The sequence below is a fragment of the Pollicipes pollicipes genome, unplaced genomic scaffold (genome assembly GCF_011947565.3).
Source record: "Pollicipes pollicipes isolate AB1234 unplaced genomic scaffold, Ppol_2.1 Scaffold_4295;HRSCAF=5057_pilon_pilon_pilon, whole genome shotgun sequence".
In the NCBI taxonomy this organism is placed as follows: domain Eukaryota; kingdom Metazoa; phylum Arthropoda; class Thecostraca; order Pollicipedomorpha; family Pollicipedidae; genus Pollicipes; species Pollicipes pollicipes.
Genome location: NW_023596461.1, coordinates 17,497,029 through 17,557,976, shown reverse-complemented (window position 1 = coordinate 17,557,976; position 60,948 = coordinate 17,497,029). Strand labels below are relative to the sequence as shown.

Sequence of the window (60,948 nt, the reverse complement as noted above, 5' to 3'; positions counted from 1 at the left end):
GAATAGACCACTGAAACACCCTGTAGAACGTGTAAGATCCGAGCGCCTCAGGCCAACTACCAATGTCATGCAAGCTTGCCCTCAGCTAGCACACGTAATGCGACCCGGAAAAAGAGTGGTGTCTCTATCCTCTGTTCAACCGTGGAGCTGCTTTTAAAAGCACGCGAATGAAACATGAACAGTAAATGCTCTACAGCCTGGGTATTTTGTGCGACAGTTATCTGTTGCTAGCATAGACCACACCATGCTATAGAAGGGGCAACGCGCGTCAAAGGAATAGAGGATGTCCGCTCGCTAAGTAAGCTTTCACCCCGCTGTTGCATTAAAGACAAGGGTGCTCTTCACTCACACAGAATGTCATCCGTATACCCAATCAATTACATATTCTCCCCTCCACTCAGCATGGGTTGGCTGCCGACGTCTCCACTGTTGCGTGTGCTGATGGCGTGCTCAAGCATCCTCGTCTTGTTTCCGGAGACTCCAAGTAACTGGGTGACCGGTGAGGACAGCAGCCCATATCCACGACCATCTTGCGGCATCCGTGCAAAACATCCCCGTTACTCTCCTCCACATCCACTAATGTCCACAGCGCCCTGGCGAAAGTGACCGCCCTCTCCAGCCTCTCGCCGTCCATAAAACCCATCGCAGCCGGCAGTATGCGCCGCCCAGTGTCCCTCACGTTCATCGGGCGAATTGGGCCGGGCTTCGCCGCTGTTTCTGTAACGGAGCGGACGGCGGCGGCGCGCATGCGCTCTACGCCGGCGACCTAGCGGTTCGCGGCGACCGACTGTTAGCAGCACTCGGTCTTCTGCGCGCGGGCGGGGCGGTGCTCGAGTCGTGCGTCGTCCCCGGGCCATGTGATTGGCTGTGCGTGCACGTGACAAGCTCGACAAGCGCGTCTGAAATCCCTGCGCCGGCTGGTGGTCCCCCAGCAGCCCGTAACAGCCCGTGACCTGTACGGGCGAGGCGGAGGCAGCAGCCGGCGACGATGGTGAAGGAGGTCATGCACGTATGGCGCCGGTGGAGGCAGCGCGTGCCCTGGAGGTAAGTATGCGCGACTCTTTCCATTGTTGGAGCCAGGCGGGTGGGCGCAAGTTAAGGAACGACGGGTCGACTGCTCTGGTGCATGTTTGTAGCCTGTTACGAAGTTTGCTCCGTCGGCTGTGCTCAGACCGAGGGCCTCTTTGTTACTGCGGGGAGCTCTCCAGGGTGCTGTGGTGGGGACGAGCGTCATCTTCCAAGTTCGGGATAGCAGGCTGTTCCGAAGTTGCTGGGTGGAACGTGTCCCGATCAGGCTCCAAACTTCTTCGAGCCGCACTCGCCTCTCTTGCGAAAGCGTCGGGCGTCAACGAATTTGCGTATGTCTATAGGAAAACTTAGGGACTTATTGTAATGCAAGTTAACTGAATGAGAAGCAAGTGCTTGAAATGTCGTTCGAATTGCATGCCCCTGGGTGATTCAACATTCTGGACTCAACACATTCTGCTCGAACAGTGCTCAATAACGATAAACGTCATGAAAGTCAGTGAAATGACACTTTAAGCTAATGACACTTTAAGCTGTTTTTTTCTTGTGGGTGACAGGTTCCAACGCGTCTGTAATTTTTGTTATCTTTTCACTCCAGTGCCGTGTCCAATTACCAGATTACTTTAATGTACAGAACAGGTCTGCGGCCTCTGTAGATACAGCGGTTCGGGTCTAGCATCCGTATAATGTGCCTCGCCTAGGTCATCGACGCTCAAGCTTGCGTCCGCGAAGGGCAGCGTGGAAACAAGAATGCCGTCAGGTGGCCGATATCGTGAGCGATCGCTGGAGCATCTCCGAAAAGAAATGCCGTGGGGCAAATGTTGCGCACCAAGCCGTGGATTTTCCCCTAAATACTGATGTGAGCCTAATGCCTTCACGGCCCTGCGAACCCATGAACATTGTCTTCTTTCCGAGCTCGTGACATTTAAAGAAACGACGTTAACTGACAATATGACTGAGTAACGAAATTAGTCAATACGTTTCCTAGGTGCTAGGTGGGCTTGTGGAACATATCATCAGGAAGTAGACTGTACAGGAAACAGACTTGTGTGTGACCCCAGCGGAAATGATCACCTGCCGAATAGATTCCGTATTAGCCAGGATCACATTCGGCTTGGGTTCTATTGGTTACTCGGCTGAATTAGGATTCACAATCATAGCTCCACATTGTGACAGAATTAGGGGTGGTTCGATTCCTCTCTGAGAGTGCGAAACTCACAGGGCGACTTACCATAACGTCCAGGATGTTTGAGTGGTCTGCTTTATACAGCATCAGGTGAGCTATCCAAATATCAGGTGCATCACATTACAGGTACATCATAGACATAACATTCAGACTACTACATGCAATCAACGTAACATGGGCGTTTGCAGAGTATCCGCCCGGCGGGGAGGATCGAGGATGGTAAAAATGGTAAATAGCTATGTGGCCGGGTAAGGCTTAGAGGTTAGATATGCTAAGTCCCCGAAATATTGGTTTGGAATGCTGGCAGGCGTATTTCATCACCTTGGGACTTGTCCAAGTTTTCAAGGTATCCCAAACATATAATTCCAATTTCAGCACATGCGCTGCTTGACATCGGTATGCAGGGACAAGAACAGCTGTGTTGTTGGTTGATTTAGGTTCAGGGTAGCATGGCTGCTCTGTGTTGTTTCATTTAATGTAATCAGTTCAAAGCATACGATGTCGGTTGTGGCATATTCTGTTTGCAAGACCATATGTTTGTGGGGGTTTATAATATCGTAAGGTATGGTAGATAATTATATGTTTTGTGATATGTGATATATACTCAATGGATTGTCGGGCTTGTACGTTTTAGCATTGCCATAAAGTTTATACTCATCGCTGGTACATTCTATTCGACTGGTTGTCTTTGGTGTGCGTATTAGCGTGAACAATCGTGCGTCAAAGCGTGAGCAACACGATCGCTCGGGGTGACCGCCTGGAAGCTTGAAACGAGCCCCGGACAAGCCACCGGCGCTGTCTTCATAGCTCCCCCTTCCCCCTTCCCCCGCCTGGTCACTGTGTAGTTCACAACTCTCCAATCTCATCGATCTCGCGAGTACGCCTGCCGCAATTATGCGCAGCGCAACGTCCGCACACCCCCGAGCTCTGAATTAATCACAACTAATGGTGACACGCACTCCATAGCGCTGGTGAAACGTGGGAACGCACAACACGCGTGCACGCGTGCTGTTGACGGGTGTGCGCGTGTCGGGCGCTGTGCTGCTTGTTGGGCTGCGCTGCTTGTTGGGCTGTGTTGTGTTGCGTGTTGTGTTGTTCCGTGAACGGACTCACATTTGCTCATTAGTGGACCGTGTTCGCATGCGTCGCATGTGTGACGGATTTGATTGTTTATAGCGAAAATGTTGTCGGAGGAGCGATGGTTCAGGGAGCTTCTTCGTGGACGCCCCATCACCGATGGCGCCGTCGTCTTTCGGTTGACCAGTCGTGTAGTAGTGTGATGAACCGTCGTTACTCCAAGAGATTCTAGGGCGTTGTTCGCCGCAAGTCAATTTTTATTTTTACCTCTGTTAATTATTTCCGAATATTAACGCTTCGGCACCCCTTTTCGTCCTCAGACGAAAGAGACGTAGAGACTTCAGAGACGCAACGGTCGCGCGGCTGTTGTTATTCCAACTGATGATGCGAAAAAGTCACGTTTGTCACTCTCAAGCTATTAAGCTACCGAACCTGTTTAAATTTTCCACGCGCGCGCCACGCCCTGGGAATACCGCCGTTTACAGAAGGCACATTTGACCTCGAGCATGCGAGGACAACTAAGTCAGTTCCATTTGGTATGCTACCGACCGCGACCGCGTGAAAGAAATACTCTGCAGGATTGGTGTCAGGACTCGACAATTGAAAATACCCATCCGTCTCAGAAATAGTAGCCCAGCTCCTACCCGGCTTCAAACCCTCTCTTGAATGAATGATCAGCCAGTCAGGCCGCATAAAAAAACACGTTTGTACCCACTGATGTGTCTGGAATGTGTCCTGACAAGCCTGAAACTTGGACAGGGATCTTTCTGGCGGCTGCGGGTCCTGCTTGATTCGGTTTTCCCTTGAACCCGGTAAATATGCGGAGCTTGAATTTTTTTCTACGGCCAACGTGAGCTTTATAAATTAGGTCTCCTTGAACCTTGCCCTGCTTCAGACTCCTGATAACAGCATCATAAAGATTCGTCTGGCGCGGTAATACCTGCTGGCGTGTTCCGTCTGAGCAATCAGCTGAAGCGAGCTTACGACGCAGTAGAGTCTTCTCGGAATCGAGGAAAACAATGTTCTCGGAAGCTGCCTGAGAATGTCACGCGGCTTGACATAATCATTGTTTTACAGAATTCCAACGTTAAGCACGGGAGCCCAAGATGTGTTGTACCGTTGTTTGCTATGGCATTGACTTCCGGGAACACAGGGGAGAATTCACATGATAAAAGTAACACTCTCATGGACGAAGGTCTCTCTGTACCAACGCCTCAAACATATGTCAGTTTGGCTGTTGCTATGCATAACCATTATGCAGTGATGATTTGTGCCTCTGATGGTATGATAGCTGCTGTGTTCACCGGCCCCCCTTACATCACAGATAACATCGCGCTTTCAGCGGAGCTTGCAGCTGAAGCGATCGCTCCCGAATCACGCTGTGATCTCGTGGAAAGAATTGTGAATGGATTGCAGAACTTGTGTGTCGGCACGTAGTGCCGTACTACAGTCGCTGCGTGCCATCTCATTATGAGTCTATGACAGAGAGAGTTGCAGTCTTGTACCCTCTATTGTGCCGGATCTGCCTCCGCCATTTGCATGGACCGCCACCGCACCAAAGGAGATCACTTCGGCGTCGGCCACAGCACCCTGCCTGCCCCACCAGCTGTCCTCCGGCGCGCTCGCATGCCGCGCGTATCCCTGCGGGGTCGGTGACCCCGCCGGCGGCGGCTGCCAGCGAGGGCCAGCGGCGATATCCCTGGCCGTCACTGTCCAGCCGCTCGTGCTGAGAATCGATAGCGCGACCCGGCGTGCTTGTGACACATCGTCGGCGGCGACGGAGAGGAGAGAGAGAGAGAGAGAGAGGAGAGAGAGAGAGAGAGAGAGAGAGAGAAGAGAGAGAGAGGGAGAGAGAGAGAGAGAGAGAGAGAGAGAGAGAGAGGAGGGAGAGAGCAAGAGAGTGAGAGAGAGAAGATAGAGAGAGGGAGGGAGAGGGAGAGGAAGGGAGATGAGAAATGAGGTAGGGCGGCAAGCCACCAAGGGCCTCTGGCCGACGGCGTCACGACCCGGGCAAAAACACGGCACTGAGGCGTGAATAGAGCGTCGTCGGTGGGACTCATTGTGCATCGACCCGCTCATTATTCCCGAGTATCCTACCGGAACTGGTGTGCATGCGGCGGTGTGCTCGCTTTCCTCCGCCCAGAATGCCGAATGTGTTTGCTATTCACCGCCCGCGATACGATGTTCTTTGCCACTGCTTGATCGCCTGGGGCGCCGAGTGCGAGTGCGCACGCTATCGTCCGTAGTACGTGCCGCGACTCGCGGGCTGACGACCCTATTGTCCGTAGTACGTGCCGTCACTCGCAGGCTGAGGGTCCTATCGTCTGTAGTACGTGCCGTCACTCGCAGGCTGACGACCCTACCGTCCGTAGCACGTGCCGTCGCTCGCAGGCTGAGGGTCCTATTGTCCGTAGTAAGTGCCGTCACTCGCAGGCTGACGACCCTAACGTCCGTAGTATGTGCCGTCACTCGCAGGCTGAAAACCCATAGTCGACGACAAAAACCTGGGAGGCTCTTGCCATCGGTCGTCCAAGGTAAACGGCAGCCAAACAAACGCTCGGCGATATTTTTGCAAGCAGGGTGGATGATATTCGTAACTAGATGTGTGCGTGACGGCACTACTTTAGAAGGGAGGGCACAATTACCCGAAACGATTCGCAGAACTCCTTCCTCGCAACAAAGTTTTGATCCGAACTGGAGCATGTGGCACATCATGCGATATCTTGTCTTCGGATGGCCCACGTCATCGCGCTCCTTTTAATAGGTTATGCATGGGGGGGGGGGGGATCAGTACTGTTGTTTGCCTCAAGTCGTTGCACTAGCACAAGCACAAGTATATTACACACCTGCATATGCTTGCGTACACAAGTGTATTACACACTTACACACACTTGCACAAGTGTATGGGGGTTTTTGGGCTTCAGATGCCTTTCAGCAAGCGAAGGTTATCGAGGTAGATTCATGTGGTCACTGACAAACAAGGTGTCTTGGACAACGGTTTGCGTAAACAATGATGGCAATGGTGCTGAATTTTGATCGGTTTGATTTTGTTTTCTTGTGTCTAAATTAAAAAGGTTCTCGCGATTTGGGCCCGGCTTGCACCCGTGTTGGGCAGCACTCTCACTGTGGTAGTTTTACGCACCTTTGTTTTCTAACACGGTGGGTTGAATGTGTCTGTGATATTGCAATGTTGCAGCAAATGTATTCGTAATCATCGATGTCGATTTGCATTCTTTGGTAAATTGCCCTGCCCTGCAACGTAGATTTGGGTCCTCAATGCGTTTTGATGCAATATTACAAGACAAGATGGGACGCATTTAAGCAACATTTAAATGCTATTTCTTTGGGCATTAAGCGTGATCATAACTGGTGCGCTGCTTAAACACCGAACTAACTGATAAATAACGCCTCCGATGAAAAAAGAAATGATGTTGATAAAAAATCCGGCGAGCGAAAACCGGACCCGGAGGTACGGAGGCACGGAGGCACGAGGCACGGAGGCACGGAGGCACGGATACACGGAGGCACGAGGCACGGCACGGCACGTACCTGGAACTGTCTGATTTTCTGTCCTGACCGTCCAGTCATTTATTTTCACCAGGAGTGGTTTGTTCCCGTGACTGAACCCATGTTTTTTTTTTCTCTGAGGGAGGAACGTTAGTTTCTTGCGACCACCCCGGTGCATCCACAGCCTTTTCTGTGTGTTGAAGAAGCAGCCTGGATAACGACAGGTCGTTGTCTACCTCGATCAGATCACCTCGTCGACCCCCCTACAAGTAGCCGTGCCTCTCGTCGTTGAGGACAATACATTCAATCGCGGATCGCTAATGATGTCAACGATGCCAAACAATTTAGCCTATTTCTTCATGCAACTGTTATCTGAATGCCACTTGCAGAGTCGCAGGGCTTTGAAAGTCACCGCCTGACTCATATGAGTCGTATCGTATCGATTTGTTTGTGCCCTTGCAGCCAGGTGTTATCTTTTTCAGTATTTCCACACTGTCTAGTATGGTACACCTAGAGTCGGTCCTTAAAAATAGTGAATTGGCCGGCTGGGTGAGACATTGGAAATGCACTGATTTGTCGCCGACCTACACCGAATCAAGCGGCTAGCAACAAATCTTGGCATATTTTTGTCGCTGGGATGGGATGAAACATAAAAAGATGTGATTGTGCCGTGGGATACGGTAAAGGGCTTATAAGAAAAAAATCTGCTAATGTTGCGTAACGGAATGTGTCACCAGGTAGGCGTCACGTTTGGTTATGCAGTGTGCGTTGCGATGTTTCGTCGTGACCGTCTCCGCAATTGGCAGCGTCAGCACGGCAAAACTATTTTTGGAACTTAGCGTCGTGTGGCAATGCGCATTTTCGCCGTCCACTTTATCCATAAGCCCGGGACGTTTCAGCACCGCTGGTCCCGCCAGTCGGTGACGATGACGTCCTCCCGGCCTCCGGCAGGCTGTCGGAGCTGCTGGCGCTGATGCTGCTCACGGCCACGGTCTTCCTGTTCCTGCACACCAACGACCTGTCGGCCCAGCTGGCGTCGGCCAAGCGACGGCAGCAGGCCCAGACTGCCGCCCTCGCAGCCGGTGAGTACCCCGCCTGCCCCCCCCCCCCCCCCCCCGCTCCCTCCCCTGGCTCGCCGCAGGGATAGGGACGTCACAGGTATGTGTGCAGCAGCCGTGCACCGCTGCTACAGGAAGCCAGTACCTATTGATAGAACCTGCATGATGCATATCTACAGGTGTGACTGTGTGCACATTTTATCATATCTGCTATTGCATACTTGTCGTCAGGACCCAGCCATCTGTCGCCGACGAAGACGGGCGCGTGGGTGTGCCGGTGGTCCGTAACACTGAGGTGAATTTCAATATCATTGGACTATCCAACAAATTTCGAGTGTTCAGCCATACTGCTACCATGGCGTAGAAGCTGTGAAATTTTTAACGGTGGCCCAGTACACACAACGCTCTAGTTCCCAGAAAGTGACGTTTGTGTTAAGAAATAACTTCATCTACCTAATAAAACGTTTGTTGCCACGTCTCTTCCGGTCAAGATCCAGGTAAGCATGTTAAAATGTAGCAATGACCGGTGCAATAATGCAGCCCGGATGACCCATCCGGTAAAGTAAAGACCCACACTGAAAATAGTCCTGGCACAAATGTGATACCGCCCAAAAACTTTCGGGGGGAGGGGGCTGGTTCCAACGGCAAATTTGGACGCTCGGAGACCACTCCTTTCAAGTGCCGTCACAGGCCTAAAGTTGAAATGTCAAATTATCGGGGACCTGGGCACCCAAAAGCCAGAAGCGTGTAAAGTGACGCTCCTGAAGTGGCACTCCTGAAGTGGAATACCTAAGGTTTGCGCTTCACGCGCTACACAACGCTTGCCGAGGCATTTGAAGCAGTCATCACGGAGGTTATTTGAACGGCGCGAGCATCAAAACGTTGCCGTTTTACTCCAGGTGGACAGCAATTAAACAAACCGAGCCTGTATGTGTCCGCCTGTGACGTTATTTCCATGTGTCACGGGAATGACATCCGGCTACCGTACACCATCGCCAGTATTCCTATGACGCTTGGACGCCGGACTTGGTCAAAGTGCTTGCTTCCACCTTGAACCGATCCGAAAACAGTCCAGCAACTCGATTCCCATTCAAACCGAACGTGGAGCTATCTGGACCCACCCTGTAACTCCTGACCTGGACAACCCGTCGAAAGCTCCCTCCACCGGCCGAGATCTCTCTAAGCTCCCTCCATCAGTTCCCGAGATCTGACGCCCCAGGGCCGAGCCCGCCCCTCGCCGAGGCGCCTGAGCCGCCCCGTCGGCCGTGGCTGTCCGCCAGACGGCCGTCCCGACGGCTGGCCGGCGTCTGATCGTAACAGTAATGGGGACAGCCGGTGACTGCGTCCGCCGCCGCCGGCAGGCCGCGCTTGGCTGGGTGTCCGCCAGCCGGCGTGACCGGCTCTGTTGTCGGCGGCCTGTTCGGCCGCGTGCCGGAAAGGCGTCTTGTGACGTAATGAGCTCGGTGGGAGGCGTTGGTTGGCCAGTCGTCTGGCGGTGCTGTCGAGTGCAGACTGGAGAAAGCCCAGAGCTTGAAGCGTTGCGCGCTGTCGACATCAACAATGTTTGTGATATGACGATGTGTGACCAGTATCTCCTGGTGTAATGAAGGTTGATAACTCTGCATAAGAACCAATAACTCACAAGGTCGAACAAGCGAGAGCTCAAAGTCATTAGTACTGATATCAAAATAAGCCAAGTGAGTAGTTAAATGTTTTGTCAGGTGGACTACGTTTATACGATGTTTTTAAAACTCGCGCAGGAAAACACTGTTTTGGAGTTCAGTACGAAAGCGCCCAAGTTATTGCAAGCACACTGCATGCCCGAACCCTATTGACCCCGCATTCCCTGTGCCAGTGGCCTTATGCATCCCCGCGCTCTCAGCCCTCGTCCTAGCTATATGTAGCCCTGTTTGTTTGTTGCTTTTTGGCATCATTTTTATTCATCGTTACGCGCATATGATGGCCATCAGTACCTTTGAGTGTGCCGGTTTGCGTTATCACTGTAAAAATTTATGCATATTCTCCTTTCTTATTTGCTATCATTTTGCGTGATAACGCACCACAGTTTTGGCTTGACCGGGACCCGTGTGCGGCGGACACCACGTGGTGGTATTGTCATTACGGAAGCTTTTTAGGGCTTAGCGTTATGGCCCAAGTTGAATGGACCAATGGCTGTATGCAGGGACGCAGCCAGAGCCTTGGCAAGGGGAGGGAGGGCGCAGGGTTGGCAAAGGGCCCCTGATATTGAATGGCCCCTCAAAGAGAAAATCACTGGATATGGCCCATTGGTTAATGAGGGCATGTTTTTCTTTGTTATATTTCATTTTTAACTTCTTTAGGTGGAGCAGAAGCCAGAAGCTTCCGCAATATCAGTATCTGAATTTTAGAGTCAGTCAACTGAAGAGAGCATTTGTTAAACGGCTGCATGAATATATCGTTGGCGCTCTTCATCTTACAATGGTCCAGTGAAATCTTTCTGAATCGACAGAGCTCAGAAGCTTTGCCAGAATTTTTATTTAGGTTTAGGTTCTACGGAGATATTAAGGACCCCGCGCATGCAGACTGTAGGTCAAAATGGCTAGCAATTTGCATTTAAATGACCAAGACATATTTGTCTGGAAATATTCAACATTCAGTAAGAGTCAATTGGTGATAAAAATCATGTGGCATGGTTTTGAACACGCGTGCAAACCTCAGCAACAGAAACCTCGATGACAGGCGTTGCAGTCACCGTAGGTCGCGCAGCGTCAGCGCTGTGGCTAACAGTAAATCATCACAGGGCCGTCGGTGGGAGCCGGGTTAGCGTCGCGGTCACGACGAACGCCGCGGCGTCGCAGTCGCCAGGCGTGGCGCTGGGCCGGGACGGCGGCGGCGGCGGCGGCGGCCAGTGACGCCGGCCCTCGCGCGGCGTCCGGGGCCGTCGGCCAGTCTAACGGGACGCCGGCCCTGCGCGCGCCCGGTGCGACTCGGCGGTGATACAGTGGGCCTGCTACGTGGTCAGCCCGGATCGAGCTCAGCTGGGAGCGACTGCTGACAGGTCCGCGTTAGTGCTGGTTCAAACCTAGAGGGAGAGATAGAATTCGTAACGACCATACCTCTGTGAAAGTGCTCTACCTGTGTTTGTACAGGCTCACGAATACTTTCAGAGCCGCTTGACGGGAGTCTTTTGCACCGATGCAAACGATGTGGTAATTGCGCGCATGAATAGTTACGGTCTGGGTTAAACCGTTTATGCCAGCGCCACAGACCGACTTATTAAGAAAACTAGGAATAAAATATCTCGTTTAAAAAGCTACCAATCTGAAGGCCGTAGTCAGGGATACTACTCGACCTCCTCCCCCCCCCCCCCCGCCGTGCGATGGTATCTGAAGTTGCTAGCTTCCAACCCACCTAGATGCTCCGATGCGGCCGCGGCGAGGCGTGACTGGGCCGCTTCTCAGACCCCATAGCTCAGCTTTGCTTGGCTCGTGTTTATCTGCTCCTCATGCGTCCGCCTGAGTTCCGGTCGATGCCAAACCGATGCGGTAAACCTGCGTATTTTTCGCTTTTGTCTTTGTGGTATCAGAGGCGTGTGATTCATCACAAGGCTTTGTACACAAGCTAGCAATGATGAGGTTTTCAGCGCACGGTCTTAGGTAAAACGCATTAATAAGTCATCAAACGTGCGAACAATCTGAGCTGTCGCCAATTTTTACTGGGACAAAGAACGGCACTTTTGTTAGCCACATACCTTGTATTATTATGTCGGTACATTATTAGCAGTTAGTATGAATGAATAATGCACTGTCACGTGTATCATCGTCGTGCACTCTTGACCAAAATGAGCTCATACCTTGGTTGGAGAAAATACCCAGCTGGGTATTAAAATAAACATTAAAACAACATATATTAAAACAAGTCATTAATTCACAGCATACATTGTTGCAGCTGGTGATATCCGAGGACCACGATGCAGTGCCACCCTATCCATGAACGATGTGGCCACGGTCTGCGCGAGTCCATCCCAGGACCACGCGAGCCTGTGTGACCTTGTGTCGCCACTGCGTCTAGTCGATACAGTCCCCCAGGGGCCGTGGTCTTCAGCACTGCGCGTGCAACAGCGAACAAGAGTCGGCAACCACGGCCTGCTAAATACCAGTGTCAGACGGCCTTTTAGTGCTGACCATGGGGAGATTTATGAATAACGCTGGTTGTTCTGGGATATTTAACCATGACGGGTGACTTAAATCGTTGGGAAAAGTTGGACTGAACTCTTGGGCCCATCTCAATATTTCTTCCTGCGTAGCAACTGGTTCCTCGATGAAATAGATAAGTGGATCAGTGTGCGGAAGATTACTAGTTGAACGTCGTCCATAGACCTTGACCCCATCTCGGAAGGGATCCCGGTCTATTACGGTCAGTGGCAGTTGGACTCCCCTCCCCCTTCCCCCTCTAGCGGCTCGGGAAGGACCGGGACCGTTATGTGTCTGACGCCAAGCTATTTCTTATTTATTGGACTCTTTTAATTTCATCAGTGATACTCACATTCCTAGAACAGAAAACAAGGATTTTTAATAGGTGGCGACAGATGGCAAGCACGCAGCATTTTTAACTATTTTGGATCTAACACAGTTGGGACAATATCAAAGGACTTACACTCAACTTATGCGTATTGATAGGTGATTTCGGTGTCTATTTATTTTGGTAACATCTTAAAATTGAAACTTCATGAAAGTGTCGAGGAGATGCAAAGCCGGCGCTGGCAAACGTGATGTGGGCACGGGGAAAGTGTGTTAACAAGTATCGGTAAAGCGGGTTTTAAATGAGGTTGCGCAGAGCCAATGGAATGGAGCTTTGCTTTGCTGGCGCCAGGATAAGTCAACATTTTAGTGACGGCGTATACAAAGCCTTGTTTGGGCGGCGGCTGAACGGGCAGCCCAAGCGAGAGGTAGTATATTGTCGACTACGAGCACGCCTTTGTTACCACACATATCAATTGCCTTTGCAACTGTTGACTGAAATGCAAAGTGTGGCATCTCGATGCGTGTGCGTGTGTGAGTGCTGTGCTGTGCGTGTGCGTGTGCGTGTGCGTGTGTGTGTGCGCTGTGTGCGCGTGCGCGTGTGTGTGGCTTGTCATCACTAGTGTTTCTACGTGTTCATTTAATTCATTTCGTGCGAGTGAAATTCAGAACCAACGAGCATTACACACTTACACACACTAGGTCTTTCCACAGACGCCTGACAGAGTGGCAAGATGCCTTTCATAAATCACCATCACGGTCAACAGAATGACAATGAAGCTATGTTGTATTGTAATACCTTGCTATTATGGAAACTATCGGTGACATCACGCTTTAAACTGGTAAATAGACGAGGCGGGTGACAGGTCTGGATCAAATCGCCACAGCGCTAGATGCTTAAACAATTGCGTCAAATTCGTAGCTGCCGGCGGGCTCGGCGTCCTGCGGTCACATCCAGAGCTCAGACTCGCTGCTCGCCCGCCGGCATATCCGTAGCAGCGGAGGGCGCCGCAGAGCGGCAGTGATAACCAAACCGGACCGATCAGTCGCTAAGTAAGTCAAACAGCATGAGGCGCCAGTGAGGATCGAGCGCTCCCTGTCGTGGCCGTCCCGCTGCCACCAGTCAGCTGTACCTCTCAATCACGGCCGCTCTGGCGCTGGCCCCATGCCCGCCGAGTCCGCCGGCGAGCGAGGGGGGGGGGGGAGGTGGAGTGGGCGGGCGCACGGGGCGTGCCGGGTCGGAAATGGTACCGCCACCGGAACAATAGTACGGTTTTCGGTTCGGCTGGGCGAGGCCTCGGGTCAGGCGGGCAGCGGCCGGGGGCGCACGCACTGCGGTCGGGCTGGAGTGACCCCACCCTGCGTCCGTCCCGTCCGTCCTGTCCGGCAGGAGGGGGTCAAGCGGTCAGTGACCCAGAATTGGGAGGGAGAGTGATGAGGGCCGCGCCTCCTGGGCTGCCTCTGCTGCGACACGCCTATGTTCATCTCTGCAGATGTATGCAGCACAGTCGGAGGTCCGAGGATGCGTACTAATAACCAGGCGTCATTGCTGCAGCGCGGGAGTGCTGTTGCGCCGATCCCGTACAGGCACTGCGGTCAGGCCTGCTCCCCAGCAGTGGCACAGCCTGCCACTCGCATCGGACCCGCTCCCCAGCAGTGCCGCAGCCTGCCACTCGCATCGGACCCGCTCCCCAGCGGTGCGGCGGCCTGCCACTCGCATCGGACCCGCTCCCCAGCGGTGCCACAGCCTGCCACTCGCATCGGACCTGCTCCCCAGCGGTGCCGCAGCCTGCCACTCGCATCGGACCCGCTCCCCAGCGGTGCGCGGCCTGCCACTGCCACCGCATCGGACCCGCTCCCCAGCGTGCCACAGCCTGCCACTCGCATCGGACCTGCTCCCCAGCGGTGCCGCAGCCTGCCACTCGCATCGGACCCACTCCTCAACCAGCAGTACCACAGCCTGCCACCCGCATCGGGCCTGCTCCCCAGCGGTGCCACAGCCTGCCACTCGCATCGGACCCGCTCCCCAGCGGTGCCACAGCCTGCCGTTCGCATCGGGCCCGCTCCCCAGCGGTGCCGCAGCCTGCCACTCGCATCGGACCCACTCCTCAACCAGCAGTACCACAGCCTGCCACTCGCATCGGACCCGCTCCCCAGCGGTGGCACAGCCTGCCACTCGCATCGGACCCGCTCCCCAGCGGTGCCGCAGCCTGCCACTCGCATCCGCGTCAGTAAACATTGGAGCCTCACGAACCGCACGCCGAGGTTCTGTATCTGGAGGAGCCTGTCAGCCAACTTGAAAGCTTTCTCTATGCCCTGCGGAGCACCGGGCGCGCTTGCCGAGCTGACTCATTGCGTCACATCCGGAAGAGTCGTGCAAAAGAAGGTATATGCAACGGCCAAGACTGACATGCATCTGTCCTGTGCTGCCCGCCGCAAACTCCGGAAGGAAAAGTGAGCGGTACGCCCACTTCAGCGATGCGAGACATCAACCGCCCGGCTATAGAATGAATGTTGGTTTGTCGTCAGTACCCGATGTTTGAACAGGTGTTTTAAGCCGTGCTTATTATCCCCAGTAAACAAGCTCGAGATTCAGATCCACCTTACACAGTTATGCTCATAAGGACACCTTGAAACGTTGGGTATTGACAACACATTGTCTGCAAAATGTATATATAACAGACAAATGGATAACGTTTGCTCTACACCGTCGTTTAAACAGTACCTTAAGGTGTGCTGAAGGTCGATAGCTCAGCATAAGAGCCCTGAACTTAAGGTTATACGTCATCATTCATGAAAATTGAAGTTTTTCGCGTCGAGGGCGGATTGCTGTCTTTATTCAGGCCGCATTAGCGCTCACCCGCTGTCAATGTCCATCGCTGCGTACTTGGTCCAGGGCGAGGGCGGATTGCTGTCCTTATTCGGGCCGCATTAGTGCTCACCCGCTGTCAATGTCCATCGCTGCGTACTTGGTCCAGGGCGAGGGCGGATTGCTGTCCTTATTCGGGCCGCATTAGTGCTCACCCGCTGTCAATGTCCATCGCTGCGTACTTGGTCCAGGGCGAGGGCGGATTGCTGTCCTTATTCGGGCCGCATTAGCGCTCAGCTGTTGTCAATGTCCATCGCTGCGTACTTGGTCCAGGGCGAGGGCGGATTGCTGTCCTTATTCGGGCCGCATTAGCGCTCACCTGTTGTCAATGCCCATCGCTGCGTACTTGGTCCAGGGCGAGGGCGGATTGCTGTCCTTATTCGGGCCGCATTAGCGCTCACCTGTTGTCAATGTCCATCGCTGCGTACTTGGTCCAGGGCTAGGGCGGATTGCTGTCTTTATTCGGGCCGCATTAGCGCTCGCCTGTTGTCAATGCCCATCGCTGCGTACTTGGTCCAGGGCGAGGGCGGATTGCTGTCTTTATTCGGGCCGCATTAGCGCTCACCCGCTGTCAATGTCCATCGCTGCGTACTTGGTACTGGGCGAGGGCGGATTGCTGCCCTTATTCGGGCCGCATTAGCGCTCAGCTGTTGTCAATGTCCATCGCTGCGTACTTGGTCCAGGGCGAGGGCGCATCGGGCCGCATTAACCCTCAGCTGTTGTCAATGTCCATCGCTGCGTACTTGGTCCAGGGCGAGGGCGCATCGGGCCGCATTAACCCTCAGCTGTTGTCAATGTCCATCGCTGCGTACTTGGTCCAGGGCGAGGGCGCATCGGGCCGCATTAACCCTCACCCGCTGTCAGTGTCCATCGCTGCGTACTTGGTCCAGGGCGAGGGCGCATCGAGCCGCATTAATCCTCAGCTGTTGTCAATGTCCATCGCTGCGTACTTGGTCCAGGGCGAGGGCGCATCGGGCCGCATTAACCCTCAGCTGTTGTCAGTGTCCATCGCTGCGTACTTGGTCCAGGGCGAGGGCGCATCGGGCCGCATTAACCCTCAGCTGTTGTCAATGTCCATCGCTGCGTACTTGGTCCAGGGGCACCGAGCAGACTTACCCAAAATTCTCGCCCCTCCGACTCAGGAGTCTCGGGCTACTGACTCAGAGTCCGGGTCCTTTCACACCGCGCATAGTAGTCCGGGTCTGATTCACATGTGATTGGCCTCGGCGCGGGGTCCAGAACACTGGAATTCGGCCGAACCAAACTGGGCCAAATCTGTCAGAGCCGCCTACACTCATCCCGTGCTGGCCCCATACCTGGAGTCTTTCAGATGTGTTTCATACAAATATACCCATTTGTTCAATATGAAAATCAGAGCTGCAGGCTGGACAGGTCTGATCCACGTGCGAGTTAAGGCTATCCTTTTTTGAAGGGTTGAGACAATTGTTCAAATTGTCGGCCTGTCACATTTTGGTGGCGCCAGTTCCGGCATTGTCAGGTTATTTGTACTAAATTGAGCCTGGTATATGATGTCTGTGGTCTCTTGGCCTCACCTTTGACCCGTTATTCACACATATCCATTTTCATATGAATGCATATCAAGTCCTGCTCCAAAGTCCTTATCGTTAAGAGTCACGCAAAAATATGTTATTTCAAGGTCGATTTTAGACCAGTGGCCGTTTTCAGCAACCACTTCGTGTTCTCATTACGCAAATAACACACTGGTTTTTACCATGCTGCAATTAGTGGTTCATGATCCTGCGAAGGCTATTACACGATATGCGCGCTGTTGCCGTTAGGCCCCGTCTTTCTCACCCATTACCAACGGCGTGTGTGAGCAGTTAGCACGCGATGGTGTCAGCCCGTTGCAGGCCCTTAGCTTTACCAGAATTCAGCTGGTATGACAAGATAAGTGGTTATGCTGAAGCGCGTGGGCCGTATGTAGTTTGCTCTGCTATATCACGACTAGAAAATCTATTTGCTGGGAGTTTTGTAGTCGTGATAACGGAGCAATGTTCTCTTTTAGCACAGGTGTTCTTCTATTGTGTCTATTAAGCGCAAGATTCAGAGATGTCCATGATTGTTTGCTACTATGTGAGAGAAAGTAGACGATCACTTCAGTGAATATAGCGAATGTGTGCCTGCTTATTGCACGCGCTTATCATGCAAGACACGTGTAAGCTTCCGCCGTTAACTTGCAGCGCATTTTCGATTATGTCACAATACATGACTGCACCTCTTTTAAGTAAGCTCGCCAACAAAGACGAGACGAACAGGGCAACCCCGTCTTTTATCGCGTTGATGTGAAAGTTAGCGATATGCAATAGCATTAGATACCTGCCAAAACCACTCTCCTGTGTCTCCCCGTCATCACCGTTGCGCAGCCGGACGAATGTCCCGTTAACATAGCCTGTTGCGGCACGCGGTGTGACCTGGCTCGGGTGCAGAGCAAAAGTCACGTTTGACCCCGCCTTCCGTGTTGCAATGTTGTCTGCTGGCGCCTGGCTGTTCGTCGCCATGACGAGTGTCGTGGCTCGCGCGTTTCACGCGAACGTCGCCAGAGCAGGCCGTCTCTGGCGTCACCCGTGACGTCACCGCTTTGGATATCCTTCCTGCAAGGTCACGAAGAACGACTTCGGTGCGATGACCCGGGTGGACGGTGGGATGGCTTCCATGGCGGAGCCGGTCAACTCCTGTGCGCAGCTTTTTATTCCCCGTTTGGTGCTGCTGATGATTAGGTTTACGAACTGCTCGGCTACTGTGATATCTCATGTCATTTGACAACGAACAACATCAGAAATACGAGAACAGAACGAGCCTGTCTCCATGTATCTACCTGACGCTGTCAAGCCGCGCCGCATCCTGCATCTCCAGGCCACCCGCGGCCCATCTTTGCCGGCGCCGCCTTCGCCATCTCCCGACGGCGATGCGGGGATGACCAGCCTTTACTGGGGCAGACAGCGGCGGCGATGCGGGAGTGACCAGCCTTTACTGGGGCACACAGCGGCGGCGATGCGGGGGTGACCAGCCTTTACTGGGGCAGACAGCGGCGGCGATGCGGGGGTGACCAGCCTTTACTGGGGCAGACAGCGGCGGCGAAGGCACTCGATGTAGCGCAGCCGGCGTCAGCCGCGCCGGACGGCCGGGGCGCGCCGTTCGCCGGCCGCGCGGCTGCCGCCCCTCTCCCGGTTGGAGATGGAGTTCTGGTGGCCCTGCTGCCTTCACGAGCGGACCGGTGCGCAGAGCACGCGATGGCGTGGAGGAGGTGAAGGATGAGCTGTGCGTGGAGTGGGAGGGAGAAGGACTGGGAAGAAGGGGCAGGGTAGATGAACGGAGGAGGAACGGCAGAGGAGGAGGGACAGAGAGCGGGAGTGACAGTGATGGAGAGAGACCAGACAGAGAGAGATAGAGAGGGGAAGAGAGAGAGAGAGAGAGAGAGAGAGAGAGAGAGAGAGAGAGAGAGAGAGAGAGAGAGAGAGAGAGAGAGAGAGAGAGAGAGAGAGAGAGAGAGAGAGAGAGAGAGAGAGAGAGAGAGAGAGAGAGAGAGAGAGAGAGAGAGAGAGAGAGAGAGAGAGAGAGAGAGAGAGAGAGAGAGAGAGAGAGAGAGAGAGAGAGAGAGAGAGAGAGAGAGAGGAGAGAGAGAGGAGCGGGAAGGAACGAGGGAAGAATGGATAGAGGGACATGCAAAAGGGGGGGGGGGGTACAGGGCAAAGGGTGAGACGAGACAAAAAAGGGACAGAGGCAGAGGCAGCAGAGCAGAGGGAAAGGGGCTGGATAAAAACAATGTTTACTGATGGAAAACAATGGGACAATGGGATAAAGTTAGGTTGGGCAATGGAGACAAGAAAGAAGGGACAGAAAGTAGCGTCCAAACGGGAGGTATAGTGGCATTGGTTCATCGAAATTCCTTTTGCTATGCAGAACTAGAACGAGGCGTGTCTCGTCTGATGGGGATCTGATACCAGCGATGATTAGCGCGCTGTGTGGCAACGCGCCGCTTAAGCAGACAGGAGACCATGGCGGCCTAAACTTACTACTGAATCTCTCGGGACCCACATCCTACCGCTGAATCTCTCGGGACTCACTTCCTACCGCTGAGTCTCGGGACCCACATCCTACCGCTGAAGCTCTCGGGACTCGCTTCCCACCGCAGAATCTCTCGGGACTCACTTCCTACCGCTGAATCTCTCGGGACTCACTTCCTACCGCTGAATCTCTCGGGACTCACTTCCTACCGCTGAATCTCTCGGGACTCACATCCTACCGCTGGATCTCTCGGGACTCACTTCCTACCGCTGAATCTCTCGGGACTCACTGCCTACCGGTGAATCTCGGGAACCTCTTCCTACCCCTGAATCTCTCGGGACTCACTTCCTACCGCAGAATCTCGGGAACCTCTTCCTGCCGCTGAATCTCTCGGGACTCAATTCCTACCGCTGAATCTCGGGAACCTCTTCCTACCCCTGAATCTCTCGGGACTCACTTCCTACCGTTGAATCTCTCGGGACTCACATCCTACCGCTGGATCTCTCGGGACTCACTTCCTACCGCTGAATCTCTCGGGACTCACTTCCTACCGGTGAATCTCGGGAACCTCTTCCTACCCTGAATCTCTCGGGACTCACTTCCTACCGCAGAATCTCGGGAACCTCTTCCTGCCGCTGAATCTCTCGGGACTCAATTCCTACCGCTGAATCTCGGGAACCTCTTCCTACCCCTGAATCTCTCGGGACTCACTTCCTACCGTTGAATCTCTCGGGACTCACTTCCTACCGGTGAATCTCGGGAACATCTTCCTACCCCTGAATCTCTCGGGACTCACTTCCTACCGCTGAATCTCTCGGTACTCACTTCCTACCGCAGAATCTCGGGAACCTCTTCCTACCGCTGAATCTCTCGGGACTCACTTCCTACCGCAGAATCTCGGGAACCCCTTCCTACGGCTGAATCACTTGGAACTCACTTCCTACCGCTGGATCTCTCGGGACTCACTCCCCATCGCGGAATCTCGGCCGTTGAGCCACATGAGGATTACACGAGTCTTTCGTATGTTCCGGATCGTATTTATTTATTCATGTGTATAACTGTTATCTTTCTACCGCTGAATCTCGGGACTCACTTCCTGCCGCTGAGTCTCGGGACGAACATCCTACCGCTGAAGCCCTCGGGGCTCATTTCCTACCGCGGAATATCGGGACTCGCTTCCTGTCGCTGAATCTCGGGACTCACTTGCTACTGCTGAATCTCGGCACTTTGCTTTCTACCACTGAATATCAGCATTCACCCTCCACGGCTGAATCTCGGCACTTACTTCGGGCCCGTTTGGTGCAGCCATGAACCCATCAGGGCTTGGTCACAGCATCCATGAATCCCGAAAGTTGTTGTTGCTGTTGTCATTGGGCTTTATGACGCACTCAGTGCTGAGGCAGTATGGCTTCATCTATCTCTCACCCTGGTGAGAAAAAGGCAGGCACCACGTGGAATAAACCCCGTGCTTCTATTTTCCCAGACGCGCACCTTAACCACTGCACCACTCGTACCTAACCCCAAAAGTTGATGTTTCCTATTGTAGTAGGAATAAATTGGTTGATATCGCTATCGCATTATGTGCTGCTGAATCGTAGTCCATCACGATTTGCTTTTCGTGATCATGTGGGTGTTTCTGTGCTGATATGCGACCGCTATTACTGAAATTGTTTTCACTAATCTACGGATTATGCGTCGTTGAGCCACATGAGGATTACACGAGTCTTTCGTGTATTCCCGATCGTATTTCTTTATTCATGTGTATAGGTATTATCCAAATGAACTCTGCCTCATAATGTCCTGATCCCAAGCCTTGCCGTGCCGTGCCACATGCCGATCCCATGCGCTGCCACATGCCGGTCCCATGCCGCGCCACATGCCGATCCCATGCCGTCCAGATCATCTCCAAGCGTGGTCGACTGTTGGTCTTCCGTCTGGAGTTGACTAACGCCGCTGCCCTGTCGCAGGACCGTCGCGCGAGAACAGGAGTCCGCTGGCGGTCCATGGCCACACCGGCTCTGGAGACGGCCGGCGCCGACCGGCGCATCCTCCGCCCACTAGTCAGGTGAGTTCGCCGGGGAGCGGCGCGCGTCAGGGCACGACGGCCGGCAGACATGCGATAAGGGAGAATGGTGCCGGTCTCCTGATGCGAAGCGTGGTGGCGCTGAGATTTTATCCGTTTTTTTTTTACGCGCGTACGGGTGTACGATGTCCGGTTTTGCAAACCATGTGAGGCGTCCACTGTCCTCTGGAACACCCTGCGGCGCACGCGCCATTGTTGAGAGGGGAGCTTAGAATCCCGCTACAGCGGCACACTGCAGACGTTGCCGTCCTGCTCCGCCCGGCTACCGGGCGACAAGCGAGCGCGGTGGGGCCCCTGTCGCACGGCGCGGCATCAGCGGCGGCCGGGCCGACCGTGTCCGGCGTCAGCAGCCCCGCACGGGCGCCCCGACGCGCTCCTTCCGCCGCTGAGGCAGCGGGCACGGCGCGCCCCGGCACCCCAGCCCACACCAGGTGTGACCCGTCGTGACTACGCACGGGCGACGGACGAGAGCGCCCCGCACGAATGTCTCGCAAGAACGCTCGGCGGCAGGACAGGCGAGGATGGGCCTGCCAGCGAGGGTTCTGGGCGGCAGGCAGGTGGGAGTGGGTCTGCCACCGAGGGTGCTGGGCGGCAGGCAGGCGAAAATAGCTCTGCCAGCGAGGATGCTCGGCGGCAGGCTGACGAGCATGGGTCTGCCACTGAGGATGCTCGGCGGCAGGCAGGCGAGGATGGGTCTGCCACCGAGGATGCTCGGCGGCAGACTGACGAGGATGGGTCTGCCACCGAGAATGCTCGGCGGCAGACTGACGAGGATGGGTCCGCCACCGAGGATGATCGGCGGCAGGCTGACGAGGATGGGTCTGCCACCGAGAATGCTCGGCGGCAGGCTGACGGGGATGGGTCTGCCATCGAGGATGCTCGGCGGCAGGCTGACGAGGATGGGTCCGCCACCGAGGATGCTCGGCGGCAGACTGACGAGGATGGGTCTGCCACCGAGGATGCTCGGCGGCAGGCTGACGGGGATGGGTCTGCCGCCGAGGATGCTCGGCGGCAGGCTGACGAGGATGGGTCTGCCACCGAGGATGCTCGGCGGCAGGCTGACGGGGATGGGTCTGCCACCGAGGATGATCGGCGGCAGGCTGACGAGGATGGGTCTGCCAGCGGGAACGTCTTCTCGGACCCCGCTCTGACACGGATGGCGTCATTGTTATGACCGAGGGAGTTTTGATTTAACACGTGGCCGGGTGCCCGGCTAGATACCCTTCGCTCGGGTGGTGGGGGGTCAATTTAACCTCTCCCCTGAGATCTCGAGGACTAAGTGAGCTAGAGCCACCAAATTTACAGGGTATGTTGACCTGTACGTTAACTCATTTAGATGGAAGTTTGAGATTCCTAGGTCTTGACCTTCGGGTCAAAAAGGTCAAACAAGGTGAGATTCCAGGTTGGTCTCTTAAGTGTCCCCAGAACGTAGGTAACTTTCTTAGCAAAGGACCACATGCTCATTCAAGGTCAGTGACCTTGTTGGACCTTTTGAAGATTGTGGTGACCAAAATCGTACAAGACTGCTCTGAGTCTTACAGTTGAATAGGCGACAAAGATTACGTCAGGCAGTATGTTTCTTTTTTTTAAATATTGACCTGGGTCATTTCAGGTCGATGACCTACTCTGACCTCTAAGAAGTTTATGGGAGATGTATAATGCGATTCCTGCTATCATTAAATTCGAAATGAGCACCAGAAACTATCCCATACAGCAAGCCCTCGAGTAATAAAAGAGGTTGTTATTGACCTTGGTCTGACCTTCATACCTCACCTAAGGTCAACGAAATGTGCCCATTCAATATTTGTGTTGCCTAAGAAAGCATCTCAGAGATGTATGGCTTCGTCTAACACTCTGTCGTTGCATCAGATTGAACGATTCCCTGGAAATTGACTTCGCTGAAACCATGGCCTGGCCTTGACCTGTCATAGGTCAGCGACCTTACAAGGTGCATCTCAATTTTTAACACTAAACGATCCGCGATAGCTACTATGCAAAATTTTGGGCGGCTGCGCCGTGCCGTTCGGAAGTCATTCTGAAAAACCTTCGGGTGGTCAATTTGCCTCCCTCCCCCCCCCCCCCCACCCGAGCGCGTATTAAGCGTAGCCCAAACAGTGGCAAATGCGGTGGCAGCTTTGCTCCGTGTCAGGCGACAACGGGATCGACAAATAGGCGGAGACCGACCCTGTTTGCTGAAGGCACTGTGCACTATTCGGAGGGGTGAAATTTTGTTTTTCTTTGATGGGGGTCATTCCTCCCCAATATTGAGTTGTCCCCCACCCCAATTCTGGGCTGGGCGCCGGCAATATTGGGCTGGGCCCCCACAATATTGAGAAGAGCTTCCACGATGTGGAAGCTAACGCCCAATACCGATCACCTCTTTGAAATATAGATCATTTGAAGGTTAGCAACATGGAAAAACATTTAGGTCCAAGGCCTTATTCGCATGTGTCCCTAAGATGTGGCAAAACTGAATTACTGACAATTGGTTCAAAGGGTTCTTGCACTGCTCTGGTGAAGTGAAGCGCAAACACCGTATTTCAGACAGGTGTGGATGAACGTAAAATTTCGGCGCGTCTTTGCTGCGCAGTGCGGAATGTTGGTGGTGGCAAAAAGCGGTGAAACTATTGAAGCTCATGCATTTTTGACACGATGTGTTTCCGTGTAGTAAAAGATATCGACACCCAGCTCCCCGGCATATGTAAGCCGCTCTGTGTCGCTCTGCTCTGCGGCATTTTGCGCCGCACATTTAAGCCTATTGAAGGATCACGGAAATGGCCCACATTCTAATTGAGGGATGTAAATGTAGCAATGCACAACCAGCATGAGTTACACAGATTTAAAACCAAGGGATGATAGGTATGTTGCGCAGCCGGCAGGTTAAACTACCTTCCATTCGGAAACAAAAATTCTTCGGAAAGCGTGGCTCCTGCTGCTTGAGATGGCACTGTCAGAAAGACGGAAACGAGACGCCCGTCGCCGTGAACCCTTTCATCGGGCGCCAGCAATTACAGGAGCCACATTGGCCTGAGGGGTCATATCGCGGTCGGATTTCGAACACGCCCCCCCCCCCCCCCCCCCCCACGTGGGAGTCAAAGGATCTCTCCACGTGGCCATCACGCCCCCGGCAAAAAGAGACCGTCATCCCGTGTATCTGGAACTTTTGCATCCGTGGTTGTTTGGTCACGGCAGTACTCAGACCACGTGTGTCAATGACACGCTCAGTCTTGTTCTGAACACGAATTTTAGAGCTATCCCCCTGTCCTCCCCGAAGGTCTATGTCCATGAACAATGTTTGGCGATATCTCAAAGTGACTTAAATGGCCTGCCACCAGCCAGGGGTATGCGTGAGTTACTTGCTTGCCCGTTGGCTATTGAAGTGTAACACGTAATCATCATATTGATGAATAGCAACGTTTCGTAATGCCAATGTTTGCGCGTCAAGCTTTTGTATGTGGATATCCGGCTGCACATGTGCCTACCCTCGGGAACTTTACTCTACTTACATTTCAGACTGGTCCTTACAATTTACATAAATTTGTATGATTGCTAACATATTCAGCTGCTAGTGTTGTTGCGTTACAGATATCTGCTTAGTGATGATGGATCTTGCTTCAGGTATCATCCAGTGTAACATGCATAATAGTTCATAATTCCCTTCAAGGGCCTTTTATAATATAAAAAGTGCGCCAAAGGGGCTACGAATCCTACCCGTTGTCTGTGCTGACCTGACCTGTGGCCAGGGGCGCAGCCGGTCATGGTGGGAGAGGGGCACCGTGGCTAACAAAGGGCCCCTGCTGGTGGAAAGGCAGCGGGGAATCCAGTCCTGCGGAAACATGAGTTTTCGGTGCCCCCCCCCCCCCCTGACACCAAAACCTCATGAGTGGTCCAAGGAGGTAGGTAGCACGCCCCCCCCCCCTGGATCCATTCTGTCCATATAGCATTGTACGATCACAAGCAGAAGAATGAAAAATAAAATTTCGGCAGTCTTGGAGCATTGCCACCGCGCCATTCAATGAAGTAACTTTCTCAGCACTAATGGTTGGTACTTCCGGGAGGAGCCCAACAGCCACTCAAATCGCTGCCTTCCCACAGCCTTCTGGAACTGCCTCAAAGCGGCACCACTTGGTAGGCACGTGCGCTGTCCACTATGACAGGGAGGCGCTGTGGCCCTGTAGTGGCCGATTTTTCTCCAGCAAGTAATACGTCATTGAGCTAAAGCAAGATGAAAAATCGTTTCATCATGTTTTCGAAAGCTGTAAGATGCCTATGAAGAAACATTTCAATGAAACTAACGCCCGCCTGCTGCCCTGTGCTTATGCTCAAGAGATAAGCTCTTGAGGATGAATACAGCTCAAAATACTGAGCATCGCCAATATAATCGTTGTTAAGCACCACAACGTCGTTTGTTCAGTACCTCCATATGTGTTGAAGCTTTTTAACTAAAAAATCTCAGTTGAACCAATAATACCGAAAAACCAGAGGCTAACAGCATTTGTTCTTAGTTATATCAAGTCCAAATTATAACCACAGAATAAAATGGACGACATCCGTGAAGAAATGCGTTTGAGAAATAACATAGGTAAGGTTCATGGGTTCGGCCCCCAAGGGAAAACGCAAAGTTCCACCTATGCTGGCGTGTACTGCAGCTAGGGTGGAGCTTAGGGGAGAGCGCTACGTCAAGTTGTGTTCAGTCATAACGTCAATGGCTGAGATCCGTCTATTTTTGTTGTCACCGTGGCGACGGCGGACCGCGGCCGACCAGCGCCGTTACCTAAACGATGACAAACATGGCTCGGCACTGCGGGATTGGTGACAAACGCGGCGCACCGTCTACTAACGGACGCCGCGTAGGGTGACGCGACCCACGTCTGCCCGCGTCACCCGCCGTTACGGGGCGTCACGGCGCGGCGGCCGGGCGGCGAGAGTCCCGCAGCGTGACTCGGTCACCCCTTCGGCGACCTGCCGTCTCGCCGGCGCGCCCCGGGCCTGTAACGGCGCCGGGCGGCCGATCGGCAGACACGAGCCCGGGGCGGCCCGCGCACGGGCCGGCCGGCATGCGCGCCCAGGTGACCTACATCCGGACGCGGCGCCCGTGCCGGGGTGACGCAGCCGCGCTTGCGGCGACAGGACGCGGCGCGGCGTGGCGCGGCGTCTCGCTCCGCGGGCGCCCGCCGTCCGGTCGCCACGATGCTTCGGAATCGGCAGCTGCCCACGGATGCCGGAGCGAGGAGGGCCGTCTCGCTCCGTGGGCGCCCGATGTCCAAACTCGGTGATACTTCGGAGTCGGCAGCTGTCCGCGGATGCCGGGGCGAGGAGGGCCGTCTCGCTCCGCGGGCGCCCGCCGTCCGGTCTCGACGATACTTCGGAGTCGGCAGCTGTCCGCGGATGCCGGGGCGAGGTCCGTGCCTTGTTAGCCCGCCCTAGGAGCCCGCATGGCAATGAATCCGACCGGCGCTGTCATGGGCGGCGCCGCCTGGCGACCGCATTGCAAGGATCGTTCTGGCGTGGTAATGGGATGCGGCCGGTCAGGTTTGAGGTCAGAGGGTTTGGTCAGGTCTGAGGCCTGCAGCACACAGCGGCTGCAGCGGCCGACCGCCTCGAACAAGGCGCCGGACAACGGTGCTGGGCAGAGCCGGAGGCCAGACCATGCGTGCTGGCTTCAACCATTGAACTATTTGGGCAGCAACACAGTTAAGAAGTGGGCATGTTAATGGAGTTTAACTTGAGGCGAACTTGACCACAACGTTACCACGTCTATCTCAAATGGCACGTTAATTGACGTCGGCTTCCTGCTTCTTCTGTGGCCGGTGACTTCCGATTGGTGAATGGTGGAATACCCCTGCTGATCACTCATCACAACAGCCTGCAGGTTTTGATCAAAGAAAAACAGAGCCGGGCGTGAGATTTCAGTCCTTTTTACAAAGCTCTCTTGCATTCCGCAAGGTTTTGACACAATTTTCAACCTGTGTGCTACATATTGCTGTCTGCCTATCTTGAGATTATAGAATACGCCAAAACATAGCCTTGCTTGCAACTGAGAAAACATTGCCTCCGGACAAGGCAACATGGACGGGGCTTGTCCCGCCACGTTCCGGCGCACGCGCGCTGGAACATGATGGACGCCCCCGTCACGCCGCTCCGGCCCGGTGAAGGGGGGGGGGGAGGGGTGACGCATCCGCGCCGCCGCGCCACCAACGTGCAGGTCGATGCGGCCTGATTTCAGCGCCGGTGCTGTTGGGAAGATGTCATGGGGGGATGGCCGTGCTTGCTTGAGGCATTGTCGTAAACCCTGATCTCCAGCCAGGGGCACACACACGGAGTGGCCCAGGATTACGTGTTGCCTCTCCCATCAAAGTTATAACATGCATTAATTCGTGTGCGAATGCATGTTAACACTAAAAATTGGAAATGGACAAGTAGAAAAAACAAATTGAGGACAAGTGATGTTGTTTTACGCCGTGTAAGGACTGACGCGCCTGCGGCACGCTAACCGAGATTATTTGTTTAGAACATTGTTTGGCTGTGACCCCTCCTCCCTCGGAATTCCTGCGTACGCCCCTGACTCCAGCTTAGAAAGAGATCCTTTCTCTTTTGGCGCCGGCTGAGTTGTTTACGCAGTTCGATTAGCGTCCGTTTACTCAGTGTGTGTGCAGTTATCGTAAACGCGACGGGGACGCGCAGGGGAGGGCTGTCATTTGTGTGGTGCAACGTCAGTCGCATCAGTGGTCAGCCAACCGTCTCAACCGCATGAATTAGTTTACTGGGGAAGGGGCAAAGCGATTTCAAAAAAGCCAGCGAAGTTCCCTATGCTCTGGCCATTATGGTCTGGTTAGTGAGGAGGTTCCTCTGGCCATCGTAGTCTGGTTAGTGAGGAGGTTCCTAGGAGAATGGTGTGGCGTGCTTGCTGTTCGCAGGTCAGGTCGGAAGTCACTGGAGAAGTTCCTCGCCACTTGACCCCGGTTTTACATGAAGCGTGCCGTTGCGTCGGTTGAAATGTGATGTGCAATATCTCGTCACCACGTCACACGTCACACCAACACACCGAATGTGCAGACGCTTTTTCACCAGGCCGGAACCGGAACAAAGAACACCCGATCGATCGGTTCATTTTGTGCACATGGAAAGGGCGAGTGTCCCCGCCCCAACTTCATGCGGCAGTTCAGATAGCTAGTTGCCATGCGACGGCATGAAAAGGAGCACGCTGGTCCTCCCTCCGAGCGTGAGTCAGTCCCAGGCTCGTCCGTGTTCGGTGCCCTCCCAGCACGTCTTCTGCACGCGTTGTGAACACCACTTGAGGTCACTGGTCGCGGTCACTTGGCTCGGACCGGTTTTGAAGCTGACTAGGGATTTTTTGTTGGCGCCACGAATTACCTGGGAATCGAACCACCGCGTGGTGGTCGACCCCAGTCCTTGGGGATTCGGTTCATCATACATTCCCGTCGCACCGTCGCATTGTGTTTTGGCTCCCGGCTCGTGGCACTTCCTTTTCCTTTGTGGTGGCAATATCGCAGTTTCAGACTGTTAGCGGCGTATGCAATATCGCAGTTTCAGACTGTTAGCGGTGTATGCAATATCGCAGTTTCAGACTGTTAACGGCGTATGCAATATCGTAGCATCAGCCTACTACCGGTCCCCTCTCCTGCATACCAATGCCGGCTACCTCTGGGTGGGCCGACCGAGGGTCTAGTGATGATCCCTTACCCTCGCCCCCACCGGACCACGACGCTGGGGGGGGGGGGGGTGAGTCTGCAGACTCGCCGGCAGCCCGCTGTGTTGGGATCGCCAGTTTAGCTTTTAGGGTTGGTTTGTCCGACCGAAGTTAAGAACTGGCGCTCTCAGTTGCGACCGGAGTTCAGAACTGGCGCTCTCAGTTGCAACCAGGGTTCAGAACTGGCGCTCTCAGTTGCAACCGGAGCTCAGAACCGGCGCTCTCAGTTGCGACCGGAGTTCATAGCTGGCGCCCTCAGTTGCGACTGGAGCTCAGAACCGGCGCTCTCAGTTGCCACCGGAGTTCAGAAATGGCGCTCTCATTTGCGACCGGAATTCGGAATGGACGCTTTCAGTTGCGACCGGAGCTCAGAGCTGGCGCTCCCAGTCGCGGGCCCCGTAAGTCATTGCGCGTGTTGACATTGCCTCGCACATGAGCGCGTGGGCTGACTGTGCTGTTTTTATGGTCATTAAAAGCTCGTTCCCATACCAAAACCATCTAAAGCACGCATTTTGATCCATGTAGCATTTCGAGAGCGTGATCGTGCTGACGTTCTTGCCACCCGCTGAAACCGGTCTGTTCACCACCTGATGACGCTTGCCCGTGCGTGCTCGCATTCCGTCTCTGGCGCCGGCATGCCTCCGCGTTGTGAACGAAGACTGCGAGGTGCAGTTGTTGGCCCGGATATGGATGGATATGGCCCGGGTATGGATATAGATGGTGTTGACGCCGGAGATGTGAGATGTGTATATAGGGATATGTGTTATCTGTATGCCTGCGGAAGATGCAGTCATTGACCAGGACATGCCACCGGAGGTACAGTTGTTGGCCAGAACATACTGCTGGAGGTGTAGTTGTTGGCCCAGCCATGCTGTGGATCCTTGCCAGCCGGGTCTGACCCACTGTTCCTCTCACCCCACCGACAGTACAAGTTCGGGGAGCTGAACGTGACCAAGTATGCCGTCAAGGAGACGCTGTTCTTCAATCGCGTGCCGAAGGTGGGCTCGCAGAGCACCATGCAGCTGATGAAGCGGCTCTCCTACCGCAACAAGTTCAACTTCCACAAGGACCACCCGCAGAAGGTGGAGCTGATCAATCTCAAGCCGCCGCAGGAGGTACGAGTTCTTTGACTAGGTCGTTTTGATCGTGCACACTCTGGCTACCGCAGAACCAGCACAACTGTAGCGTCTTGCGACTGGAGCTTTTCCTGTCCAGTAGCCCCATCACATCACCCTTTTGAGCATTCCGCATCGATTTCGCGGACAACGGTAACCCATGGCAGCGGAATGCGCACGGTTTCATCGTCGTGTTGCCCGGTCTCGTGCTGGATGATCTCCATCTAACGGCCAGCCCGTTGTAAAAGTCATACAGGTTATTATTTAAGCATTCAAATGTCGATATCGTATAAATCGCGGCAGTCCGTCGCCAGAGAAAAGGCGATCAAAATCAAAATCCGCATTAACTGCGGCACGATATTCTTTCTGCGGTCGATGCTCCTAGAAAACTCGGACAGGGCTGTATGCCAACACCGGCTGGGGCTTCAACCCGGTCAGAGCAGTCACGCGCAGAGGGCCACACTGCAGGCCGGCTGCGTATCTCGTGCACGCTCCAGAGATCCTCGGCCAGACGGCGCGCCATGTTTGTGCAGTCTCCCGCGCCTGACCCCGATGGTTCGGCTCGGGCCGGATACCTCCTCCCCGGACGGCGGCCCGGCCCATTCTCACGCGCTCTCAAGCACATCACGTTCCCAAACACAGCCGGGCGAAAGTCAGCCCTGGCCCGCCACGGGTAGATTTTCACGGCATGCTTTGCACCCTAGTGCGTGCTCGTGCGCTATGTTTGCCAAAGGCTCTGCCGCGTCCGATCATTCCGGGATGCCTTGACAACGCATTTATGCGCCAGCGCATGCCTGGCCGCATGCCGGTGTTCGGATGCTTTGAACCAATCCGCCGAGGCCGAGCGCATGGTCGCATCCACGCTTTTGAGGATGCTCTTGACAAAGCGGAGCGACCGGGCCGCGGCCGGACGGCTGGCTGCACACCACCAGTCACGCTCGTCAGTGGAGCCGGCGTCGGCCGGCGCGTCCCAGCCGGCCGGTCACGCCTCATTGGCGGCCGGCCGAGCAGCACCTCAGCCGGCGCTCAATGTCGGCGGTCCCCGCACGGGTCAACGCCTGACTTGGTCGCGCCAGACCGTGCCGGCCGGCCGTGACTTTGGCACTCGCTCCGCAGAAGCGGCTCTGCTCGCTGATCAACATCTTCCGGCCGCCGGCGGTGTACGTCAAGCACGTGTGCTTCCTCAATTTCCCCAGGTCAGTGCGGGGGTAGAGGTGCGGGAGGGGAGGGCAAGGGGAGGGAGAATGGAGGTCATCCGTGGTAACAGGCGTCTTGAGCGACGCCACGGAAGGGTGACACCGTGCCGAAGTTAAACATGAACAGTGAGAGGTGCTGATGCTGGGTAAGTATTTGCAAACGCTTGACTTTAAATGTCTGTGTGAGATGTGACATGGAATAAACGCCAGTAGTGTGGCTACGAACTCCGGTCACATGGAACGGTGTTTGGCCGCCATGTGACTCGTTACGGGCGGAATGAGGGTGAGAACGATCCAAATAGGATAAGTGGCACAGCTTCTTTGTTCTCTCAGATAGCAAAATATGCCGGTTGGTTGGGTAGAGCTAAGTGAGAACGCACTCACAGACACGCGTTGCAAGGGCCTGTCGGGGAGGAATGACGGAAAATAAATGCAGGACAAATGGCTTCTGGCATGCACCCGTATTACCGCGACAGACAATGGTCGTGTGGAAAGAGCGTTAAGTGCCCTGTACTCTGGGGACAATGCTGATGTGTAGCTTGTCTAAAGCGTCAGTTGGACCAGTGTATTATGTGCTTCAGTTCCCACTATAATCCGCTAGGTAGCACTGGAGCTTAACTGGAACAATAGATGCCACACTGTCGCTGCTGACAGCAGTGTCCTACCGGGGACATTCATTTGATAATCACTCATCCTTTTTAATCACCCGACGTTCATTACTCGCAAAGCTAAACATATCATGGCTCGTCCGCCGAGGCTAAGCCGCTGGCTGTGGGGGGGGGGGGGGGGGGGAAGAGGGGACCGCACGCCGCTGCTGACCACCGGCCCGTGCAGGCGTCGGAATTCGTGCATGAGGGCGCAGGCTGTCGGCCCAGCGCTCCCGCTGGCAGAGTAGCGGTGCTGCCACCTGTCGTCGGTTGCGCCGCCGCGTGCTCGCCGGTCGTTAGCTGCGGCCGGCTCGGCTGGCCGCGCTCCCACCTGGCGCCCGACTTCAGGCGGGGAGTGGCCAGGAATGGGTCCACTCCGGACGGCAGGGGCCGGGGGTCTGAAGCGGGGAATGGCCAGGAATGGGTCCGCTCCGGACGGCAAGGGCCGGGGTGTCTGGAGGGAGGAGGGGCCAGGAATGGGTCCACTCCGGACGGCAGGGCCGGGGAGTCTGAAGCGGGGAGTGGCCAGGGATGGGTCCACTCCGGACGGCAGGGGCCGGGGGTCTGAAGCGGGGAGTGGCCAGGAATGGGTCCACTCCGGACGGCAGGGGCCGGGGGTCTGAAGCAGGGAGTGGCCAGGGATGGGTCCACTCCGGACGGCAGGGGCCGGGGGGTGGGAGTGAGTCTGAAGCGGGGAGGGGCCAGGAATGGGTCCGGACGGGGAGGGCCCAGAGGTGAGTCTGAAGCGGAGAGGAGCCAGGGATAAGCCTGGACAGCTAGGGCCGGGGGTGGGTCCGAGCTGGGATAAGCCCGGGATGGGTCTCGACAGGGGGACCGGGGGCAATCTGAAGCGGAGAGGCGCCAGGGATGAGTCTGCATCTGGAGGGCGAAGGTTGAGTCTCAACCGAAAGGGGCCAGGGCCGTGTATGAACCAGGATCACCTCAGAGTCAGGAACGGGCCAGTGACAAACCTGAACCAGGGGGGCTGAAGGTAAAACCTGAACCAAAAAAAGCTGAAAAGCTGAAAGCTGGGTCTCGCCAGAGGGGAGCAATGGATAGTCTAGGCCAGGAACCTGCAGGACGGAACCTGGACCACTAAGAGCCAGTGAGGACAATTGACGCGATTCCGGCACGGGAGGCAAGAGTCTCGACCGTCGGAGGAGGGAGGGAGAAGCTGCGTAAACGCTGCGCGACGCTACTATCACCCACATCCGCAGCGCGCATCGTCACCGAGGCGTTAACTCTGGCGGTGAACGCACCGGGTCGGCCCCGTTCCGGAGTATGCCCGGCAGTGCCACGGTGCCTCAATTGCTCGTTAGGTCACGCGTGGTAAACTAACACCGCGCTTTCCCACTGGCCCTCACGGCGGGCAGAGACCGTTCTTGAATCGCGGGCAAGCAGTGCTCATTTTTTGTGTTAATCTTGGCTTCTTGTGCGGTTTTTTTCGCGACCAGTTATCATTCAGCTAAGCAATCCCGACTTCTTTCCCCGAGCAAGGATCGAACAAGCGACACGAACTACGTGTGCCTGATGGTAATTTCCCATTTTGTGTTTTGTGCTATCAAGCTCGATGAGTCCCACATTCTGGAGCGCATATGGACGCTTAGCTGTGAGTTTCCCCACGGTGTTGGGCTTAGAAGAACCGTGTCGGCGGGCTGTCACCACCTGTTCGACGGGGAGGTACCGTACTGTACGGGAGGCTGTCACCACCTGTAGGTCCGGGCGGTACCGTGCTGTACGAGCGGCCCGTCACCACCTGTTGGATCGGAGGAGCCGTGAGAGGAGGCAGCGCGGCATCTGGGCCGGAACGGGTCAGCTGGGGAAGCCGTCCAGTGGCTGCCGGCCGGAGCGGCAGAGCTGTGGGATTTCACTGTCGCGCTGACGCCGAATGTCACTCGACGGCGTCGGTGCGACTAGGCATTGTGTCGTCAGACTAAGGCAGACTAGGCGTTGTGTCGTCAGACTAAGACAGACTGAGCGTTGTGTCGTCAGACTAAGGCAGACTAGGCGTTATGCCGTCAGACTAAGGCAGACTAGGCGTTGTGCCGTCAGACTAAGGCAGACTGGGCGTTGTGCCGTCAGACTAAGGCAGACTAGGCGTTGTGTCGTCAGACTAAGACAGACTAAGCGTTGTGTCGTCAGACTAAGGCAGACTAGGCGTTATGCCGTCAGACTAAGGCAGACTAGGCGTTGTGCCGTCAGACTAAGGCAGACTGGGCGTTGTGCCGTCAGACTAAGGCAGACTAGGCGTTGTGCCGTCAGACTAATGCAGACTGGGCGTTGTGCCGTCAGACTAAGGCAGACTAGGCGATGTGTCGTCAGACTAAGGCAGACTGGGCGTTGTGCCGTCAGACTAAGGCAGACTGGGCGTTGTGCTGTCAGACTAAGGCAGACTAGGCATTGTGCCGTCAGAAGAAGGCGCTCATGAGAAAATGCGAAAGGAAAAATACAGAAATGGGATCGAGTTCGAAATGGGAAGCAAGCTGCGCTGGGTACCGAGGAAGTTTTTAGAGAAGGTAAAACTAGTTCGAAAAATCAGCGCTTGCTGACGCTGAACGGGAAATTGCCCTTCATTCCACTGCTACCTAAGAAATGTCAAGACTTACATGCCTGTTGAGGTTCGAAAGATGGAGAGATTGTTCAGGTCCAGATAAAGGCCAGGAAAAGGCGTCCATCTGGAGCGCGGGAAGTGCATGCGACGCTTCTGAGACAGGAAAACAAGAGCCCGAATGAGATACCAATCAGGGACCGATCTCCGTACTCTATCGGTGATCTCGATCTTTGCTTGCGTTTTTTTCTCGATTTATTACAATTACCGCCAGACGTTAGTTCGCGTTGGTTTTGCGCGCCTTCTACGCAGTGGCAGCAGTCCAGCGCGGGCGTTCGTCCTCGCAGTTGATGGTTGGGCGGACGTTCGTCCCCGTGGTTGGTGGTTGGGCGGATGTTCGCCCTCGCGGTTGGTGGTTGGGCGGATGTTCGTCCTCGCTGTTGGTGGCTGGGCGGACGTTCGTCCTCGCGGTTCTCGCGGTTGGTGGAGGGGCGGACGTTCGTCCTCGCGGTTGGTGGTTGGGCAGACGTTCGTCCTCACGGTTGGTGGTTGGGCCTCTCCGTCGCTACGTCATGCACTGCGTCAGCGCAGCGCGTGTCAGCGGCTCCCCACCGAACGCGTGTAGCGCAATGCCCCATTTTGGAGGCGGCCACCGGCAGGCCCGCCACCACGATGGGCACGCCGCTGCCCCTGTCAGCAGGAACAAGGTGGGATCGGTTGTGTCCACTCTTTGATTACTGGATTCTCAGCTAAGGCATTTCCGCGAGGCGCTGTGCAGTGTGATGGCTTGCCAACGCCGCGTTGCCAAACATTTCAGTTTCCAACAGGCAGCCAGCGCGTCACAGAATATGTATCAACGGGAGCGTTCAACATCGCTGTGGGATTTTGAACCGAAAGAGCTATCTTAAAGATCGTTTGGTGCAGTTCACAGCCCTGCCCTTGTTAACACTGAACCCTGCTAGTTTCTGAGCTGCACGCCCATGAATATGTGCAGGTTGTTTCATGCATGCTATTTCAAGGTCACCAAGGTATCCATAACGCCATAATAACGTCATTAAAATCCTTCCATTACGTTAGCTACGCCCGGTTCAAGGCCAAGAAGAACTGACCGCGTCGCGGCGGGCGGCTTCGGACGCGTCAGTGCTGGGCTGGGCAGTTTCGCGGCTGACCTCTCGCCGCCACCGTGCCGCGCCCATGACCTTTGAGGGGTCCCTACTGGGCGGCACCACTTCCGCTGCATCGCGGCCGTGAGGCAGCGACGGTCGCGTCGTTACCCGAACCGCACCTCTGACGTCATGGGGGCGAGCGCCGCGCGGTCGTTGGTCGGCCACTGAACCAACTCGCGCCTGGAATCGGTGGCTCCCAGCGCGTGGTTTGGGCCTGTGCGGCCAGCCCGTCGTAAACGGTGTGGTACACGGCACACACTTCGCATGCGTCACGCCAGCGAGATCCCGGGCGATTGACCCTGGGTCATATCATGTATAGACTGATGTAAGTTTCCCGGAGGCTTGTCTCGGGAGTCCCTGGGTCCAGGCTGTTCCCTTGAGAACGCGAGAATATCTGCCCAGCTCGAGCGTTAGCTCCAGTTGAGGCTGATGAACACCGGATAAGTCTAAAAACTGTGTGGGCGAAATTCAACTTTCGGGGTTTGCGTGCGATCACCCGCTCAGATGTTTGCCTCCAGCAGATGTCGCCCATGCTAGGCCCCTTTACACTTTTTGATTTGTTGTAAATAGATTTGTATGATGTGTTTGATTCTAGTGGGGTGTGGAGTCGAACCAAGAATCATACCGCCCCTGTGGAAGCAAAAAGAATTCGAATCATTTTCTTTTTAGTAATTCAGGCTCATTATTGATCCAAATCGTGTGCATTTAATCGCAAATGGCTCGCTTTCAATCAGCATGACGTGAAGCATCAGTAATGATTCAATGTATTCCAGTTGCTGCTAAAAAGCATCGCATGCAACGCGTCGGGCCTTCATTGGGCTACTTTAATCAATTGTGACAGTCCATGAGGTTACATATTCTCCCACAACCATGAGCGCCATCAGCGCAGCTTGAAACGTTGGGTTTCGTCGATATAACTGATGTTTCACTGATAATATTCTTTAACGTGTTTCGCGGTGTGCTTAAAGTCCATCGTTGTCAGAAAAATATCTCGACTCACAATGCCGACAAACCAGGAGCTTAAGGTCTTCCTCATTCTTACATCATGCCTGCTTGCTTAGATCAATGGCTGAGTCGAGTTGCCGGCTGCGAAAAGGGTTGACTGTGATCAATATTCGGATCTCAATTATCCTGAGTTGGAATCGATGTGATCCACTGGGAACTCAGCCAAGCGGAGGCCCGTCTAAATAGCTTCGTGGGCACTGTGGCGAGCTCAGAACTATAAAAAGAATCGGATTTGGGGCGTAAGAACAGTTAGCTCTTCCGAATCCACCCAAAATGCTGTCAGGGCCTCTGTCTCGCCGCGCTCCCTGTCACCGCTCTGCCTCGTCGTGCTCCCTGTCACTGCTCTGCCTCGTCGTGCTCCCTGCCACCGCGCTGCCTGGACGTGCTCCCTGTCACTGCTCTGCCTCGCCGCGCTCCCTGCCACCGCGCTGCCTGGACGTGCTCCCTGCCACCGCTCTGCCTCGCCGTGCTCCCTGCCACCGCGCTGCCTGGACGTGCTCCCTGCCACTGCTCTGCCTCGCCGCGCTCCCTGCCACCGCGCTGCCTGGACGTGCTCCCTGTCACTGCTCTGCCTCGCCGCGCTCCCTGCCACCGCGCTGCCTGGACGTGCTCCCTGTCACTGCTCTGCCTCGCCGTGCTCCCTGCCACCGCGCTGCCTGGACGTGCTCCCTGTCACTGCTCTGCCTCGTCGCGCTCCCTGCCACCGCGCTGCCTGGACGTGCTCCCTGTCACTGCTCTGCCTCGCCGTGCTCCCTGCCACCGCGCTGCCTGGACGTGCTCCCTGTCACTGCTCTGCCTCGCCGCGCTCCCTGCCACCGCGCTGCCTGGACGTGCTCCCTGCCACTGCTCTGCCTCGCCGTGCTCCGTGCCACCACGCTGCCTCGCCGTGCTCCCTGCCACTGCTCTGCCTCGCCGTGCTCCCTGCCACCGCGCTGCCTCGCCGTGCTCCCTGCCACCGCTCTGCCTCGCCGTGCTCCCTGCCACCGCGCTGCCTGGACGTGCTCCCTGCCACTGCTCTGCCTCGTCGTGCTCCCTGCCACCGCGCTGCCTGGACGTGCTCCCTGCCACCGCGCTGCCTCGCCGTGCTCCCTGACACTGCTCTGCCTCGCCGTGCTCCCTGTCACTGCTCTGCCTCGTCGTGCTCCCTGCCACCGCGCTGCCTGGACGTGCTCCCTGCCACTGCTCTGCCTCGCCGTGCTCCCTGCCACCGCGCTGCCTCGCCGTGCTCCCTGCCACTGCTCTGCCTCGCCGTGCTCCCTGCCACCGCGCTGCCTGGACGTGCTCCCTGTCACTGCTCTGCCTCGCCGTGCTCCCTGCCACCGCGCTACCGCTGACAGGTCCCCGGAACGCCCATCTCGTCTGGAGCAGACTACATGCGCCAGCCACGAGCGGGCCGAAGGGGCCCCTGGTAAGGTTCCGTCCGAGCTCCGAGCACACACCACGCAAAGCGTCCCTGCGCGGGCATAGCCTCGGTGGATGGGCCTCAGGTGCATGTAGCTCTGACCCACCGTTATCTACTCTCCTTCACCCCAAAGCCCTGAAATGGTCACAACGAATGGAAAGGGCTCTAATCCAAATAGCAAAATATATTCGATGCGGCAGTCGGCGATATCACATTGGCATATTCCAGCAGAACTAAGTACGCGATGCCTACACAGATAATTTTTGCTATCATGGCATCTTGGATGGCAGAGCTCTTTACGGTTGGGCCTGTGGACATTCCGCATTAATCTGGGGAATTAGACCGACGTGGGCTTGGAAGTTACCTAGGGAAAGGCTGGCCTGATTGCAAAAGCTGAACGCCAAGTTGCGAGATGGTCAATTTGATCATAAATGTCCCATTTGATGCTAATCTGCGCTGGCGCATGATGGATCTGAGCAAATTTTTCGCGAAAACATTTTTGTTGTCAATGCATCGAAGCACATGCCATTTCTAACCAGAAAAAGTACACATACGCTAGCGGATTGAATGAAAGATAAATGACTTTGATTGGGCTGGATCCTGGAAAGTTAACTATGGGGTGCTCTTTTTACAAATGGTATATCATAAGGCACCCAATGTCAGTCAGCCGTGCGTCTTAAATCATTCTCCACGTTGCTAAGAAATCGAGTCAAGCAGCAGGAGCAGGAAAAAAGCAACAGGAAAACCTATTCAACCGCGCCCAGTCTGCGGACAAACAACACCAAAAGAGCATCTCTGAGTGGCGGTGCCAGATGGTGGACAGCGATGACAGCGTGCCTTGTTCAGAGCCAACATTCGACGTCGCATACCGCTCGGATCTGATCTCGGGCGGCTGGCGCTGGGCCCACCCGGACGCGTCCCTTGACGCCCATTCGCCACGTTCCCGTCGCGCCGCGAGGGACACCTGGCGCGGGCCGAGCGCGCCTCCGCCGCGCCGAGTGCGGGGGCGGCAGCCGGCGCGCCTCGGCAGACGGTGTTCGGTCGGGCGGGAGGCCGGCGCTCGCGGCAGATTCCGCCGCAACGGAGAGAGCGGCGCGGCGGCGGGGTGCCGCAGTCTCTGGCGCGCGACTGAGGCCCCGGCCTGGCGACGGCGACCGAGGAAAATCCCACACTGAATGTGCGGACTGATTCATCGGCTGTGCTCTCTCGCTGCTGGGCGCGGCATTGCGGCGGCCGTCCCGGGCTGGGCGGCTTTCACGGCTGGCCGAGATCGGCGCTAAGTGTGCCTGGTATTGTCCTGCGGTAGCACCGGGCGCACGGTGTTGTTCTGTGGCCGGTGCTACCCCCGTCTCTAAATCTTCGTTTAAACACCGTCCGTTTTCCAGCTTGTGATTGCGGCTTCGTCGTAGCGCTATGTCATGCTGAGATGCGGAGGGTGCCAGAGTTGCGCAGCGTTCGCAGTATGGTAGAACAAGCACCCTCTGCAACCAAAGCCGCCGGCCGACCAGACCCAGGGAGCGTTTCTGTCGTCAGGCTCCTCAACAATGGACCGAGACACAATTGTTATCTGTGCCCGATCTTAGAGCACGTACAATATAATCTCTTCTTCTGGTTGCAGTGACGTGTGACGCGGGACATTTTGCCCTGTCTCCCCGCGTCCTTATTATGTTTGGGGTGTTGCTGAAGATATATGCCTATGCGTCGCCACGTAACCGACCTCGCTTCCACCAGGTATAACTTCTCTCCACCAATCTACTTCAACATGGTGCGGGACCCAGTGGAGCGCATCATCTCGTGGTACTACTACGTCCGAGCGCCCTGGTACTTCGTGGAGCGCAAGAGGGCCTTCCCCGAACTGGAGCTGCCTGACCCCGCTTGGCTCAAGAAGGTCAGGCGCGATCAAGTTCTCATCGCCGAAGGCAGAACCCTCTGCGCTCTCTGACGTTAATGCTCCCTAGCTAGTAGCTAGTATGTATGGTAACCATTCTACTGGTATGCATACATGCCGTAAACCATGTCTAGATGTGCTGCTCGATAACAAATTGTGACACTGTACGTCCCTGACCGTTCCCTTCTGTTTCTGTGGGCAAGTCCAGGCAAATGCAGTTTGTTACGCAACACAATTAGCTGATTAGATAACTTATTTACGCGGATCTGTGGCATTGATGTCAACGCTGCGTTTCAGCCAGTTATTTTTGCAGCGGCTGTTCGATGGTCCTGAAGAGTGCGGGTGTACGTGTGGCACTCAGCTACCCACGTGCTTCAGTCTGGAGAGGGCCTGAAGCTCCAACCATCAGAGGTGGATCCAGAGGGAGGGGGCCGTGCCAGTTAGGTTGAAGGGGTACCAAAATATAATGGCGGCGAAGGGGCACCAAAATCCTCATTTAGGGTCCATATAGCCTTTTGTTCTCAAGGAACACCAAATTCCAGGGGTGCAACAATGCTGAGCCTCCCGCCGTCACAGTCCTGGATTGGCTCCTGGGGCCAGGGGCACGCATAGCTGTATTTCTAGGCACCATAATCTGTATTTTCGAGGTACGATGTGGCCTAGGCGGACCATTTAAGAATTTAAAAGAGGCCAAAATTCAGAGCCATCACAATTTCCGCGGCTTTTAACCTGACGAAATTCTGGATCGGTCCGTTCTTTTTAGGGGCACCAAAACTTTCGTTTCCGAGCATAATAACTTGTTTTCCAGAGGTACACACTTTCAGGGGCACCGCAAGACAGGAGTCGATCCGGAGGGAAAGGGGAGATGGGTAATGACGATACAGGAGCTTGTATGCACACTAAAGCAGTGAAAAGGCCCTGTGTGAGTCGCAAGTCCCGATACCAAACGGAGGTCTTCAGCACTGTTTCAAACAGAACAGAAGCCCCTTCTCTGACGCAACCCTGGATTCGCCCCTGCCAATCACCCACCTCCGCTGACGGTCCGTCAATAGCTGAGTGGGTGGAGCGTGTGTTGGTTGACCTCCGGTGACGGTCCGTCAATAGCTGAGTGGGTGGTGCGTGTGTTGGTTGACCCAGCCTCCGCTGACGGTCCGTCAGTAGCTGAATGGGTGGAGCGCGTGCTGGTTGGTCGTGAGGGTGCCGGCTAGAATACCGAAGTCGCCAAGCCAGGCTGAGATACGCACATAGGCACGTATCAAATATCAACACATTCTTTTCAGGACCACCTAGCTCTTAAAATGTCCCCTGAAGTGACTGGTATGCGCACACGAATGACGCTTACTAGGCAAATAACCGCATAATTATTTCATGCATGTTAACGCCTCATTTCAAATATTTCGTTAGACCAGTTAGTGGAGCATAATGCTCCAGAGATACATTGTATGTCTCCAACTGGCATCATCTGCATGATGCAGCATAACGGTTGGGTGGGGAAGAGGCTGTACACCCCGTTTTGTCTGTACCCACTCCACGTCCGCTGTCAATGTACGTGACTCTTAAAGTGCAGGTGGCAAATCCAGTTCATGCCGCTTTTTCGGGTATTCCAATTATTCTAGTAAAACTATACCCACTCGTCTATGTATGTACCTGTGCCACCTGTTACAGCTCCCCCTGTGATGTCTTTAGCTCACTTATACATGCATCGCTCTCAATTTACTTGCAGTGATCGCTTCCATTGCGTGCGTGGCAACCTTTTAAAAGTTATCCCGCAACCATTTAACAACTATTAATATTGGTTGTTTCTCTGTCCCCAAATGTTCCCGCCATCGTCCGGGCTTTCTGTTGCTGGGTGGTTTCTGGGACTATTGGGATACAGGCGTCGTCGACAGGCTCTATCAGGAATAGCTGGCACTACTTTTGCAGCTTTCTCCTTCGCAGTCGTCCGACTCAGTATGCAGATGCGGTGCAGCTGTTGTGTAATGGCACGGTCGTGCACGAAAGCAGCCCATCACCTCTCAAAATCTGGTCGGAAAAAGTGCTGAGTTATTTGGCAAACTGGTTCCTGGACAGCAAGGTGGAGCCGACAAAAAGAAGCGCTCCCATCGTGGCCACAAAACACGGGACCAGCCCGACCCAGGCCTTTCATTTCGACCGGTCAGGATGTATGGAGTGAGCATCGTTAAATTTCTGCAGGCTTCTGTGGTTGGGTCATTGACTTGAGAATGCGTGCGCCGACGCTTTTGAGAGAAAGGGCGGGTTAATAAGCGTTCAAACGTTCTTGTTCTCAAAGAGCTAACGAGTATTATCTTCAAACTGCCTCAAAGAGGAAGCAGGTGTGCTCTTAGCCAAGCTGTCTCCTGTTCACCCAGCAGCACGATATGCAAAGAGGAGCTAACAGAAAGCCTCTGTTCGTTTTGTGCTCGACGATAGCATATAAGTCACCGGGTAAAGAATGACGAGGATAGATTCGCACCAAAATACCTCGTAACGACACATACCTACACTTTGTAGCACCCAACTTCTCAGCAGGTAGACCCTTGTCTTGTTTCCTCTGTCAAAATTTGGCGTACATATGACCGCGAGAATCAGACGCTGCGACGAAAGCGGCTGAATCACTAGATAAAGCTCTTCCGCTTCTGTCCTAACATGCTCAGCTGCTCTCTAATCATCGGTATTAACGTTGCTTGGGAACTCGCTTCGCGCATGCGCAGGACTTCGAGACCTGCGTAGAGTTGGGTCACGCAGAATGCACCTACGAGCAGGACAGCGTGCGCGAGGACTATGGCCAGCTGACAGAGTTCTTCTGCGGTATGGAGGGCGCGTGCACGTAAGTGGCTGGTAAGCGGCAGCCACGGAGACGCTTCGCTTCAGCTGGCATCGTCCGCATCGGAGTCACCCGTCTGCATGGTGTCTTCCATTGCGCATGCGCGGTAAAGGCTGCTTCGTCCGGGCATCTCCTTTGCCTAAAGGACGGAATTAGCAGGCCGGTTTGGTGGCTGCGGTTGTCTACAATCCACTGTTTATGCTATGGCATGCTGCCTTTTTCTGTCTTGCCACTCATTTTCATCTCGTCTTTTTCTTTGCCACACTGTTCAATCACGCACACACGAATTTCCCACCATCGCGAATCATGTCCCATGGATGGGGTGCCCAGTTGAGTTGTGAAAAACCGGTCCCGTCACGAATTCAGTTATCCCGGTCCCAAACGGTCCCACCGACAACGACCGAGTCTCCAAAGTGAGCCTCGCGCGGCTCCGCAGAGCTTCGCTGTCGTCGCCTTCGGGGTCTTTGTTGTGACGTCGCGCTGTTGCCATCCCCTGGCAGGACTACGAGGAGTGCGTGCTCTCCAACGACTGGGAGTGTCAGTACATTACCGGTGACAAGAAGGACAGGGTGGGAGACCATCGCCGCATGACGGGCTTCTTCTGCGGCATGGACGAGGATTGCTCGTGAGTGTACTGGCTGGCGACGTGGCTGACATCTGGCGGGAGCGAGTGGAAACACGCTGCGGGTGGCGAAGCACGCCTCCAGACGAAAAGTGCAGAAAACGAAGACGTGGGTAGTTTCGGAAGCTCTCCGTTTGAATTTTGAGCAATGGATAGGTATTTCATGGTCATTGACACTCAAAACTCGCAGCTCATATGTTTTGTTTTTTTTTGCAGGGAATGGTCAATTGTTCGGAGAGACCTCATGTCTGTTTAACTTTTAGAATGGCCAAATGGTCGGGGAGACCTAGACCTCATGAAGTTTGCTTAACTTTCAATACCAAAGTTATGGTGAGCGTTCTAAGTCATCCATGGAGATGAGTCATGTAGTTTGCACTCTTCTGGGCTTATTGACGTGTGCGCCTCACCATCTCTGCGCTCGATACCGCTGAACAGGCGTCGGCCAAGATTTTCGTAAGGGGATGGGAGGCAGATCAGCACTTACCATGAGAGAGCTGAAGTAGCCGACTATGATGCTTATGTAAAAGTCGGGCGCAACGGGTGGGCGGCTGCCCCTGGGCCCTTCTCTGGCTGCGCACACGTCGCGGGATCCCTTGGTAGAATGATCCGGATGTTGCGCCGTTTCGGAGCGCGTCGTGCGCACCGCAGGCACCCCTGACCGGCGAGCACCGCACCATGCGTCACACCACTGCATCGGTGCACTTCCCTGGCGAATGGCCGAAATGTCAGCAGCCGGGCTGGCACGTCTGGCTGGTCCGGGGCTCGGCCCTGTTCCCCTCACAGCATGTCACCGCCTCTGTGCTACCACCGATCACTAGACGCACCGGCCCGCTGCGTTTCCTCAGTTATTTTGTGTCATCAACAGCACGCTGCATCTGCGTTTGTTCTACGGTTGGTCTCGCCAACGTTTGCTTCACATGTTTTCCTTGGTGGCTCAGCGATGAATGAGCGGAAAACTCGGGACACCAGCCTATGCACCATGTTCATTTCTATGTTGTCTCTTCGAACACATTTTCAGGAATTCTATGGTTTTCCGTTTCTCAGCGCCTTCAACTCTGAGGTGGCCATGCAAAAGGCCAAGCGGAACGTAGAGAAGTATTACGCCGTCGTGGGGGTGCTGGAGGAGATGAACAAGACGCTGGCAGTGCTGGAGCACTACATCCCGCGTTTCTTCGCTGGTGCTGCCGAGATTTACCATGGTCAGTTCGGTGCACCGTCTGTTAAGTATGCATAGACAGGAATGTTTCATAAATTTCTTTCAAGTCATGTTGACCAAAAAGTTGATATAAGAAAGCAAGACCTTCGGCTTCTTTTTTTTGGCACTTTGAGTTAAAGGCTCTTATGTTGGCTTAACGATGTTCAATATACCAAGAGGTTTTTTTCGCTCCGTTTTCCGTTTTCCGTCGAGGGTGTTTGGATTAACCTCATCTCAGCTGAGGTCAATCGCGTAGATTCTCCACTAACCCAGTGGAAGTTAATGGGCGCAAAATGGCCAAGGCAGTCGGAGTGCACCTAAACTCAAACATCATCATCATCCATTAGAAGGTATATTGTGCAGGCGAAAGAGGTGGAAAGGAACGCTTCCCCAATCTGATTTAGGACCCGATATTATGCCGAAACTGGCAATAGTTTCAGTCAAGTTAGTCAGTCAATTCAGTTAGTCGCCGTGCGTCTTTAACAACACACGCAGAGTGGTTACATCACGAACATGGCGCTAAACCCGCTGCACTGTCTGTTTCGACCTGTCCCATCACGTGTCAGACGTATTCCTTTGTTTTCAGAGGAGAAGAAGCTATCAAAAGTCAACAAAAACGGCTACAAGCCACCTGTTTCGGAGTACGTCAAGGACATCGTGCGGAAGAATTTCACACACGAGATCGAGTTTTACGAGTTTTGCCGCCAGCGGCTTCACCAGCAATACTTGGCTCTCGGACTTCAGGAAGACCTATAGGGCGCGTTCGACCGGCAGACAATGCCGGAAATTTATCCGGGATGTTGGAATTTTCCGGAATGGCGTTCGGCACTGCCAATACGGAAAACTATCCCTAATAATTTTCCGCGCCCGTGGAAAATCCCGGAGCATTTTCAGAGAATAGTCAAGACGGGGAATCTTTTTTCGCTATACATAGTTGTAGTCGTTGACTGTGCTGGCGCATGGGAGACGGATGTGGGAAATAATTTCTGGACCTGCCGAGCGTAAAGTAAGAATCTCCGTAGATGATTTTTGAAGGGATAATTATTCGTTGAATAATTTTCCCTCGGCCGAACGCGCCCATAGACTCGGTCTTTTGCGGTGATGAGGCAGCTGTACGACTGTCAAACTGGCGGAGAATGTGACGGCTCTGGTGACTTATCTCACCGACAGATGGCGCAGGAGCAGAGCAACGTTATGAGCGCGAGTGATGCCGCGAGCGCCGGGTCCGTCCTCTCGACAGACTGTAACCATTTTACGTGCGAGGTGCAGCTATTGCCGGGCTGTGAGCGACTCGGCCCGCCCGGGAGACTGGCCAGCGGTAGGCGGCCCGCCCGGGAGACTGGCCGCTGGGAGGCGAGCTGTGATACGATAGAACTGAGGATGAGACGTGGCCTGCGCCTCCGGGTAGCTGTCTGTGCTTTACTGAACCTTCCAGCCCTTTGCCATACTATGTGTGACTGTTGACGGCAACCTGCCGATGCGGCCTGCCCGCCATGTTGGGGGGCTTTGACGCGCGCATGGGTACTTGACCTGTAGTGGACCTCTCCCAGCGTGTGTCGTGTTGTAGCTGACGCAAATACACGAACTGATTTTGTTATGTCCCTTGCGTTTTGTGCTCTATGATGGATACAATAGCAAATTTTGTGGAAAAGAAGTGCATTGAGACTGGTCCTATTTCTGCCAGCAGGCTGTTGCTAAATGTGACAGAGGGAATAGAGTGGAACATTTTGGCGTCATATCAAACATCGTAGCTCGTCATCCACCGGGAGAAAGGGGTGGAGGTACATCTGGGTCCCATCTCCCCTTTAATTCATGTGCGACATCAGAAATAGTCTACTCACTTCTTTCAAAGGCATCTCAATGGCTCAGAGACCATACGGTTGCCAAAAAATAGCTGATTGAATCGACGGGGATATAAGTCTTATCGAGAAACGTCGAGTCAAATGGGATAGCAGCCGAATCCGGCAAATATCGCAAAAAGTTGCCAGACACAAGTATCGAGTCGGAAAAAGTCGAAAAGTCAACAGGAATAAAATTCGGCAGGTAGATAACCCTGATTGAAGACAATTCAAAGGTAAAAATGTTTACATGCCTTAGAGTCAAATGGATGAAAGTTGGCCGAGAAAAATACGTCAGGAGCTAGGCACATGTCTACTCGTAGGAGAGAAATGCGACGGCTAATCAGCTGCTGCGCACGTGTGGCTTAAGACACATCAGCGATTACCTGTTTTCTGTGTCATGTGACACGCATCTATTCAATCTGGGTTTTGTTGTCTTTGCATGCATGCAGAATATTATAACAGAACATGCCCCTCCTGGCTTTCCGGCTTTTGACTTTTTACTCTTTGACTTTCATCCCTGTCAATGATTTGTCCACGAGTTTTTCCAATGCGACGTCTATTCCTACTGACTCTTATCTCTTTTGACTTTTGTCCATCGGCTTCGACTTTTTCCTGTCTTTGCTTTTAATCCTGTCGAGTTTCATCTCTTTTGACGTGTTTCCCATCCGTTTTTTTCCCGATCTGACTTTCATTTTATTCCTGCCATCTTGTCATTATTTGGCTTTTTCGTTTGACTTTTGCCATTCGGCTTTTCCCTATTTCGCCTTTTGTCTTGGCACCAGATCATAGCCAAAAAAAACGCTGCTCATTTACGCTAATTTCTGTGCCTCTCCCGCTGATTATGCGCCGCCTACGCCTGGCAAGACCCCCCCCCCTAGTTACCCGTTAAAATTATCGGATTTTAGCATGGATCGCAGCTGCACCTGATCCTAACGTTACCCTGTGCGAAATCGCCTCCTCTTTTTACATCACCTACGCTCAATCAAAGCCTGTCCTCCCCCCCCCCCCCCCATCCCCACACACACACGTGTTACATAATTGAGATAGCCACGCGCTCCTTAGTTTGTCACTGAAATACCTTCCCAGGAAATTGGATGATGCTTTAAAAAATGCGAACGGAGCGCACCATGGGCTAAGGTAGGCTGGGAGTGCGCAGATAATGACGATGTAAAATGTCCATGTAACACGTCAAACCATGCAGGTTACAGAGGGCAGGGGTCATTCGTGATTAAGGACAATGTAACGCCGTCAATATAATGTCTAGATAATGCGTCAGACCATGTGGGGTACAGGGGGCAGAGGTCATCAGTGATTAAGGACAGTGTAACGTCGTCAATATAATGTCTGGATAACACGTCAGACCATGCAGGGTACAGAGGGCAGAGGTCATCAGAGATTACGATCGAGCAGCAAATACAGGCTAAAAACCTTAGTGCGTTTAGCACAGCCTGCACCTCCTCAGAACATTTTCTGCCCTTACGCACTTAAGGTTTCAAATTTTTGTTTTCGTTTGACTTGGTTCAATGTTCTCATTCAGACTACTGTTCGACTCAAGCTGTTTTAGCCGGCACAGGACCGGGTCACAGATTATTGGGGTCTACTTCAACTCATGACTCATAGTTGTTCCAAACATAGTTGCTCCCAAGCTCCGATTTCGCTCTGGTTCGTTGCCTTTTGACTCGTGAGCGCTATGACTTAAACACAAACACATACACGCGCGCGCGCACACGCACGCATGCATATATATATATATATATATATATATATATATATATATATATATATATATATATATATATATATATATCGAAGTAAGGAAAATACGTGCAAATAGCTTGGTAGCAAGTTTGTAGTTTGAACCTAGCAAATGCAGTGCAGCAAACAGTACCTCTCCTGTAACCTGTTACCAGCGCACGATGTTGTGTTGGAAACGCACGCACGCGAATAACCGTGCAATATAGGCCAGTCTCAGCTCTAGGCTAGCACATTCTAGCTGGCACTTACGACCCAGACCTTATAGCGCGCAGTGTAGACTAGTCTGCCTTAAACCTGACAATCGACAGTCTGCACCTGCCAAGTGTCATCTCGGCTGAGATTTAGCAAATTTTTCAAGATCAGGATCAAGGTTTTGTTCCCTGCTTGGAACTTGCAATAACAAACTTTGTGCCGACTGCGAAAAGGTTCATAGCTCATGCTGCATGCTGCTCATTTCAACACTCCGAAATGGTATGTTGATTTGTCTGTGGCTTGCTGTGTTTCGTCATGTTACCATTTTAAGTTGACTATATGGCTCACTGACACGATATTTTAACAAATGATTTGCTCCCGATTCAGCTCACTAAATTCACAGAGAATGTGATTCAGCTTACGGCTCAAAGGGGCATTTTTCCTAACGAGCCGACCCAGCTCGTGGTTCAGCCCAAAACAATGGGCTCGTGAGCCACCGCACGAGACGGCCAATTCAGCCCGAGCCGAACACAAGTCGGCTGATGACATGCCATGATGATTGCTTGATACCGTCGTGTTGTCAGCATCCCCGGGCGTTTCGAAGGGTCGTCGTGTTCACCGTAGCTCTCCGTCAAATCAACGTCCCGGTGACCCGACAAACAGATGTGTTTACTTGATGTTGGCTGTCTCTTTCTGAAGATTTTCGCTTGCCCCAACAGCACAAACGTCAGCATGTCAAACGCTTTTATGTTTCATTTATTGCAGGCACGTGATACGCAATCGCGCAAGGGTATTTCTGGCGCAACACTGACGTCATTACGTGCTTTCACAAGCTGAAAGAACATGGTATCACGTAGAAGAAAGTCGCGTAGCAGAATGCAGTTGGTGATCAATGCCCAGACCATGCGGTGTAGTTGGAAGTATAGGATACATGATTTCATATGAATGAAGTTTCACATTCGCCGCCGAACAAACCATCATCGGAAAGCAAAATGGCGTTGCCGCGTCTTCAGGGTCACCTCTCCGGACGACGCGACATCTTGATTGACGTGAAGAGTTGAGGCCAGGCGGTTGTCTTCCACGGCACGACGGTCCAGAGTATTTACGTCATCCGCACGGGTCCCAGCCTCCGTTCGGCCAGCATCTCAAGCAGCCAGTGACGCTTCTCTGTCTGCGGCGGAAACAGTGTGTAACTGAGAGCTCTGCTATACAGAGCCAGGTTTTCGGATGGATAGACAAACAAGGCACTTTTTCTTTTTGGCAATTTTATCCAAAGTAGTTTTTATTAATGATAAGTTTAACTACTGGGCATCACAATGGCATGAATATTGGTTTAAAACGCACAATAAGAACTCTTAAACGACTTCGTTAACTTAAGATAATTCAAAATGGGCAAACAAGAAGATTTCACACTCCCCTAAACAAAGCAACAACAACAAAAACTGAGATCGAATGAGGGCCATGGAGCCTTAACTTTTGGTGTAGGCAGACTTGGTAGCAATTGCTAGCACTTTTTTCTGAGGGCGTCGCTGCTCGCATGCCATGCCAGCACTCAATATCAGTGCTGTGAGCTCCGGCAGTCTGGCTCCAAATGCCGTAAGTCGCTGTGAGAGCGCCAGGCTAACAACGACCAGATGATGGCCCCGTGCCTGCTGGTTCTCACGGCGTCGATCCTCTCACAGACCCCGAACTCGCGCCGGGCCAGGCGGAGCTCACCGGCCTCACCCGGAGGCAGGTAAGAGTCTGCAGGTCGCACTGCGTGCCCCGAGGGCAGCAGTGAACGCGGTCCGAGCAGCACACGGCGTCTCTGAGAGGGCAGCAGCCCCAGCGCTGGTCGGACATCAGGCAGCAGGTGGCGCCGGCTGGGCAGCGGGACTCGCCGTCCGGACACAGGACCGGGTCCGCGGACACGCGGACACAGCGGTCACCGGACGGGTCGCAGGAGTAGCCTGGCCGGAGGCGACAGGTGGGTCACGCGGCGGACACGCGGTGCGGACAGCGGCGAGACAAGATTTTGGTCACAGTCAAACGTTGTACAAAAGGATCATCACAATGGCACTGGTTAACAATCACGGGACATGCGGGGTCCCGTCCCAAAGGGCGCTATGCCACTGGTTCCTACGTTTGATTGGCTACCTGCCGAGAGACCCGGCGGAAGCAAGGACGGCCTGGCTGTCACATTGCGTGGTACGTCAAAACGTGCTTTGTAAAAATTGGTTGTCGAAGTCGGCTTATTTGCTGGGGTGGTGAGTCAGGAACTTCGCAGCAAGCCATGCTTGCTAGGCGAGCAACATGACCTAAAAGTACCCCCTCAATATTCTCGGTTGTATTCATTTTGGAGATATAGGCCCGTGTATCCTGCCATGCTTTCCCTTAAAAACCCCAGCAGCCTTGAGCAAATAAGGTAAGGCGGTGAGTGCGATTAGTCGTATGTGACGTGACGCAACGTCGTGTGACACATGCGTGTGCAGTAAAACTTCATTGAAAAGGTATATTTCCAACACGTTATTTCATTTAAACCCTAATAACCGCCCGACTGAAGCTGAAGCTGTTTTCACTCGCCGGTCCGGGGAGAGGTGGGCTCCCCCGCTATCTTGTTCCTAATTGGACGAGACCTGCCGAGTGTAGCACAATCCTTAACCAAATGTGGACGGAAGCCAACAATGTCCGGTTCGACCCTTCCAGCTACCACAATGTGCTACAGTGATAGATAGAAAGATGATTTTTCAAAATGCGGAATGTTTTCAGAACATTTCAGACCGAATGCAGACCGTCCAGCAGTTTTCGATTCTCAAAGACAGACAGACATAAAGCCACGTTCTGAATCCGATTCGGTGCAAGTGTTGGTTTAAGAACGATCTGACGTCGGCACAGATCATCGCAAGTTATTGATTTCGCCTGACCTTACAAATAATGAATCGCCTGACCAGAGTGGCCTGTGCGCTTGACGGCCAACATTTTATACAGATGGCAAGCTCAAAATCACCTTTCATTTGCATTCATCCGCAAAATGTCATGCTTGTCATAAAGGTTCTGCAAGCTCTCAGATGTGCAATCATATGTAATGTCAGTCAGGTTCCAATCTCACTTTTTAGCAAAGCGTGCATAACGTGGCATAATCAGCTATGACGACATTTCAGTTTTGTGGCGCCGTCATTTGCTATTCCCATGGCCTAAGAACTACGGCTTTGTTCGCCCGGTAAGACTTATTCTTTGATGTCACACTGCACGCAGTTACATATTTTTGAAAAGGCTGCACCGTCGCCTCCACATTCGCCGGATCCTGTACCTTCTCCGGCGGTAACATGCCTATCCGTGCGCCCCTGGCGAGACAACGGCGCGGCGCGGTCTGCCCTCGCCCGTGCGACAGCAGCACTGCGCCCCTGGCGAGGCAGCGGCGCAGCGCGGCCCGCTCTCACCCGTGCGACAGCAGCACTGCGCCCTTGGCGAGACAACGGCGCGGCGCGGTCTGTTCTCACCCGTGCGACAGCAGCACTGCGCCCCTGGCGAGGCAGCGGCGCAGCGCGGCCCGCTCTCACCCGTGCGACAGCAGCACTGCGCCCCTGGCGAGACAACGGCGCGGCGCGGTCTGCCCTCACCCGTGCGACAGCAGCACTGCGCCCCTGGCAAGACAACGGCGCGGCGCGGTCTGCCCTCACCCGTGCGACAGCAGCACTGCGACCCTGGCGAGGCACCGGCGCGGCGCGGTCTGTTCTTACCCGTGCGACAGCAGCACTGCGCCCCTGGCGAGGCAACGGCGCGGCGCGGTCTGCCCTCACCCGTGCGACAGCAGCACTGCAGCACTATGCCCCTGGCGAGGCGGCGGCGAGACGCGGTCTGCTCTCACCCTTGCGACAGCAGTGCTGCCGGTCGGAGCAGCAAACCGCATCCACGTACGGGCAGCAGCGGAACGGCAGCTGGTGGGAGTCGGTGGCACAGCACGTTGTGTCACCTTCACACATATCTCCGTTGGGGCAGCGGTCGGCCTCCACCGATGCTACGTGAAGGACGATGGCGAGCAGCAGCCACTCGGACAAGCACAGCATCGTCACGGACTCTGGCGGAGGGACATGGCGAGAGTAGCTGCGTGACGATCAGGCACAGTGAATGCGCCTCTTAGTGTGGTGAACGACACTAACATGCAAGTTTGCTTTCGATATCGGGGTTGGTCAGTCGCCTGAGACCTCAACCATCTCTCACTTAAAGACCTTTGGTAAGAGCTTTAAAGAGCCCTTGGGAACTCTCCTGAGCGTTACCAGTTTCTCAGTTGAAACTTTAAACATCTCCTGCCTGTTGCATGGAGCCCAAGCCCGTCTCTCCACTGTGGCTCTCTCCATCGCCTGCTTGTAGCTGGAGCTCGCAAACGTCGCCATTACCATCTGGAGCTCACTAGCGTCACTTGCCTTCTACCAAGCGCTCACGAGCATCAGCCGTTCCCGACCTGGATTCACAGGTCACCCAGCTCATCCGTAGCCCACTGACTCACCGGTCAACCAGCTCTCTGGAGCCCACTGACTCACAGGTCACCCAGCTCACCTGGAGCCCACTGGCTCACCGGTCAACCAGCTCATCTGGAGCCCACTGACTCACAGGTCACCCAGCTCATCTGGAGCCCACTGACGGCACTGACGCTGCCCGACCTACGGGCTCGGCTCCTACCTGGACTCGTGCTGGGTGCGACAGTGAGATGGCGTCGGCGCAGCTCCCCCCGGCCGTCTGGAGTGGGGGCCAGCTCGCCCGTCACTTTATCGACGCTCAACGGACTAGGGTAGCGGCTGCAACACGGCGGTTCTTTCCCGCACATCCCCGTCCATGCGATCGCGCCCGGAGCGGGGCCGACGGGGCGGGGGAGGGGGTCACGTGCTGCCTCCAGTTAACAGGATGGGATGACGCCTGTGCCCCCCGCGCGCCGCGCCATCCGGCCGGCCGGGGTGTCGCGTCTCCGGTGCGCCGTTTCATCGCAGATGCCACCGAGGGACGCCGCGAGCTATCCCGTTGCAACCTGTGCTCTAAACAAACGGCAACGGATGTGCCGCGTCTGACTAGGAGGTTCCAGATTGCGAGTAAGCCAAGCGTTAGTGGCCATTGGTGTCCTGAATATCATGCTCAGTACACAACTGTAATCATTTTAGGCCCTCAACATTCTGACATGTGTCCCGAATGTCGTATTTATCGCAACGGGTTTGAAGATCAGTTTTTTTTGTCCTCGCGGAAGTCCGGCTATGTGAGGGTTAATCTGAAGTGTCATCTCTAAAGTTAACCCTTTAGTGTTTGGATTAACTCAGGTGAGTGTTAACCCTAAAGTGTCATCTCTAAATTAACCCTCTGTGTGTGCTGCCAACTCGTGCTGTCACTTTGTATAGAGCATCATCTGGATGACAAAATATAAGCTGCCCATGCTTAATGCATAAACGAACCGGAAATGTGTTATCGGCTTCACTGCTTGCGTTCCCGTCGTTCTGCCAGCCTCCAATCTGATCCCAGTGATCTAGCTTGTAGTTAGTACCAGCGATTGCTAGCGATGGCCAGCTTCTGATATGACACGGTATTTGGGTGACACATTTGTGTACAGTAAACGCCGCGCGTCTGCGATTGTTAATGCTCTTCACACATATTGAGGCATTACATATGTGAAGGTATTGACTGGTATTGACAACGAGCGAAGTATTGAGACCTGGCCTTGTCTCCACGTTGTGATTGGTAATCATCGCTGTGTATTACGGTCTGGATGTGCACTCTACCCCAAGATATTGGGTGCCTGGACCGCATTATTTGAATGACCTTTATGAAATCACGTTTAAATTGTTGTCTGACCTTCGCTGGGGTCGAATGACGATATGCGTCATAACCATTTCATCGCTTTAGCGCAGTTGAACAAGTTTGGGAGCACCCAGCATTGCTCATTGTGCTCGTATATCAACAACCGCAGTGGAAGCGCCCTGACAATCCCATTGGGGCGTCGAGAGTCAGAGTCAGGTCATCTGGAGGGCACTGACAATTCCACTGCGGCGTCGAGGGTCAGCGTCAGGTCATCTGGAGGACGCTGATAATCCCACTACGGCGGTGAGGGTCAGAGTCAGGTCATTTGGAGGGCACTGATAACCCCACTGCGGCGGCGAGGGTCAGCGTCAGGTCATCTGGAGGACGCTGATAATCCCACTGCGGCGGCGAGGGTCAGAGTCAGTTCATCTGTAGCGCACTAATAATCCCACTGCGGTGGTGAGGGTCAGAGTCACTTCATCTGTAGCGCACTAATAATCCCACTGCGGCGGTGAGGGTCAGAGTCAGTTCATCTGTAGCGCACTAATAATCCCACTGCGGTGGTGAGGGTCAGAGTCAGGTCATTTGAAGGGCACTGACAATCCCACTGCGGTGGTGAGGGTCAGATTCAGGTCATCTGAAGGGCACTGACAATCCCACTGCGACTGCAGCGGTATGTATGATACTCTTTCAAACATCAGATAGGCTTGGCTCCGGATCGTGATGCCTTCTTTTGGGATCAGGAGGCCCCTTCACGAATGAAAAGCAATTCGTTCTGGATTATGAGACCCCTCTATGCACCAGAAGGCCTTTTCTGGAACAGGAAGCCCAGCTATTTGAAAACGAGGTCCTTGGCTGGATAATCAGAAGTCCCTCATTCCAGAGCTTTTACTAGTCGACATTGATTTCCTTGGATATGATGTACGTAGCAGTTTGATGAGTGAGATCAGATCCTCAGTTCCCCTCTACCTTGAATACTATACCGTCCAGGAGCCCCCCCCCCCCCTTGTGAAGGTCCCATTTTGTCCAGAAGGCCCCCTGGAAATTCTTGATCCCAATTCAAAATATGTGGTGCCGCCACTCTTGACAGTTGCGAGAATGCGCTTGGGAAGGTACACGTGGCATTGTGCAAAGTACTGATGACATACGAGGAGACTCAGGTTTGATATCGCTTAGGCCGATAAAGGCCATTTAACACTGGCTACTGGGCAGCTCTGGTTTCGTAGCACGCAGGCTGGTCACCTACTGTTCACAGTTCCAGCAGAGTAGGACGTTCAATGTATGTCTTAAGGGTCGTTCATAGATTACGTGACGCATTTTTGAAATTTTTCCGCCCTCACCCCCTGTTAAAAGGAGTGAGGGCGGAAAGGGACGGGGGGGGGAGGCTGGGAAGGGTGAGGGAGGGAAGGGAGTGTTCCACATTGCTATGGGAATTTGAATTGAAATAGCCATCCTGAAGATATTTTTGTGCAGCTCACAGTCCTGCCCTTCTTAAGACCTAAACCCATGTAGTTTGTGGGGCACACTCCCGCCAAAATGGGAAAGCATGTCGGGGAGGCTATTTCAAGGTCACCCTGGCATTCATGACATCATGATAACGTCATTCAACTGCTGCCATTTCATAAGCCATGCGACGACAAAGGCCGAGAAAAATGTAATGGTTGAGTTGTTCATATCTGGCGTTCGTGAGTGCGATTTTCAGATACAACGGTCGTCAGTTGGCTCTAAATCAATGTTGTGCGAGGTGCGGTGACGTAATCAAACAATATCACATCCAGGAGCATAAATGCGAACCAGAGAAATTGTGTAAGTTGTTCAGTGCATTAGCGAAAAACATTATTCGCACCGATAAGACAGGAGTAGTAAGGCAGCAGGTAAGACAATAGTAGACAGCCTTGTTCCTCGGAGAGAAGCCCAGAGAATTGATACATAGTTGAGTTGATATTTCAGCAACATGCCCGTATCGAAACAATAGCAGAAGTGAATTCCAAATTGCCTGCCGATGATCCTACTCGATCTTCAGTTTTTTCAGAGCAAGCCACAGTTTTTACAGGACACCAACACTCAGGGGACTAAACAAAGAGCGATTGTCAGCCATTACCACGACCAGTCCTTATTTAAGAATTAGAATGCGCGAACATACGTGCACATGCAAACGAATTCAAGCACACAGGCGTCACGTTTCGCGCTTCACTCAAACATGCAAGCGAGTTGAAGTAAACATGCATCACACATCGCGAATCAGTTAAACGTGCAAACGATTTCAATTGAACAGGTATCGCACATCAGGCGTCAGGCTTCTCTTATTTATTTTTTATTTTTTGTTATTGTTTCTCTAAGAATAGATTCACTTATTTTCCTGTCTGGATGGTCCTGTGCTCTCAGCCTGAGCATGTTTTGCTAAAGAATGGTCATCGAAAGAGGTATTCCCTGTTTTGTTTTTTAGCGTCTCACAGGTGTTCATTATATCTCAACTGTTTGAATTCACTTCTGCTATTGCTTCGGCAAATGCATGTTGCCGAAATATTAACCCAACTATACGTCCATTCTGCTGGTTTTTCTCGGAGGAATAAGGCTAATACTACTGTGTTATCTAACAGAGAAATTGTGTTCTATAGAGCAGTCTTTTCCATTTTAAAAGCATACCGATAGTTATAAGCGATCTTATCTCTATCACATCAGATGCTTGCTTCAATATCTTGAAATGTGAGACACTCCCTTTTAGTGATGGTCATGCCAGACGAAAACTCTCCTCCACCTGGTTACGATGTGTTAGCGTGATGTTCTAGAAGGTAATGCCTGTTAGGCTACTAACTGAAATATATATATATATATATATATATATATATATATATATATATATATATATATATATATATATATATATATATATATATATATATATATATATATATATATAGGGTGCATGGACTCTCCGACGCAGAGTACGTCCCTCCCATGTTTTTCCCACAGCTTACACTTGATTTCGTAAACCACGTTTTTGCATGCAAGCCCCTTGAAACCCAGAATTGCATAAATGACATCTGTTGCCACCCGGGCACTTAGGCTTCGAGATGGAAGATTTCACCACAGATTTTTAAGTTTAGAAAGACACGAAGGTCAAGGTCAAAGACACGAAGTTTTTTTTCTGTAGCACCGCCGCACCTACATATGACAGGTCTAAGTGGCACCGCATGTTTGTGATCTTTAGGAAGCCTATGGAATACAGGCGTTCCACTGTGTCTAAATGTCAAATCTTTGATGGTTTTGCTCGAAAGTTTTCCGCTAGCTGTGCTCTTTTGTGTTCTTCTTGTTTTACCCTCTACCTGAGGGACTGACTTCCTATTCAGTTTTTCGTAGCTAAGATAACAAAACCCCTACACTTATTGCTCTGTTTAACTATGACACTACCGTTTTTGTTGAGGTTCCTGATCAAGTCCGCTGATCTGCAATGACATTCAGTTTGCCTACTTTATGGTTTTTGAACGTGCGCAGCACGTCATCCTTTAATTTAGGTAGGCTGGCTTCTACTTCATCACTGAAATGTTCCGGAAAGTTCTAACCGATGTCTGGAAATCTTAACGACAGATTTGATTCCTATTCAGTTTTTCATAGCTGTCGCTGTCGTTAAGTATAGCCGGTGCAGGAGGAACAATTAGTGTATAGGCGGATAAACTGCGCAACGTTAGAAACGGAGCTGTTTATCAATCCCAGCAACTCTGGTATAATTCTGCACTGTGAATCTGCACATCCAACTTCCACTAAGCACAACATAATTCGCAACGTGTTCCATAGGGCTCCAAAAACTCATCACGTAGTGAACAGGAAAGAAAGAGCGCAAACAAAATATGGGCTTTGTTATTGGGCAACGGATATTCTCCGCAATGTTTAGGTAGGATGTTGGAAGAATTATAGAGCGCGTGGGTGATAGGTGTTAGGAGGCGGGAAAACGCCCTATCGAAAGACGGATTCTTAACGCTACCTTATGTAGGTGAACATTTGCTTTGGAAAATTAAAGACATTGTTAAGAAAGCAAAACTGTGCATACGCATAGCCTGGAAAAACGACAAAAACAACCTAACAATCTCGGGTGAAGCCGAAGGAGGTATGGACCCTATGCCCCTTTTAGAGCTTAAAGTCATCTACAGAGCACAGGACTACTACAGGACAGGAAAATAAGTGAATCTATTCTCATAAAAATTCGGCGACCAAATCTTAACTGTCTTACCTCATGGTCATCAGGCTCACCATGGTCGATTATGCGAACGTGATATGTGCCTTTATATGTGATGTGTGCTTGCCTAGAATCGTTTACATGTGTAAGGGATACCTGACGCGTGATGTGCCATGCCTATTGAATTGAAATCGTTTGCATGTATAATTGATGCGCTATGTGTGATGCCTGTTTACTTAAACTCGGTTGCATGTTTGAATGAAGCGTGAAGCGTATTGCCTATGTGTTTGAATTCGTTTGCATGTACACGTATGCTCGTGCATTCTAATTCTTAGGTATGCACAGTATCGTGGTAATGGCTGGCAATCGCTCTTTGTTTAATCCTCTGAATGCTGGTGACCTGCAAAAACTATGGCTTGCTCTTAAAAAAACCTGAAAATCGAGTAGGATCATCGGCAGGCAATTTTGAAGTTACTTCTGCTATTGTTTCGACCAAGTCATGTTGCCGAAATATCAACCGAACTATACGTCCATTCTCCTAGTTTTTCTCCGAGGAGTGAGGCTAATACTACTGTCTTATCTAACAGAGAAATTGCGTTGTATAGAGCAGTCTTTTCCATTTTAAAAGCGCATCAATAGTTATAAGCAATCTGGTTCTATCATATCAGATGCTTGCTTCAACATATTCAAATGTGAGACACCCCCTTTTAGTGATGGTCATGCCGGACAAAAACTCTCCTCCACCTGGTTTCGCTGTGTTAAGCGTGATGTTCGAGAAGGTAATGCCTGTTAGACTACTAACTGAAATAAAGATATAACGTAAAGGTGGGCGTGTAGCTTGCCAAAAAGAAAGCCAACAGCACGGGGCTTTAAAGCCTGAGCACATTCTACAAACTACTTATGCACGATTTGCCACCGCACCTGAGCGTAGCGTCACGGTGTTCAAACCCCTTCCCCTTGTTACTCTTTAGTTTAACCTCATGAAATTCTGTCTCTCTCTACCTCCGTGTGAGCGTAATATATGGACAGCCCCTTTTTCGTTTTTGGTCAGGTTTTAGCTGCTGACTTAAATATCAGGGGTTGGCATGCTCAGCCCGAAGTAAGTTCATCTTATTCCGCGGTCGATGATGCTTGGATAAAAATCATCCGTTACCCAGGAGCCACTGAGATGCAGTCAGCAGGACGAGCAGAGGAGGTGCGAAAAGCATGCATCAATGTTTCATGTTAATCTGAGTGGATGGGATGATATTCATGTGGATTGACAGGACTTAAATTGCCAGGATTCTATAAGTCAGCTCACCTTATGAGTGAGCATGTGATCAAGCACCGATCTTCTCCCCAACAAAAACAGAAGCTGTCTACTTCGGTCGGCTTAATCCCAGCTTGATCCCACCAGCCCCGTGCACCCAATACTGCCGTGCGGTGCGCCGTCGATCCAGTGCAGGGATGAAAACATCAGTGACAAAGCTGCCAATGCTGTACTTGAGACACATCGACTGAAATGTCAGACTCCGCCATCGCCGCTGGACCGTGAGGCACCTCTGTGCTGCGGTGACCATCGGACGCGCCGCGTCTGAATTAGGATAACCCGCTGTGTTGTTCAGTGGGCTGGTGATCAGTGTCATGCCCAGGAAGACTAATCGCTGCCGGTACTCTGTGACCTCCGGCAGAATAGGCAATTTTCACGATGCCAAGCTTAGCACTGTTCAGGACTACACACCAATTATACGTTCGGCAAAGTCCAGGTTTATCTGTAACCGTAGGCAAAGTCGCAAAAACCACCAGGATGAGTAAAACGATGCTTACTATGCCCACTTCGACGGCAAATGATTGTGTGGGATGACTTGTAACTGAGCCGATGTGTGAAAATCACCACGCGGTCCAACGCACAGTCAACGCCGTTCCATTCGGCTTCGTCGGGGCAGCTCCCGTCGGTACCCGTGAACAACGTCGAGAACGATGTCGTTCTTAGCTGCGGGCAGTGTTCCGACGTCTAGAAACGTGTCTGGGTCCGCGGTGGCCTTGAGCGAGATAGCACAGGGGAGTAACGGCGCGGGCGGTGCGTCATGAGTCATGGCGCCTGCAGCCCCGTGCTGCAGTGTTCTCGCTGCGACACGACTGAACGCGATTCGACCGGACCCCGGTTGATCAGCGGAGGCCTTCGGTGCGACACGACTGGACGCGACTGGACCGAATCTCAGTTGGTCAACGAAGGCTTCCGGCGACCCGCACGGCAGGTGCAAACGGCAGTCCTCAACCACGTGCTGACTCAGAATTTTGGTTGAAGCGTCGAGCATCGTGAGTCAGCACTGAGGATCCTTTTCACCGTTCTAACTGAAGAGCATGCGACCGTTATATCTTTCCTAAGTTTGCCTTCAAACGTCATGACATTTGAATGCGATTATGTGTGGAACTATTTATGCAGCAATAAGGGACGAAGGCATCATTTCCTTGCGAGCACCTTGGACGGCAGGTATGTGCCTGCTGAGATACCTGGAGAGGGCACCCGAATTCACATTCCGAAGGCACTGATCACTCCCCGTAGTCATCAGAGAGCAAGGATCGGTGATCCTCAA

The 60,948-nt window shown here is 53.4% G+C and overlaps 2 protein-coding genes across 2 annotated transcripts; one reads left to right on the top strand and one right to left on the bottom strand.

The window, feature by feature from the left end:
* Positions 1 to 814: 814 nt before the first annotated feature.
* Positions 815 to 46,247, top strand: pip (heparan sulfate 2-O-sulfotransferase pipe). Its single transcript, XM_037220025.1, has 9 exons — positions 815 to 1,044; positions 7,748 to 7,878; positions 21,216 to 21,313; positions 29,969 to 30,157; positions 31,274 to 31,353; positions 39,853 to 40,009; positions 43,334 to 43,458; positions 44,500 to 44,654; positions 45,237 to 46,247. Exons 1-9 carry the CDS (start codon positions 989 to 991, stop codon positions 45,404 to 45,406), a joined length of 1,161 nt encoding a protein of 386 aa, XP_037075920.1. The 5' UTR covers positions 815 to 988; the 3' UTR covers positions 45,407 to 46,247.
* Positions 46,248 to 49,209: 2,962 nt separating this feature from the next.
* On the bottom strand, positions 49,210 to 52,488 carry LOC119097603 (progranulin). The gene is made up of 3 exons (XM_037220646.1): positions 52,286 to 52,488; positions 50,164 to 50,387; positions 49,210 to 49,609 (listed from the first exon to the last, which is right to left on the bottom strand). Exons 1-3 carry the CDS (start codon positions 52,482 to 52,484, stop codon positions 49,541 to 49,543), a joined length of 492 nt encoding a protein of 163 aa, XP_037076541.1. The 5' UTR covers positions 52,485 to 52,488; the 3' UTR covers positions 49,210 to 49,540.
* Positions 52,489 to 60,948: the final 8,460 nt, after the last annotated feature.

What these genes read in the sequence shown, in the direction of transcription:
- pip (XM_037220025.1), top strand. Translation starts at nt 989, where the DNA reads ATGGTGAAGGAGGTCATGCACGTATGGCGCCGGTGGAGGCAGCGCGTG. An exon ending in AGGCAGCGCGTGCCCTGGAG is followed by an intron (nt 1,045 to 7,747) that starts GTAAGTATGCGC and finishes GGCCTCCGGCAG; the next exon opens with GCTGTCGGAGCTGCTGGCGC. An exon ending in ATCCTCCGCCCACTAGTCAG is followed by an intron (nt 21,314 to 29,968) that starts GTGAGTTCGCCG and finishes CCCCACCGACAG; the next exon opens with TACAAGTTCGGGGAGCTGAA.
- LOC119097603 (XM_037220646.1), bottom strand. Translation starts at nt 52,484, where the DNA reads ATGCTGTGCTTGTCCGAGTGGCTGCTGCTCGCCATCGTCCTTCACGTA. An exon ending in GCAGCACTGCTGTCGCAAGG is followed by an intron (nt 50,388 to 52,285) that starts GTGAGAGCAGAC and finishes GCCTCCGGCCAG; the next exon opens with GCTACTCCTGCGACCCGTCC. An exon ending in AGACTCTTACCTGCCTCCGG is followed by an intron (nt 49,610 to 50,163) that starts GTGAGGCCGGTG and finishes TTTCCGCCGCAG; the next exon opens with ACAGAGAAGCGTCACTGGCT.